Below are 72089 nucleotides of genomic sequence, written 5' to 3' on the forward strand. Positions count from 1 at the left end.
ATTTCTGTGTTCCAAATTCTGTCATTGCAAGCAAGGAACAGAGCATTTGCTTACTGACACCACTTCACACTCTTGAGTAGCCCAGAGTTAGAGTATGTGCATGTGAGCAGCATCTACACCATAAACTGCTGCTCTGGGTTTGGACGAAATGGATTCTCTCAAGGCCACTCTTCACCCCCGCTCCCCCATCGATGAGTATATAGGAATCATGGCAATGTCTCTGTGATGTGATATATTTTTATCTGAGAACTGGAACCAATAATGACCTCATAAGGTTATCACAAAATAAATACCTTTTCTTTCCACTTTTCCCCTTTTCCCACAAACTGAGCTTCATAAAAACATATAGAAACCTCAGAATTTTTCTTCTGTTTGTTGTCCCAGTCACAGGATTCTCTCCATTGCCACAGCAGTAGATTATCTTGTCAGCATTGATTTCCAGGTCTATAAATACCTGAGTGGGATTCAGTACTGGTTACATGATTTGGCCACCCTGAAAATAACTCTATGCTAAATGTGAGCAGCTGGAGTTCAAAATTGCAATCAGACCTTTTCCCCCAAATATATGTTATAGTGATGTCTGTAGGGGGGGTATATTGATGCTTTTATGTGTATGAGTGTTTATGGGTGTCTCTTTTGGGGGATACTTTGTAGTCCTATAACTCATGGTCTTAGGCCTTTGCTCTTTCTATTTCTTCTGTGAACCTCTCTGTTGGAGCCTGTGGACCTCTCCCTGCTCACAGTCAGAATTCTAGAATCTCTGCTTCTCTTCTTTTCCAAATGCTTATGCAACTCTACATCTCCCAGAGGACCTATTCTAATACTATGTTCTGTTCTCTTGATTGGATGAAATCATTAACTGAGTGTGATTTTTTACTTTTCCCTGCTACACCTCCTTCTCACTCTGCCTCTTGTTTCTATTTACTCTTAATTTAAATTATCTTCAGTTATGGATCTCAACTTCCATATAGTGACAAGAGAAAGGAATGGATCTGCTAATGGCCATTTAATTGACAGGTTTCGGTGGAGGAATTTTAGCCTTTATTCATCACCAGGTAACATTTGAAGTCAAAGAAACAAATGGCCTCCAGAGCTAGGAAGAGGCAATTTCCCATAGTCTCACTTTCAGTTAGCTTGTTACTGACAAGAAATCATGTTCATTAAGAAACTTTTTTCAACACATAAAATCTTCAGTTTCTAATTCCTAAAAGTAGCACAAAATTGTCCATTTGTCTTTTGGTTTGGATTCCTCATTTTCTACCCAGTTACCATCAGACATTAAAGGGAATTTAAATATTCTCAAGAAAACAGTCCAGCCCTGCTTTCTATCGTGAGAGGATGCCATGTTAACATTTTCAAAATAATATTGATGTACACCACCTCCAAAAACTTAGAATTCCTAACTTGATTACTTATTTGCAGGGAGAAGGGACAAAAACAAATAATCATATATCAAATGTTGGGCTGACCCACATTTCTTCTCTTCTGAAAATCTTAAATGCATTAAGAAATTTTTAGAGCAACACAATAATGAGAAATGGTTTTGCTATTCTTTCTAATATTTCACACTTCTCTCCCTCAAAACTGCAGCTGGCACACACTGGTCATTGTATTAACATTACAATGGCAGAAAGGAAGCATTTCATAAGGAAGGAGGGAGACACATTTATAATTGGTCAAGATAAAAAATACCGATAAGATTTTTTTGTTTTTTAGAAAATATCATATTTTTAAGGTGAGAATACAGTCATCTAGTCTACTGAAAAGATAAAAACCTCAAAGAAATAAGCTATTTTTTTTTTCTTCTCTACCAGTTGCCTTGCTCTCCAGAGGTCTTGTTGAATTACACCGTATGGCCTCATTAAGGATGCACAAAGCATCAAGAGACAAAGTCTCCTAAACTGCCACCAAGCAGAGGACCAAATACTTAATAGAGTCGTTACCCAGCCAGTAGGAACCATGTACAACCTTTAAGTATGGAATGACATTTTCTTGTCAACGAAAAAATATACCAGTTCAACTTCTATCAGTCATGATAAGGTTGATAATCAGTGCTCATTGCTTAGCAAAACATGGTAAATAAACAGACCTGACAATATATCCAATATTGTCTATATATAGTGGTTTCCTGCTACTTAAGCAGAGAACACCAAAGTAGCAATCAATGGATAAAGGAATGCTAAGATCTAGTCAAGCCACACATTTTAAATAGAGGACAAGGTGATCCTTGGGCCTTTTGTAACTACTGTATTTCACCAACCAAAGGACAAGTCCTCTACCAGTTCAATGGAGTACTTGCACACAGATTACCAGGACCCTGTATATGGGTGAGTGAGAGTGGAGCAAATAATGAAGTGACCAGGTTGGTTTGTATTTCTCAGTGAATTGAGGCCAGCTACCCAGCAGTCTGACCAACTAATGTGCATCTCATTTAATGTAATAATATACATTAAGACCTGTCAGGCTCTATTGTGGAAAATGAAGAACTACACATTGTACCACTTCATATGGAAGTCTGCATATGGAACCCTTTAAGGGTTCTTAAGAGACCCATTGGGGTTTCTAATTATTGTGAAACATCCCCTGGAATCCAGAGAGAGAAGGCTCTTGGCAGAATTGCTTCTGCCATTTCAAATGTTCACTGTGAAAATAATTAGATGATGAGATTTAGACAGAAACCGCTAACGAATATTTTTTTAAAGTCTCCTTTGCTTTTTAATGTACAGAAAATGAAAATCTGAAATCGGCAAGCACGAAAGGAAAACAATATGGTGCAGTTCATTCTGGGGGTGGGGTTTGGGGGGTTTCTTTTTCTGACTTTAATGCTTGGCTTCCTGTGGTTACAAGTGGGGGGGATTTTTTTCATTTTTTGAACATTATACAATCCTGTTGAAAATTGGACCAAGGGTTGTTTTTTTAAACTTCTGTTCTAACTTTCTAAATGCGAGCAAGCCCCCATTGTTCCTCCAAGATTATGTCTCTTTCTTCAGAGGGAACCCTGACATTAGAGAAACTTGCTTTAATCAAGCTTTAAAGTTATCTCCCCCTCTACATGCCCAAGCAGAACCAAAGAAACCCCATCCTCTGAAACTGCGAGCCAAGCTAACATGTAACCAATTAGGAACCATCACTTGTACTCAAGACACAGAACATATTTGTTCAATTAAAACAAACAAATATGATTAAGAGTTTAGAAAGCCATACTTAGGGAAAGATGGACATTTCAAAAGAAGTGCTGGTTAAGGAGGACATGGCTGTGATAAAAGTAAGTTGCATGAAATCAGAAAGGTGAATTTAACAAATGGGGACACAATCTTGTGCAAAACAGCCATGGTCTTTGGGCTGAACACATGAAAGCTTACACTCTGCAGCCTGGAGCCCACTGACTTCATTCACATGCTTAAGACACTCCAAGTCTGAGACTATGCTACTTTCCACCCACCCACGACACCCTGATTCACAGAACAGGAGTCAAAGAAAAATTTATTTAATGCCATTCTTTCCTATTTCAAGCTCCAACAAATTTGAGGACTTCTGTGTTTCATCTACTGTATGCCAGGCTAAAGCAGCTCTCCATTTATCCTCATGTCTGTCAGTACAGGACTGGTGAATGACTGCTACTGTGTCCTGCCCACCTTCTCACATTCTGTCCCCATGCCTCCATTTCAGGGTTGGTCATTAAGTATTGGATGGACTGTCCTCGCTATAACAGATTAGAAACAGAACTCATGGTGAAATTTACTTAATCCGACATTGATCAAAATGTCCCCTCCACTTCCCAGATTTTTGATTTCGAGTTAAGTATGGCCTAATGCATTTCAGATTTCCATTCTATCTTTTGGCTCTTCATGGATATCTAACAAGTCTGTACCCATCAACCAGTAAGGCCTTTACTAAATATCTAATAAGCATCATTTCCAGTGTGCTACGTAAGTCAGAACAAAGGATTTAATACAAATCCTGTTCACATAGAATTTTCAGGGAGGAGGAGATGATTAAGGCACATAAATATTAATACATATGTATTGAATGCCTATAATCTGCACTTTGATTACATAGCTCTTGAGAGCTAGTATTCTATCAGTAATATAGTTATTTAAACTTTGCACTACATTGAGGTACCATTTTGGATTTGGTTTTAGTTTTGATACTCTAAACATACAGAATCAGTGAAAAGTGTAAATTCCAGCAAGTCTCCCCCAGTGTCTTTCCTGTTTCTGTCCCACATGCCAATACAAGGGTGATATCCTCAGGATGCAATGCATCATGGTTTTTCTCACCCACATTTCCTGACCAGATGTCTTCAATGAATTGCTGTTTCTGAATAGACCTAGTTGGCAGGATTGTCAGGAGATCAACAAATATATATTGAGCATTTAAAATAAGCCAGATTCTTTTACAGGTGCTGGAAAAAAAAAAGAGTAGTAAATAAAACACACAACATCCTTGCCTTCGTGGCGGTTATATTCTACTAGGAGAATTAGACAAGAGGAAAAATAAACAAGTACACAATATATTATATAAGATAGTGGTATGTGCTATGGTAAAAAAATAATAAAGCAGAAAAGCGGTATAAGAATACATGAGAAGTTCAAAAGTTCAATTTTAAATGTTCATTGAGTACATATTTTATGCTACATGCTCTCCTCAGCACTGTTTATATTACATCAAATAAAGTAATAAGATACCGAAATCCATATTGCCAAAGAGCTTATATTTTACTAGAAGGAGATGATAAAGAGAAAGGTAAATAACTAAAATATATTGAATATAATATGATAATGAGTAGTAAGGAAAAAAGTAAGACAAGGCAGTTCCATAAGGAATATTAAGGTGGGGACATCTTGGGTAAGTGTCACTAAGACAGTAACATTTATCCAAAGATTGAAAGAGATGGGCTGTGTGATACATGGTGGAAGTGCACAAGGAATGTCCTCTAATAGCTTCAGACATAGCCTTGAAATGAATGGGAGAGTGAGGTCTATGTGTTTTCCTGGTTGATACAAACTTGAGTTGTCTGCATCAGGAGAAAAGGATGGCAGGATTAAATATTTTCCTTTTTCCATGTAGTCTTATTTTCACCAAACCTGGTGAAGTTTATTATTTTTTCTTTTCTTAATACATATAGATCTATTGTTAGTGGAAATTCCTTCTAGATGTTGACATGCTTGTTAGTGTCTTGAATTTTTATCGTTGTACATGTCTTTGCAATATTTTGTTAGGAAACTGAAAAAACAAAAAAACAAAACAAAACAAACAAACAAACAAAAACAGCTACAGGAGTTGCTCATCAAACACCACATTAAGCCATGAGGCATCCTATTTAATCTTGAAGACAGCTCTGCAAGATTTTCATCATACGTTCCAATTTTAGAGGTGAGAAAACTAGTAAGCAGAACTGTTAAATGAGCCATCCAAAAGTGTTCAAATGATTCCATAGATTAATTTAGTAAATGATGGCATTTATCTGACAACCAAATCTATGTTTTCCATCTTTATCCCACACTGCCTTGTGGTAGAGACTGCTAACTACATCCCTAATATCCATCTTCCTCTGTTTTTCTTAGTAGCAAAATTTCTCTGTTATTGGGTGTGGCAAGGTGACTAGCTATGGGACCCTTCTCAGGTCTTCTTGCATCTAGAAAGTAGTCAAGGAGATTAAAGGAGAAGTTGCTGGGTGGGGTTTGCAGAAAAGCTCTTTAAAGAGTCTGACTCAGATGGGAGGCGTAACATTTTGTTCACTCTCCATTTCTTCTTATTTCTTCCTGCAACATGGATGTAACAGTAAGACTTCCAGCTGCCATTTTGTGGTCTTGAGGATGGATGCCATGTGTTAAGGACAGCAGAGTAGGAAGATGAAAGGGACCCAGAACATTGATGATAGCACACATCTATCATGGTCTCTTGAGACTGTCTCTCTTGATGTCTTTTACTCGAGAGAAAAGTAATCTCCCAGTTGGTTTAAGACACAGTTATTTCACATCATTCTTATCAACAGTTAGATGTAGTTTTTAACTACTACAAATCTTCTCAATTATAGACTCTGCTCCGACAGGAAGTGACAGACTTACTTTGTTGGGCCACATTTATAAAATAATTATTAAAACTCTTTGCTTCAAAGGCAGAGAAACTTTTATATGCAATGCAGTGCTTGGCACATGGAACATATTTTTAGAAAACCATGCTGAATAAAGGAGTAGTAATATTTTACAGAAACAGATTTCCAAATGATAAGTTCTAGTATATAAGCAAGGCCCCACTTAAGAACTACGGAGTCTTGATTGACAAAGGCAGTGTCCACTTGCTTGGACAGGACCAAGATTCCTTGGCTGTAACTGACATACTCTTATGTTAATCTCAGCTTTTCTACAGCTCTGATATTCTTTAATTCCCTATGCACTCTATCCCTGTCCTAGCAAAAGGAATCTTCATTTTATTTAAGAATCACAAAACTGATAATTATGGACTTATGCTTACACAAAGCAAACCAGCCTAGACCGAGTTTCTTTGCTATTTCATTCCAATTTAATTGGTAATGATTAGTAATGTATCTGTCCATGTGGTTCACAGCTCCAACTGAATGTCTCAGTAAATTTAACTCAGCTGATATGACCTCAATGAGATAAAGCAGAGGCTAACATGCCATCGCATGCTGAGAGTGGAGAGTCTTCTCAAAGGCTTTAAAACCAGAGATCCATTCAACCTCTGGATAACAGGCATTCTCAGCAAAGGATTATGGTTAGTTCAGTTTGTCCAAAAGTAACTGCTCTTATATTTGCCAGCTCTGTCATCTGCATGCCTCAAATTAATATTAGATGTATAACAGATCTCTGAGTACGTACAGGTGGAAAACAGCCTTCTTCTTACCCTGAAGAATCACCAATATGTTCCACTAAGGCCCAAAGCCTGCAGTACCTGAGAGTCAAACATAAGATAACACTTGTGACCCTATGCTTCAAGGTGAGAGGGAAGGATAAGGGAGGGGGAAGTGAGGTGAAGTGGCTGTTTGCATTTCCTACCTATAAACTTCTACTTGCAAAGATTCTCTCCCTGGATTGCTTCTCTACTCAAATTCAATCCAGTTCAACAAATACATAGAGAGAGCTCATTATTGAAAAATACTGTTGTAGGTGCCATGGGTGTTATATAAAACTAAATCAGACATAAACCCTCTTCATTCTTCAAGATGTACTCTGAAATCTGTATCTTATGCAAAGTCTTTCTTATCCTCTCATTCTTCACCCCAAACCCAACATGGTCACTCACACCTCTAAACTCTGACAATCTAATACTGTAATCCTAGAATTCTATAATTCAACATGTTCTGCCCAAGGCACTTATTTTAATGCAATTCCACAGAACATTAAGCAACATTTTCTTTCTAGGCCATGTCGTAAATCCTACAATATAAGTGAAAACAAGGCACAGTTTTTGCCTTCCAGGAGCTATTAATTTATTGAGAGAGAAAAAACACTTAAGTAATTGATTATAATTCTATAAGTATCTACTCCACTACTTAAGGCAAATGACCTAGAAGGACACATAAGAGTGCGGCACATACATTGACTAAACAATAACTCCCACTGCTTTTATTTTTTGAAAACAGATGCCCACATTTATTCATAGAAGCAATGTGCTAAGCCCCAAAAGATGTTATGATTGATTTAGGTCAGTTGTAATATTCCTGTTTTCCTATTTCCAAGCCTTCTTTGGAAGCCTTCCTTTACAATCCAGATCTGGCCAGTGAGCCTGACGTAAAATTCCTTATTTTTCAGAGATTTGGTTGGCATGAGTCCTTTCCCCCTTCATCCTTCAACAGCCTTGAGTACAAATATGATGTCTAAAGGTGCAGGAGCTATGATTTAGACATAAGAGATGGGACAATCGAGCTGAAATCAAACATCCATCAGCATATGGAATATGTGATTATCTCATGAACAATTTATTTTACCACCCCTCAGTGAATTTTGTCCCCACCCTCATTCCTCCCCAGGGGAGGAATGTCTTCTCAAAAGTAGGCAGATGCTTCCTTAATCTCTTTTATAGATAGAGATCCTAACACTTTGCCTCTGTGGGACAGGAGAATCACAGAGAGGTTGGCCCTTACATTACCAAAACACCAATGGTTGCCCATCTCAGTCTTCTTGGTTTATTATAAAGAGAGACTATTGTTGGTTTAAGCCACTGCTGCTCCTATACAGTTGTTGGCAGCAGGACATCTTTCTAATACATTATGCCTGAATTGTTCTGTCTGAGGTAAAATGAGAAGAGGATATATATTCAGCACTGTATTCAACAATTATTTCAATCTGAATTTTTAATTGTATCAATACTTATGTGTATATGCTTCAACTGCCTTCTGAAATTAAAGGAGAAATAATGTTTCCCCCACAGTGCCTAGGATGATTCCGTCTTTATAATATATTTATAAGGTATACATATTTCAGATTAGAAAAAGGAAAGCCAAGTGGCTCATATCTCTGAAAATTTCCTATCTATCCTCCAAAAGGATCAGTTTAACCTTCTCTGACTTCTACTCAGAACCTGGTGATAAGTCATGCCTCTACATCCAGACTGTGAGCCACAACCACTCCCAATGTATCCCAGGTTCCTAGGGTTCCAGTATATAGAAAGGGCCATGGCCAATGGACAAGGAAAGCCATTAGCATTCGGCGTCTCATACCAAAGTAACTGAGAGTGAAAATGGTGACTTCATTAAAAATGCTAGGAATGCAAAAGGTTGTATCGAGGAGTCATGCATGTATATTTCTCCTGAGTTACACAGAATTAGTCCCAGGGGTTCCCATGGTTGTAGGACTAACCATGCTCTGAGAAACTGGCACTTTTGAGTTGAGCTTCACTGAAGCCTACACTAGCCCTTCTGGTAGTTGGCAGACAGGGGAAGAGTAGTTGCAGTAACTTCAAGGAGAAGTTCTCCATCTGTGGCAAGTCAATGTTGGTGAAGTCCTCATTAGGCAAGTGTCAGTATCTTGTTATAATATGAACTTCAGGCAATCTGAGAGTGAAAGACCAAAATCAACCCCTAAATCAAAGTCTACATGTTGTGCCCACTAGATGGAGACATTCTTGATTATTCAACCCAATGGCATTTTTTAAATTTAAATTTATTTTTTATTGGTGTTCAATTTGCCAACATATAGAATAACACCCAGTTCTCATCCTGTCAAGTGTCCACCTCAGTGCCTGTCACCCAGTCACTCCCACCCCCGGCCCACCTCCCCTTCCACCACCCCTAGTTTTTTTCCCGGAGTTAGGAGTCTTTCATGTTCTGTCTCCCTTTCTGATATTTCCCACTCATTTTTTCTCCTTTCCCCTTTATTCCCTTTCACTATTTTTTATATTCCCCAAATGAATGAGACCATATAATATTTGTCCTTCTCCGATGACTTACTTCACTCAGCATAATACCCTCCAGTTCCATCCACGTCGAAGAAAATGTTTTTATTTTCTACTCCTTATTATCATGTGCATTTTATTGTCAGCTCTGGTAGGAATCTGGGGACATGAGTTTTAGACCAACCTAAGCTACTGATTGCCCACACAGCCTTGGGTTTAGAGTCCTCTCAAGTTTTAAAATTCAATAACTATCATGTACATTATCTGTAATTTCTGATTTTGTTCAAAGACAACTTAAGCATGTTTAGTCTGCAGAAATGAAGACTGAAGAAAAAAACTATAGTTTTTTAAATTTCATGTCAGACCTTCATATCAAGCCATTAGTGAAGACAGAAGCAGCTTTAAATTCATTAAGTAAAGTAGTGGCTGAATATGAAAAAAAAAAAAAGACTTAAAATGTTGTTAAAAGCAATGATAATTATAGAAAACTCTTATATAGAAGTCATGATGCATAGAATACCAAGGACAGCATTATTATCATAGAGACAAATTGTGATAGCAGTTTATTATTATTATTACTATTATTTGTGTTAATACCAATCATAAGCATATTGACTATTACATTTATTTTGTCCCCACAGAAGGCTCCATGTTTCATATACATCAGGTCTCTACTATAACTGTAAAAGTTATATATTATCATCATTATTAGGTGAGAAAATTGAGAAAACCTGCTTCAGGGCACCTAGATAAATGAATTTCAAATCCAAGAATATCGATCCCAAAATCTACTACTATGTCACACTGGCTTTCCAATAAGAGCACAGAGAAATAACAGCCATTTGAAGTACTCATCAGAAGTGCTTTCAGACTGCTTAAAATTAAGGTATCTAGGCAAATTTAAATAAAGAAACTAGAATATCCTTCCCTAACAAAACACCTTTCACTCCTTTTCTATCTGCTTTACAAATGGCAGAGCTGAAGTTCCTGAGAGCAAAGGGAAGACAGAGGTAGAAGTAAAAGCTTTAAATTCACAGGAAAGGTAATGACTGAATATAAGAAAATGACTTAAGAGAAATGATTATTATGGAAATACTTATATGTCAATTCTATGATGCTTTTAATATTGATGATCTTTTCAAGATGCCTGGAAATAGCTACTCTTCTTTATGGGAGAAAGAAGAGGATGTATAGCCTAGAAATTAAAAGCATGTACCCTGATGCCCCCGAATTCCAGGACATTCTGATCTGGCTACATGATCTTTGCTTCCTTTGTTAATAAACATATTACTATCTTGACCTGTATCTTTCAGCTATATTTAATTTATCTTTAGAATGCATAGGCTGGATCTTCAAACAGAGCTCAACGTTAATGCTTCATTATTTACGGGATGTGGTTTTTTATATTTAAAATGGATTTAAAACACTGGGTGGGGGGAACTTCTTGACATCGGTCTTGGCAATGATTTCTTAGATTTGACACCAAAAGCACAGGACACAAAACCAAAAGTAGGCAAGTTAGACTATGTCAAACTGTTTTTGCACAGCAAAGGAAAACACTCAACAGAATGAAAGGTCATTTTATGGAATGAGAAAAAAATGCAAACCATCTATCTAAAAGGGGTTAATATCCAAAACATATAACACTATCCACAAACCAATAGCAAGGAAATCAAATGATTTGATTTAAAAACAGGCAAAGGAATTGAATAAAAATTTCTCCAAGGACAACACACAAAAGGCCAAAGGCATGCAAAAAAGGTGTTCAACATCATTAACCATCAGGGAAATTTAAATCAAAACCACAGCGAGATATCATCTCACATCTATTAGAATGGCTATAATTTAAAAAAAAAAAAGGTTAACAAGCATTGATAAGGAGACAGAGAAATCAGCATCCTTATACACTGCTGGGGATGTTGAACGATGCAGTAGGTATGGAAAACAGTATAAATGTTCCTCAAAGTTATAAAGAGAACTACTATATGATTCAGAAATCCCACTTCTGAGTATAGAACTAAAGAAATTAATATCAAAGAGATATCTTCACTGCCATGTTCATTGCAGGATTATTCACAATAACCAAGGTACTGAAGCAACCCAAATATTCATGGTCAGATAAGCGAGTGAAGGCAATGTGGTATATCATACCATAAAATATTATTAGCCTTAGTAAAAGATATCCTGTCATTTGTGGCAACATGGACCAAACTAGAGGACATTACACTAAGTAAAACACGCCAGTCACAGAAGGATAACTTACTTCATGATTCCATTTATATGAATTATCTAAAATAGTGAAACTCATAGAAACAGAGAGAATACAATCATCATTGACAGGGGCTGAATGGAAAGGGAGATGGTTTTTCATGGGCATGAAATCCATTATGTAAGATGAGTAAGTTCTAGAAATCTAATGTACAACATAGTACCTGTAGTTAATATAGGTGAGCTTTAAAATATGTTAAGAAGATAGATCTCATGTTAAATATTCTTACCAAAAACAAAAAAAGCAAAATAAAAACAAACAAATGAAAAACAAAACCACAAAGAACACAGGAAAATTTCTGACGGATGGGTTTAGTACCTCGGTTTTGGTGATGGTATCACAGGTTTATGCATATGTTTAAACTCACCAAGATGTATGCACTAAATGTGTGCATTTTTTAACATGTGAATTATACCTCAGTAAAGTTATAAACTAGAGATAATGATTAGAAGATTAAATGAAATATCATACATAACATGATTGGGGTATAGAGGGAGTTTAAAGTTATTAAACAGTAAACCTATTATCGAGGGCTCTGAGCTTTAAATGTATATGCATATTGGGATGCCTGGGTAGCTCAGCAGTTGAGTGTCTTTCTTCAGCTCAGGGCGTGATCCGGGATCCGGGGATAGAGTCCCACATCAGGCTCCCTGCAAGGAGCCTGCTTCTCTCTGTCTCTGTCTCTGCTGTTCCCTCGGTGTCTCTCACGAATAAATAAATAAAACCATTTAAAAAAATAAATAAATGTATATGCATACTGAAATATTTTTCCTGCTAAGAATATACAGGGTTGGATTAATTAGAAGAAATACATCTTCTTTGAGTGATTTGAAATATTCTGCAGTGCAAGATTTTTTCCTAATTCAATAAACACAAAAAACTGAGAACCTTGGATACTAAAGGATATATTATGGTCTCTTATTTGCTAGTGGAAATATGTGTTTGTGTGTGTGTGTGCGTGTGCGTGTGTATACTACAACTATATTTAAAATGTCCTTCTTAAAATAAAATAAAATAAAATAAAATGTCCTTCTTAACTGTTTTAAACATGATGTTTATTTTTACAAAATTTACACACAGACAAAATTGATTATGTCAAAAAGTGGTAGAAAATGTTTGTGTATATGTGATTTGTGTGTATATATTGATATCTGTCTATATTTAGATAAATATGTATAATATACGGGTACAGATAGATATGTATAAACATATATACAGTCCCCTGCATCCCATTCCTCAATCCACAGCCAATTCTTTCTAGAACTATTTCTTTTTTTCTTTTTTTTTTTTCTAGAACTATTTCTTTAGGAATTTAACAACATACATATAATTGGTCTCTTGACCCACCTATGTTAGATATTCTCTTTCATTTTCCTGTCATGGTAGATAAGAATTTAGTTCTACTCCTCTCTCCCATCCCCACCCCCTTGTTAAACTGTCACCTTAGGGTTGTATTTACTGACTTAATAATTGTCTCTTAAGTCTTTGGTTCACTGTGCATTTTAATGGGGTTATACTTAGATGGTCTTGCATTAATAATTAAGTGTATAGGGTTACTTTGAATGGATTTGATTTTATGTTATCATAGTCACAAAAGGTCTAAATGCCACTCTACTTTGTACAAATAAATTAAACAAAACAAAAACAGCATAAATGTGTTTATTATTGGAGTTTTTAGTATCTTGTCAGTGCTATATTCCAGGTGGACAATTAAAGTCCTTCTTGATCTAATGACTTTGCATATGATTATAGGAACATCCTTCCCTACCATAACATCAAAATCTAGTCTATTGTTGAATGATGTTTTTATCTTTCATTATACTGACTATCCAGGTAATAGAATTTCTAAACCATCCACATACATGTGAGTGTATATTATTTTCGACATATGCTTTTACACATATTTTTCATTTAATACTTATAACAGCCTTTTAATATTGTTGCTGTCTCTGCTTTAGAGAAGAACCAAATACAAAGAGATGGCAACTTGTTTCCTAAGAGCACAGCTAATGTGAGACCTAGAATTGGGATGGATTACTACTGTTCCTCAGACTAGAGCTTTATCTACTCTATCATAGCCAACCTCTGTGACCTCTGCTTAAAATCCCTACACCATTACAGTGATGTAATTCCAGTGTAAGACAACTCAGCTTACCTCCTAGGGTGGGTAGCGCAGCAAGAAAATCCAACCATGTGTATACCATATCTTTCCCTGGTCAATCCACAATTTACTTTCCTAGATGCACAGTGCCAAACTGTCAAAAGTATTCCCCTAGAGCCATCTCACCAGCCATGCAACATAATTTTAAGAAAATCTCTTACATTTGGTTAAAGTAACTGTACTTCCAGGGACAAAGGAAATTACAGGGACGGGGATCATATAATTGGTGTAAGAATAATCTAGAGGCTCTATATTCACTATCTCATAGTACTTCCAACATTTCCAGGATAGATGCATCTTTGTTTATGTCATTTGAGAGATTTTTTGTTGTTGTTGTTGATAGTGCTTCTTCTTCATGTTCCCTGACTGCCTATATGCCATAGTTTTATCTGTCTTGACATTGCACCCAGAGTTTAATAATTTTTACTGAGGATAAACCATGTTCCAAGCACTGCATCAAAAGCTGAGAGATAACAATAGAAGAAAAATGGATTTTTCCATTTAACAAGCTCATAGTCATATGGAAGAGGAAAGTATACAGGCAACTTTTGTGACAAGTGCTAATTGCATTGACATAGGTGTAGGATAATTGTGGAGGCACTTAAGGTCAATTTGGGGCCTAGAACAGACATGAACTGATGTCAAGTCATGTAGACCAGGTAGGAATCAGATCTGTGAAGAAGCAAGAGGTGTGAAGAATATTCCAAATGTAGAGACACTGGCACAATCCAGCGATGTCTGTGTTGCAAGAGCTTAACAGAAGTGAGAACTTAGGCAAAATATGTGGACAGGAAAAGGCCTCATTTTTTAGCGACTTACCCTGTTGGTCACAGGAAACCACTGAAACATCTCACTGGGAAAGTGGCAAGGTCAGAGTCACATCATAGGATGGTCACAAGGAGGCAGGTATAAAAGACTGATAAGAAGACTGGAACAAAGCAGGAAGATTAGCAAAAAGACTGTTGTAGGCTTCCAGAGAGATGACCCTGACTCTGTAATGTCTGTGTGGAATAGGGGAAGTGTCTGGATTTAGGAAAGACACAGGACAGTCTCAACGTCTCTAATTTCTTATCAGTCCTTCCAAGTGTTAACCATGGATGTAGACCTCTGTCCCTCCCTGCTGGTCACTGCTGACTTTGCCTAGTCTGGGCTTTGTGTGAGTGTTCATTCCATCATTTCCTCCAGCCTGCTGGACTCTGCTCCCAACCTTGCTACAGGCCAGGTTATTTGGAGTCTAAATTGATCCTGAAATTACTCTGAATCACGTATTCCATGGAATTTCTCTCCATTTTAAAGGTCCACAATCATCAATTTGCATTATAAAACATTAAAAATGTTCTTCACACTCATGTGTTTTCCTAAGTTTAAGAAAACTTCCCTGACCCAGAGTTGGACCCGAACTGATAATAACTTAGCATAAACACTAAAATGTTTCATCACACAAATATTAATGATTTTGATTATGAGGCATGGCCCAGACCCTTATGGGGATGTATGCTTTGTATTACCATTATGAAATCCCCCAAAAAAAAAAAACCTGAATGGGCCTAATGGGGTTGCTAATTGGAATTCTAGCCTTGTGTCTGCATTTCCCTCATACCTTTGATGCAGAATCAATGATTGTGATGAGCATTTTCAGGATAAATGCATCTGATCGAGTCTCTCTCTGCTATTTCCATAATTCAGTTGTTCTATGAATGCTACTTTCTATGTGATTTTAAAACTCCCTCAAGGAACTTCACTGAGATAGCAGCTGCTCCATTTAAAATACTCAGAAACATCTCTGCCAGTTAAAAAAGAATATATGATTTCAAAGACCTATTTAACCTTTGCACTGATATTTCAAAGCAGCAGTATATTCAATTAAAAAAGAACACTTTAAAACAGATAATATTTTTTGTAGTATCTTAGCAACAGGTGATTGAACCCATGCCTAGAACTAAGAATTGAGATTTTGCCAAAAGGGCCACATACTAGTGATATCTTCTTTTAACAAATGGAATAAATCTAATATTGTTTTGGACAAGTTATGCTGGATTACATCATAATATGAAATCCTGACAACAGAGCCGCAATAAAGGGAGGACACAGTTTTGAAAGGGAAAAGCAAATACTATGAGCTCCTTTATACCTAGGCCTCAATTCAGATGCCTAAAGCATGAATGGTCAGGTGAGTTTATTCCTGTAATACTTGGTCATTCAGAACTCAGTTGTCCAACAGGGATCTCTGAGGCACAGAGCTTTGTCCCCATTCTTCATAGCCGTCCTCAAGTTGGAGGTTCATATAGAATTAAACTCAGTGATCTTTAATCCCTTTAAGAATTGGATATAACCTTTACTCTAGAAAACTGCACCCCTGAAATGCTCATGTAACATATTGATATGATTTTAGCAGGTTTATAGAATAGGTTAAACTTTCAATCCCACAATTATTCACTGTGCCCTGATCATAATTCCCTCTGTTACATTTTCCTAACTTCTATAACCTCAGCAGAAGCAGGGTGACAGAGGTGACTAGTTCTATGATCCTGAGCTCAGGTTACAATATAATTTGTACATTCAAATGGGCAAAAAAGTAGAGTAAGAGTGTTGGCTACAGAGTCACATTTGTATTAATTGAGGATGAAATTCTTTTCTTTTTTTTTTAAGTACTTCTGTCCTCGGGCATTTATGTGTCAATTGGTAGATGCTGGTAGATACAGAATTAACCACTAAGGACCCCTCCTTTTTAAAGACTATAATGAAAACAACCTTTAACATACTCTCAAGAATGTCTTCAGTCAGGCCAATTGTCCAGCTACATTTCCAAAAAGTCCAAAGTATGTAACAACAACCTAATATGATTGCTGCAATAATGAGATTATGTATGTGAAATATCTAACAGCATGATAATATATAGGTGCCAAGCATATTGCAGTAATTATTATCATGATTATTGGATATAATTATAATCTAGCAGTGTGATGTAATTGCTAGCAGCATCCCTGACTCAATTTAGGTGAAGCCAAAAGAGACCACACATTGAGATGGCAAACCATATAAAATATTTCTTAGGTCTCTTGGACTCTCTCCCTGATCAGGGGAAATCTAACTCTCTTTTACAGTCAGTCATCCGGCAAATATTTACTATTTTCAGAGGTCTAATTTATGCCAGGCACTGTGTTAGGTGCCAGATATTCACAAATAAGTACAATATAGTCTCTGGTTTCAAGAGATATGAAATCCAGAAGAAGAAAGAGACATGGAAATGGATTATTGTGATATTGTGTGGAAAGTGAGATATATATGTGCACCCTGCATTATGGGTATAATGGTATAATGGTATACAAAGGAGGTCAAATTAATCTGCGTTGGCCAAGGAGTTGTCTTAGTGCAAGATCTGTCAAAAACATAGACTGAGGGAAAAGCTTACTTGCTAATACTTGGGAGTGCAACCCAGAGACCCAGGACAGAAGTAAGGGCGGTGTGGGGTGGGGGGCAGGGGAGCTGCGGGAGGAACAAAAGAAAAGATGAGACAGTGCACTGCCCATTGGGTACAGCTTCATGAAAAAAAATATAGACCGTTGTTTTTTTTCTCATATCATCTTGTGAAAGAGACACATACAATTTCAACTACCTATTCTCAGAATACTACGTAGAATTGAGGAAGGGAGAATGTTCTGTTTTGTTTTTTCCAATGGCTTTCTCCTGTCCCTGTCTCCCATTGGTAAAAGTCTATTAATTTCTGGATTATGTCATCAGGCTTCCCTGGGCCAGAGTTCCCAGGGGTCTAGTCAAACTCCCTTTGTCAGTAGGCATAATATACAAGACTCCTCAAGCTCTCCTGGAGACCAGCAGATGCAGCAACATAGCACCATAACTATGAAACTAGCTCAAGTTCTTGTTCATACCTTTTAGTCTAGAAGATACTAATAGTCAAAACCCCAAGACCCAGAGAGAGGGTTAGCTAGCATAGCTGCATGGATCTGGGTAAGAGTAAGAACTGTATTTTTTACAGAGAGAAAAGAAATGGTTTATCAGAAATTTCCAGAAGAAGCTGGACATTATGAGTTAGGAGGGAACAGAGTATTTTCTAGTAAGAAACTTCATGCTTTAACAAAGGTTAAGGCCAATACTGCTTGAACCACAAACACTGAATGGAGACTATATGAATCTGAGAGGGAGGGAAGCTAATGACTTGAGAGAGCAGATTTCCCCCTCCAGCAACTGTAGACATGATGGAAAAATGGGAGCAACCAGATCAGGAAACATTTCCTCCTGCAGAAACATGTCTGCATCCAAAGGAAATGCTTTCCCTCCAAGGATGCAGAGAACACTTCATCTCTTTCATCTGCCTGTTCTCTTATGCATGCATCCATTCATCTAACATCTATTCAACTCTGCCTGCCAGGTGCCGTAATAGGCATCTGGAGAACAGAGTGAATATGTCACCCTTGAGAGGCACTCACATCTTACAGTGACAGACACATAAACAATGCCTGGTAGTAAACACTCCAGCAGATATGTGCAACAATGGGAACCCAGAGGAAGGGACAGATTACTCTTAAGGGAGTAAAAAAATGCTCACCAATCCCAAAGGAGGCACATGTAGATTGAACCTTGGGAAGAAACACTCTGTTTGTCCTGCAAGGAATGTAAAGCAAAATATCCCATTAGTGCATCATGTGAAGAGCAGAATTGGATGGGGTCGTGCTCTGTGTAGGGACTGGTTGAGGGGTCAATGTGACTGGAGCTTGGGTCTCATCTCAAGTCAGAAAGCAAACCAGTGACAGATCTACGATGATAATCCAAAGTACTTCACTTCTACCAGGTTAATTTTCCTACACAGTGACATGCTTCCCCCCCACCCCATGTGAATCAAACACCAGTTCCAACATAGGCCATGCTGTTGCAGCGAGGCACAGTGGGGCTACCCAAAAGAAAAGGACAGAGAATTCGCTCTTAGAACCCTATCCTACATGAGCCCACACCCAGTCATCCGTTGGAGACTGTTTCCCACCACAACTCACCTTAGGGTCAGTTCACCAGAAATGTTCTCAGAGTCACAGCACAGCTGGCAGCAGATAGCACCTCCCCTTGCCTTTGATCTGTGGGCATGGTGATTGTCAGACTGTACATTTCAGCTAGTGATGAAAACACTAATGATACCCCAACCCCAACCCTTAACCCTGAGCCATAGGTTGATAATGTTTCCTGGAGCAAGCAAGGGGATGGTCTGGAGCTCGAGTCACAGTGTTTGAAGAAAACCCCATTAGAGCCTCTCTGGATTTTGGCCTGACACGATGCACTGGTGGTGCTGGGGATTTGCTCCTTTGCAGGCAGATGTCACATTCAAACAAAAGTTGTTTTATACACGGATCTGAAAAAAAAAAAAAAAAAAAAAAAACCTGAGAATGTTTGCTATTAAACTCAGGCTGGCTGGCCCACCCCAAGCATGGAGACAATCTGCCTCTCAGATGCGAGGAAACTTGGAAGGATGTCTCCAGGCCTTGGCACAACATCGGTTTTCTGGGCCTTGGTGACATATAGGTGCTTTATAATGTAGCCCATTTGCTATGCTGTTTAAATATGTATATGCTGGGTACAGAAAGCTAATATCTGGAACAATAGGGTAATCCTATATGCTTTCCAATGAAAACCACGAGCACAGGGCTACTTACTGCCAGACTTCTGCCATTCTCATTTAATTCTGTCTTTCAGTTACGTGATATCTCTGAAAGCATACTTTGTTAAACTGCCTGGAGAAAATGAGCTACAAACAATATCCACTCCGCCTTTGAGAACCAAGAGGTCAATGAGACAGAATTTTATTTGGGACTCAAAGAAACAACTAGAGAGAGATTGAGAGATTGTAGCACTCCTGTGGAAGGCTGCTTCTGGGCTGCCTGGTGCCCACTCCCACTGGCTGCTGCGATGTGCCTACGAGGTAGGAAATGTGGGGACGCCTGGGCAAAGAGGTGAGAGAAGAGGACAACTATGCTTCCCCACATATTTTGAAAAGAACTTCATAGCAGAAAAAGATTAAGGCCTTTTTGGCATGTCAGCGGCCAAAGCCTCCTCCTGGCCTCGGATATATGTTACGGTCGGGGTAGAACAAAGAAAATAAAAAATGAAATCGGTAGCGGGAGGGCTGCAGGGAGAGGAGCTAGTGAACCTGCAGATAAGCAGGTGCCCATTTGAGCTCCGCAGATGAGAGGCTCGCTTGCCATCAGCTGCCCAGACATGAGAGCGAGAGGAATCCAAGCTCAGCTCTGCTCCAGCAGGCAGCACTTGTTTGCTTGCAAGTTCTCCACTCCTGAATGCTTTCTGGGCCCTGGAAAGGAAATATGTGTATCCATTGGGGTGTATCCATTGGGGTGAAGTATTTATGTATCCTGACCCTCAGTTCCTTTTTGCTAATTGAATAATGGTCTTAAGTTCACATGGTTGCTGTAAGAAATAAAAATAACCTATATAAAATTGACAAGTACAGTGTTTGATATAGAGTGGGATGTCAACAAATAGGCAACTATCTCAAGACACATAATGGCCCCTAAAGAAATAATCCTCTAAAAACATGCAAGATGAAGTCCTACCAGATACCTAGAAAAACAGGACTTTGTTGACTTTTCTTCCTACCTTAACATCCCCAGTGGCCAAGAAAGATCTCATTAGCTCAGCCTTACCTCACATACCAATTCCTCTGAAAGCCTTCAACCATTCTCTAGGACAGAAAGCTTTGTGATCCAGTTCTGTGCTCTTAACATCAGAGGACACGTTGTACTTCGTTGTGATTTCCTGTATCCTCCTGTTTCTTCCACCAGCCTGTGAGCTCACTGTGACTTCCGTCTTATTTACCCCTCCCTGTATTCCATCCCCATCCCCCCCATTGCTAATATAAAGTGATACAGAACAAGCATTTCAAACATATCTTATAAATAAATAAATGTATGAATAGATGAATACATGAGTAAGATTAAATTAATACCGTGTCTTCCACGTCCCAGCTAAAAGTTCAAACAGATTACTCTGTCATGAATAGGCTTCCCCCATCTTGTAGCTATTCATGAAAACACAGGCAGGGAAGTCCTCAGCAAACAACATCTTACAAGAGATGAGTTTGTGAGCTCCGTTCCTCTGGGTATATTTCTACTTTGTGGAATCATGCAGTTGTGTAAACCACTGTCAGACTCGGAGGAGCCCATTGCTTTAAGAGTGGGTGAGTTGAAATTGTTTAGCAGCCAGAGCTAACTCACTGGAGCAAGTATCTTCTTCCTTTCTCTAAATGTTTACACCATCATTTAATTGGGACTTTCATGGTCCATTTCTATCTCAGAACAAAGCATGGTTCAGAGCTACTCCTGCACTTGTTGGTCCAGTCACATTCCCAAAAAGATAATTTTTTCAGAAGAAACATCAAAGCTCATCTATACTTGGAGGCAGCAAAAAGCACACACCCAAATGACAAGTGTGGCTGATATCTCCACATGGGCATCCATATCACCTTCTTTCTGGTCTCAGGAAAGCTCAGGAACAGATTATCTGTCTTGTAATCCTGTTCACATTCTATTAAACATTCACCCCACCTCTTGAGAGCAACCCTGATCTAAAGGACACGGAAGTCTGGGAAGGCATATATCTACCATGGAGGTATTGATGGAAATGGAGGATGGGTAGGAATACAGGATAGGTAATACCAGAGTCATTTCAATCACAGAATCTATTTTTGCCCTGTTGGACAAAGACTAGGAAATGGAGAATCACAAAAAGTCTTCAGACCTGTGTGCTATCTTTCATCTATCAACCTTTACTGAGTCATGACATAGTTTAAGTGCCCATACATGAGTCTGGGGCTCCTTGCATCAGACCCTAGAGAGTCAGGATTCCCATATGCTCTGCTGGGGGTTGACAGAGGGCTCAATAAGTAAGTAAATGCCCCTTTTGTCCTGAGTTAATTCACAAGATACTTAGAGAGGGTAACTTTATATTTTCAACTAAGTGGGTTTGCAAATATTTTACCCTATTTTTAGACAAGCCTATCATTGGTAATTTTTAGTGATTAATAATTCTTTGAGTCACTGAAGGGATAGAACCTTCTGCTCCAAGACTGTTCTCTGAATAATTGAGAGTGAACCAGATGGCACTTTGTCTTTAGGTAGGCTGGATTCTAAAGAGGCACATGATGCTTAGTTCAATTTCTTTTCCCACCTCATAAGCTGGGTAACTACCTCCTCTTCCAAAGGTGTGAAGGGTAGACAGGGCTGGAGTGTTCCACTGGCTAAAAGTCCCTCCATAGGGAAATAGACAGACTCCCTCTATCATGTCACTAATGCTCACACACACCACCCTGGGCTAAGAATGGCCTGCTGCTCCCCAAACAAGAGAACCACTAGTCCTAGTCTATTAGCTAGACTTAAGCAAAATTATGATGAAAGGGCAGCCAATGGAGATTACACCTGCTGTTGGAATACAGCCATAAAAAACCCCAAATAAACCAACATTTAGGCGAGTGTTTTTCTCTCTTAATGAGATCCCATCCCCCTAATTCCACCATAGGAGAAAAAGGTAATCCCAACAAAGTTGATTAATTCCTGTAATTTATTCAGAATTTTAACAGCTAGTTCTATTCTGGGCCAACAAACATTTGTCCTATTTCTCAAAACTTCTGCAGCTAAAATTATATGCCATGAAATTTGATGGTCAAAATAATTATACTCAAGGAATGAGCCTAGCATGGATTAAAGGTATTTCTCAGAGACCACTTACTAAGACTGGGTAATTAACAAACATCTCAGATATATGTTGAATGCTTAAGATGGAATTTATTATTTCTCACAAAGATTAATTAAAAAATATTACTCAAAAATGTCCATTTTCCAAGCATTATTGCTAGTCTGGCTTTACTGCATTGACATTTAAAACAAATAAAATTGAGTCATGATTTCTGTCAGTTAAATAAATATATTCTGCTGAAGCTTAAATTATCATCCATCTTAGCAAAGTGTTATATATTATATTAGCAGCCAGTGACTGATTAGTTATTTATTCTCTTAAAGAGTAACTGAAGGAGATTAATATTCTGATAAGCTTGTCACTGATTTCTGGGGAGTGCCTGGCTTTCTTTCATCACATGAACCATAACGTGTCAGACATAAATTCCATTATAATTACAATTAGTACTAATGCCTCCCAAATTATATTTAATGGAAAGGTCATTATTTTAACTGCAAATAATTTCTTTCTTAAAAGTTTTAGATGGATTTCCACAAGCAAAAAAAAAAAAAAAATCACAGTTAAATTAATGTTGAAGAAAGAACAGTAAGTAAATCAGGAGATAGGTCAAAAACAAAAGGTATTTTGCTTATTTTTCCAGCTGGGTTAACATTTTTCACCCATGTTCTCCCATGTCGGTTTTTTGATGATGATAGTGAGAGACAGTGGGGAGGAGGTAAAGAAAGTTAGGAAGAGAAGTGAGGAGGAGAAGGCCCTCACGCTGGCCAAGTACTTGGTATGTTCCCAATACAGTGCATGATGCTTACAAATTCCTTCTTTTAATTCTTACAATAACCCTGTGAAGTAGATCTGTTTCCTAGTTTATGTAGTAACAAAATGAGTCTCCTAGTTAAATCCCTGAAGCAATTTTACTCTGCCAGGGATATGAGGAAGTGAAAATTAAACCTAGGCCTATCCAGCTCCAGACCTCCCACTCCCATAGCCAACGGTTGTTGCTTCTCATTCTGATAATGACCGCTGCTGGCAGGAGCTCCACATTCCCATCTGAGTGGATGGGTAAAGACCTGACCTAGGTTATGTTGGGCTACGTGATGAAGACACCAAGTCCGCCACATGGTACTAAGAGTCCCTCTCTGATTCTTCTGTGAACTGTGTTCCCTTGGGCATTTCTTCCCAGCTATTTCTAAAAGCATCAATGAAGATACAGAATACAAGAGACAAATAAAGATAATAGCTCAGCCGGCGTCTTGGCAGCAGGACTCTAGTTGCTTCTTAACACGAAAACAGCAAGTTATGAAATGACTATGTTGTGAAATGACCATGAGATTTAGAATTAAAAGACCCAAGTTTGAAGCCTTAAGGAGATCAACATAAATTAAAAGCAAACAGCAAGATGTATTCAGTATATGTTTCAAAATACACACACGTGACAGAGTTGACTTTGATAACCTAGAAATAAGAACACACTGAGGCCTCTAATTATCTGGCCTTGCATAAGTCCCTTCTCCACTCAGAGCCTCAGTATCTTCATCTACAGGGCAGCCTGGGTGGCTCAGTGGTTTAGTGTCACCTTTGGCCCAGGGCCTGATCCTGGAGACCCGGGATCGAGTCCCACGTCGGGCTCCCTGCATGGAGCCTGCTTCTCCCTCTGCCTGTGTCTCTGGCTCTCTCTCTCTCTCTCTCTCTCTCTCTCTCTTCTCTCTCTCTCTGTGTGTGTGTGTGTGTGTGTGTGTGTCTCTCATGAATAAATTTTAAAAAATCTTAAAAAAAATATCTTCATCTACAAATAGAAAGATCAGGTTACATCAGTGGTTCTTAAAGTGGGAACTTGTTGAAACTGTAAAATCTTGGGGCACCTGGGTGGCTCAGTTGGTTAAGCATATACCTTCTGGTCAGGTCATGATCCTGATGTCTTGGGATAGAGCCCTGAATCGGGCCTCTTGCTCAGTTGCTTGCTCCTCTGCCCTTCTCTGCCTTTTGTGTTCTCTCTTTCTCTCTCTCAAATAAATAACTAAAACTTAAAAAAAAAAAAAAAACAACTGTAAATTCTTTGGCCCCACCCCAGAACCACTAAAATAGGTCATTGACATGAGTCCCTAATGAATCTCCAAAAGCATCTACATCCACTAAGTACAAATCCTTCCCACTCTGCTTTGCAAATCATGTTAATATAGAGTACTTCATTCAGTGAGAACAACAAGCGTTCCTTTAGCGTCAACTGTGTCAAGTGAAGGCATTCTTTGATATATAGAGCCTCAATCCCCTATGCCTTGAATATTTCACTGTCTGCTGGGGAGGAAAAAGCAAGGGGACAGAAAACCAGGCATGCCAAGTGCAGTGTTAGTAGTGCCCTAGAAGACAGAAGAGGGAGCAATGACAGTAGGGAGGTGCTGTAACTCTTCTAGGTGAAGGGGGAAGGAGAGGAATGGAACTCAGGTTATAATAGAAGTCTTCTGGGAGAGAGAGATTTGAGATCTGCACATTAAGGCCAATTAGAAAAGTATTAATTTACATATTTTACAGGAGAAACTGAAGATCACAGCAAAATGCTCAAGTTCATGCACTACTGTATGAAAGATGAAATTTAAAGGCAGATCTCTGGATCTAGAAACTCCTATTTTCTTTTATTCTGTTCTCATAGTAAAGCAACTCTTAGGAGACAATGGATCCTGCCCCCTACCGCCATCTCACACCCCCAGGAATAAAGAATAATCCCTATAGGTCGGGCGAGAGGGAAGTCCGTCAGTAGTCAGTGAGGCAGCAGTGGCAGAGAGCTGGGGCCAGGCAGTCACCAGTGAGCCTATTAAATGTATCAGATGTCATCGGTACCTCCTTTATCCTTCTCACTTTGGACCTCACAGGCTGATAAGAAGGGGAAAGCGTTATAACCCAGAAGTAAAACTGTTGCGTGATTATAACCCTGACAGCCTCCCTCTAATGAGCTTCCCTGCAGATAGGGAGAGGGGAGAGTGCTTTGATCTCCATGAGCAGAAGGCTGAAAGGACCACTGTTTGGAGCAAAGCCGTCTGATGGGGACCAGTCTTCCAGTAATCAAAGTCACAAGCTACCATCTGAGCCATTTGTGAACCGCAGATAAGATTAGCTGCTCATTTGATAGATCAACCACCGCCATCAATGGAGGCTAATTGTATCTGAAATATGACCAGGAAAGTGTCAGCTCCTGGAGACAAGCACTTCCTTTATCCCGGGTTTGAAGCAGGAACAACATTTTTTTGTTTGAAAACTTGAGCAAAATGTTAATGTGTGCAGCGTTTTCTCCCCCTTTCCCTCCCCTCACCCCCAGCCATAAGAGAGAGGAAATGTGAGGTTCTTGGAATGAGATATCAATCTGCACATATATTTTTACAAAGATTCTCCATTATGGTGTCAGAGAATATGTAATTTTGAGATGCAAGTCTGCAGGTCCCGGATGAGCTTCAGAATTAAAAAAAAAAAAAAAACACAGAAAGTGCTCAGGCTTTGGAAAGTCATATCTAGGAAGAGTAGCTTTGTAATTCTAGAGTGTTCATGCCATAGGAGAAGAAAGGATGATTGGTCACTCAGAATTTGAAGGTATTTATATGGGTAGCATTTTGCCTTGGAGGCTGATTGACTGACAGCTTCACTTTCTTCAAATTTATTCCCATGTCAGTAGAACCTCAGCTCAAAATGAATAATGATCAGGTGGCTTGGACAGCTCTTATGCTCTAGCAAATGAAGAAAGCCCATTTTTCTACTCTAGCTCCACTCAAGTTGGTTCTTTGCTGCTTTAAGAGATCACCTATTCTTTTCTAGCCTTAGGCATCTTGTATTCTGAGCACGAGGAAATTTGATTTCTCATCCTTGGGATTTTTCTCGGTGTGACTGCAAGCCATTTTAGCTTTCCTCTTTTATGAAGAGGAGGACACAATTCCCCACTCCCATCTCTTGCTGCTACAGAGCAGGCCTCTCTATTTCCAGCCTAGTCCACTATAGCTCTTAAATTGCTATGTTGTCCCCGTGTCCAGGCGGCTAGTAAAAGCTGCCTGAAAATGGCAAGGTATGATGAGAAGCACCTCATTATGGCTCCCAAAATACATAGACCCAGAATAGCCTTGCACAGTTGGGGTAAGAAAAGAAGAAGGACACCAAGAACAGAATGTCTCCCACCCTATGTAAGAGCTAGAGGAATGTTCTGTCACCTTCTAACAAATTCGCAAGCTATGATGGCCCTGCAGGGATCCCTTTCATGGACCTTTTCCTGCTTGGGCTGACACCCTGTCCTTTGAGCATCTGACAGCTCAGGTTTAAAAATTGCCTTAATCTTGCAGAAGATGGTGACTGCAGTGGTGTCATTCCAGTAGAGCCACCAGGTTGGGCCCTCAGGATCTCAGAACAATACAGGAGGAAGAGCCTTTATAATTCATAGCACCCCCATAACGTGCCAGGTGCTGCACAAAGCACATTTCACTCCATAACTCTAATCCGCACCAACTTCGGGGCGGGGGTGTTACAGTTATTTTTTCTTTATTAAAGATGAAGAAACTATGACTCAGGAAAGTCAACCCTATTGCTTCAGGAACGCAGCTAGTAAGTGGCCAGTATGTGAAAGATTTGACTGATGACAAAACCCTTTCTTTTTAATACTATGCAATAGATCACTTGGATCATTGTTCCAGACTTCAAAAACAAACATCAAAAAAAAATTTGATGTTTTGGGATGCCTGCATGGCTCAGCGGTTGAGCATCTGCCTTCAGCCCAGGGCATGATCCCGGGGTCCCAGGATCGAGTCCCACATCAGGCTCCCTGCATGGAGCCTGCTTCTCCCTCTGCCTGTGTCTCTGCCTCTCTCTCTGTGTCTCTCATGAACAAATAAATAAAATCTTAAAAAAAAATTAATGTTTTGCAACAAAAGATTTGATTGACTCTCCTAAGTCCCCACCCCACCAGAGCCACCTCTAAAGGCCTTTCTTACTATCTAGTTCAAAAAATACCAATCAAGTTGAATTCCCTAAGAGCACAGCTAGGAGCAACTCTGCAACACAGATGCACAGCTACTTTTACCAAGTTGCAAAATCACTTATGAGACAGCTGGAACTAGTACCAGTACTCTTCATTCCCAGGCCATTTCCTGGCTTGCTTTGTCTTTGCTCCAAAACATGAGGCAAATCCACTCACCTAGCACGCACTGGGATGCTGCCAACAGCGGATGCCAGAAGAAAGCTCTCCTATCCCCAAGAGGGCTACACAAAATATTGAGAACCAAGTATTAATTTCTGACCACTAATAATGAAGCATAAGCTTGCTTTCTAGAATACTCTATGATGATTCAGAATTGCACATTCCCGAAGGATCTAGATGACTAATGATTGCACTATTTGATCCAATTATTATTATTATTCTTTTTGACAGTCATACATCTGCCTTTATTATGAGCAGCAGGTGGGACACTTACAGCAATATTAAAAAAATAATTTACAAAAGTAGGAATTCAGTGAGGCTGCCTGGTTGGAACCCTTGAGAGCTTATACGTAGATGCCAAGTCAGAGGAGTGAGAAGAAGACTCCAAAGCCAATGAGGAGTGAGGCCTCCAAGGAGACGAAGAGCTCTTCATAGATATCCTGAGTGTACTTGATGGATGCAATCTCATAAGTGAAGAATCAAGGAGTAAAGAACATACCAATGGCCAATAGAACCATGGTCAGATGGGGGATGACAGTATGGTTCACTGCGTTGGTGTATCTGCTCATGGCCTCAAGCTCCATTTTGTTAGGCATAGGGTAATGCACTGCTCTGCCACTGGCATATTTGACCCAATTATTAACTTCACGTATTCAAACTCTGAGATATGAGGATCTTATCATTTTGCTAGGTCTTATCTGAACCTTAGCAAATGGTGTGTGAAATCAAGAGACTGAATTGAGATGCCATATGAGGTAATCCATGGCTGCCATATTCTGTGCCCTCACATCTCAGGAATTAAGATGGACAGAAAGTTCTTTGAGATCAAGGGCAGATAGGTCCTCTCTTTTGGCCTTGTGGGCAAAGAAAAGTATTTGCAGGAGAGGGGAGTATTACCTGCTCTTTGGGGGCTCCTTTAGGCAACAACTATGGCTCTGCTGTAAGTATCTCAGATTGCTACCAGGAATCTGGAATCTGGCCTTTTTTTTTTTTTTTTTTTTTTTCTTGAGCTTGCTCCACTATATCAGTTCTTAACCCTCCATGCAGTTTTAGCTCATATCTGGCAAAGGCTTTTTAGCCATTCTCAGCATTTGGATTCTCTGGAGCAAACCTGAATTCAAATTAACAGTGCCTGTTGAGCAGGCTCCATGCTGGGGCTCAGGGAAACATATAGAGCACAGTTCTTTAGGCATTATAGGACCACATCTCGAGGTCAGACTTCCTCAGGAATTAAGTTTCCCTGGAATTCCAAAGTAGACAGGAAGATAATTCTAACACTGTCTCAAAAGTCAGGAGGCCTGGGTTTCTACATTTCTACATTTTAGAAATGAGAGACCCCTTTGGCTGTTACACTATATCCATAGAATTCTAAATCCACACAATCTCCAGGGCACATTCTGAAGGAGACTGATTCTCAACAGGCACCAAAAGGATGAGTAGAGAGGGATATTTTACAAAACACCTGACCACTATCCTTCGGATGCATCAAGGCCACAAAAGACAAAAAGGGACCAAGAAACTGTCTTAGATTGAAGAAGACAAAGGGGACATGACATCTAAATACAAGCTGTGGATCCTGACTGGATCCTGAAACAGAAAAGGGACACTGGTAGAAAAATTGGGTAGTCTAGAAGTCTACAGTTTAGTTAATACTATGATGTCAATGCCAACATATTTGTTTTGATATCATTGATACTATGTAAGATGTTGGCATTAGAGGAAGTTGGGTGAGGCTTTTATGGGGACAGTCTACAAAATCCTTGCAAATCCTCTTTAAATCAAAGATCATCTCTAAATAAAAATTTTAAAAGTAATAAAAATACAAGTATGTCTTTTCCCAGAAAGTGAGACTATAAATTTCTCAAGGAGTCTTATCTTCTTTTCTCTTTCAGTATGTTTCTTAGGGCCTAGCACAGAGGTGTCTGTGTTACAGTAAGCTCTCAAACTATTAGAAATTAGCCAAAAATTATTTACAACCACAATTTAACCTGAGACAGAGCAACATGTAACTTTGTCACTGTTGTAAGAAGTTAATGTTGCAAGTGTGGTATTTCTACAACTAAAACACACACACAAAAAAAAAGTCTGGGAAAATGCCATTGTTTCCTGGTACCAAGGAAAAGAAATCTCTCCATGTTCAAAGCAGATAGCCAGTCTGATTTCGGAAAATGGAAAAGGAAAGAAAAAGTAACAACACAAAAGATCAAGTGGCTCCTTTTAAAAAACCATCATCGTTGCTATTTGGACGAAGCCAGAAGCTCCAGATAACAGTAACCACTAAAGAAGAAAAGGAACAAAAAACCCTCGGACCTTTCAATTTGTTTTTCATAATAAATGAATTGCCCCCACCAAAATGCAGCCTTGAGGAGTTAATTAAACAGCTGCCCCCACGGCTGATTCTGAGATGTTAGGAGGCCCGTGACAGGCCCCTAAACAAATGGGGCAATAAAGGTGTGGGCTGTTTGGCTTGATTGAAGAGCTTGAGTTTTTCACCCCTAGTCTCTAAGCCATCTGGAAGTAAGTTTGTGGAATGTGGGATGGCAGCCTCTCTGCCCTTATCTACTGATAAGATTCTCAGCCTCAAACACGTGTACTAGAAAGGCAGGGAGCAAATATTTCAGACCTTAAACAACTTGCAATCCTCCCTCTAAAGTTCATGCTGTGCTATAGCACAGAAGGAAGGACACTCATCTCACATTCTTCCCCTCCAAATCTAGGGCTTTTGACGTCAACATGAGCAAAGAATGAGAAGTCGACTTAAAGGAAAACTGTGCTTTGGTTCTGATTCATGAGTTCCACCCACCTTCTCTGAGCCCCACACACTTCAGGCTACAAAAGTCAGGCTTCTGAGAGCTGCCTGAGGATGAGGCTGCCACACAAAGTAGGTTTAACTGAGCAAAGAATTTGGGGATGCGGGTCAGTATCTGTTTACAACTGCTGGTCTAGCTGAATCCTAAAATACAAAATATCTGAGGATGGCCCACAGGCTACAACTTCACCCACAGAGGGCTCAGCGTCTGACATCAGAAAACCTTGGCTGTTGGGAATGAAAGGAATCCAGAAATTATTCTTTTAGCTTTTAAAACCTAAAACTGAGAAACCGTATGGAGTGTGTAGACCTGTTGTGATGAGTGTGTCTGCTGTGTATGAGGTATGAGGCTGAATGTGGGAGTTGGTATGAAATTAAGTTAGGCTAATCATAGAAAAAAATCAGAATTAGATGAGGCTAGTAACATCTTGGATGAGACAGATGCACACACAGAAGTGAAGGGATGCTGTAGCTTCAAAAAGACTTTCAGAATTCAATCATGAAATCGTCCACTTTGTCCTCTATTTTCAAGTTCCTAGTATGTTCCAGGGACTAAGTGCACCCCAGGAATATAAAATCAGGTGATACATTTAAACCTTGCTCTCAAGAGGTATGCAATCTACTGGAATAGGCAGAGTAATCCAACAATTACAGGACAGATTGGCAGGAGCCACCATAAAAGCAAGTTCAGATTGCCCTGGGAGGCCAGATGTGGGGTGACAGTGAACAGAGAGTATCTACTGTGTCATCTGTTTTCAGAACAGATGATTCTCCCATTCTTGGTTCATCCAACCTCAGACTTATCTTGAAACTCAGAGAAAAAGCAAGGCTTTCACAGTTGTTTGTGGGGTTGGAAAAATGCGATGGCAAGCTTGGTTAAAATGTTCTTCCTCTCTGGTATCAAAACTTTCATGTGTAGGGGATCCTTGGGTGGCTCAGTGGTTTAGTGCCTGCCTTCCGCCCATGGTGTGATCCTGGAGTTCCGGGATCGAGTCCTGCGTCAGGGTCCCCGCATGGAGCCTGCTTCTCCCTCTGCCTGTGTCTCTGTTTCTCTCTCTCTGTGTCTGTCATAAATAAATAAATAAACAAACAAATAAATAAATAAGATCTTAAAATAATCTCATGTGTAAGCTATTTGAATGACTACACAATTGCTCTTAAAACAACAGAAAATCACTATTTATCGCTCAAATGTTTTCTTGAAGTACCTACTTTGTGCCAGGTGCTGATGCCCATACTAGAGAGTATGGCTCCTTCAACCTTAACTCTTTCAAAAGGGGCCTCTCTGCTCTTTAATGTCTTATGAAACTTGATGGGTCTCCTCTGGCACAATAATGTGAGGGCAGTAATAAAGAAGGATGACATTTAGAAAAAGACTTAATTGGTTTCATAGTGGAAAAGTGATCCGATTTCCCTTTCTTGACAAAAAGCAAAGTGATCATATTATCTACAGGATCTTGCTAGAGTCATTGGGATTGTCTAACGACATTATAACTAATTGCAGAGTAAAAGGAAGATAAGGATAGTTTATTGGACAAAATAATTTCAAACAATCTTAACTCTGGTGAAACCAAACCAATGGAGTCTCTTTACCCATTGCTGTGATATTAATATATATATAATGTTCTTGCGAAATGAATGCCAGGCAAATAAACAGGCAAGCACAGCAGACATGAAAGATTATCTGCGATAAGCTTATGTTGAAACCAACGGTTCTCTTGAACATATTACAGCTCTTTAAGGGCCCCACGTCTGTACTCATACACAAAACTCAACTCTGTCCACTGAGTTTATAATTTTTTATATTATATTTTTACAATACCCTTGAAATGCCTAAAGTAGGTATTCTAAGTTCCTTCTACAGCTCTTCAAATATGAACTCTGTTGATTTTACTGATTGTGCTCCTGGGTTTAGTTTCTCTAGCTAAGTGAGGAAAAGGCTTCTGCTTCCAGAGGTCAAGCATTATCTTGATTTAGCAGGTTGGGCCCCTGAATCACCGCTATGCTCAGTAGCAAAGAATGCAGGCTGGGAAGGATTAATTACCAAAGCCAGTAATCCTGACTCCAACCTCCAAAAATATGGGGAAGTCCAAAAAAAATCTTGAAAGTGATTTGCAACATTCTGTTCAAATCAGCCTCATGAGTAATGTCACTTTGACACCTCTTACCCATGTAAACATAATTATCACGGACACATCAGCTATTCCTCTGAACCTTCTCCCTTTCACCCTAAGGCTCTATTTCTCCTCCTCTGAAAGAAGATCAACATAGTTTTACTAATAGCTTCTTCCTCAGTCTTTCTAGTGAAACAAATATACTCAAAGTGTAAGAATGCCAGTAGCCTGCTTTATGACAAATCGTGTGTACTCCCACAGGCCTGGGCAAAAAAATTAATTATGTACTTTGGTCTCAAGCCCAAGGGACACAGATTCTCTTGGCAAATTCTGGCAAGCCAATCCAAACCCTGCAATTCCTGTCATTTCATATCAGTAAAATCTCATTTTATTAGGAGGTAACTAGAGAAGAAATTCCCAGTTGACCATTAAAACTCCCAAACAGGTACCACTTTCTTTCATTTACTTTGATCTGGCCTCAGTCAGCTCAAGTGTTGCCACAAGACCACATGTCTGCTGTATCACAGGAGTAATTCTATGAATGAAAATATTTACAGCTGAGGTTATTCACCCATTAAGTTAAATAAAAGGCATCACTCATTTATATATACATATAAAACATGTATTACATATATATACAAAGCCCTGCTACCTGCTACAGTGTGATACTGCCTAAGAAGGATCCTAGGTTAAGAATGTTGAAAGTATCTTAAGAATGTTGAAAGTACATCCCTTCCATCAATAACAGTTAAATAAAATTTTTGGAAAAATTAATATGAAATGTGGAAAAACAGCATCTCACAATAAATGGTACAAACACGTTTTATTTAACATTTGGAACCTAATACCATATGCTAGTGTCTGAGCATAAATATAATTAAAACCTAAGTAACGAAGAAGAAAATGTGTTAAAACAGCTGATATAGCAAGAAATGTAATTGTCAAGGGATGCTAAAATCTCAGTTTATTCTGCACATGTACCCAATATGTGTCACATAGGGGAATTTCTTTTCCTTCACAACAAACCATCAGGGATTTTTAAAAATAATATTGTACCAAAGGAGGGGCCTAATGAACTGCAGATTTGGAAACTTACACCCACATCCACTGTGTCTAGCTCACGGTTTGGAAGCAGGCACATCTTCAGACCTGATGGAAGAAACAAAAGGCAATTCTGATGGCTGCATGTTCCCTCTGTTGGTCCCTTAAACATATCTGGAAATTAACACCGAATAATTATTATTGCAAGTACATGATGTTTCTCCTTTGAGCCAGCATCATACATATAATATGGTACTTTCATCCATCATTCCTTTGGACAAGGTATAGTGGGAAGGCAGATTTGTTCTATAGTTCCAAGGGAACCTGGGCATCAGAGTGGAGGGGATGGTGGCAGGTGCAGGTCACCTCACTCCTACGTGTTATGCTCAATGTTCCCTAAGCACAGGTGGGGGCCTATGTTACAGGATCGCCTGGAGCTGGAACTCTCTTATATTCTCCATCCTTGTTTTCTCTCCAAGAGAGTCCCATTGCTGTTAGGATTGTGTTCAAATTCTTAACCACTCAAGGCCTTTAGCTGTAGCTAAACACTGCATCCTCCTCCCTGACAACTCAGTCCTAGTACCCTCTATTCTCCAACTTTCCACAAAACATGCATCCATGTGTGTGCTTAGTCGGTACTCACAGCAGGCTTATTACATGCCAGCATTCATCCAGGCTTTGGGGCGGCAACAATGAACAAGACAAGTCCTTGTACTCAAGGAGTTTACATGGGGGGAGGGGCACAGCAAAAGACCATAAACACAAAAACCAGTAAATAAGTGAATAGTATTTAGGTGGCTCTAAGTGTGAGGGTGATAAAGAGAATCTCTATGAGGATGCAGAGAGGACCACTCTAACTAGAATGATTAGAATGATCATTGTGGGTGTGACTTCTAAGCAAAATCTCTATGCATACCTAAGGAATAGTAAATGCAAAGGCCCTGAAGTAGGAGTGAAGTCAGCTTGTTTAGGGCACAGAAAGCAGCTCAGTTTGCCTGAAGTAGAGTACTTGAAGAGATAACAAAGATGTTTGAAACCCGATGGCGGTCGGTCATCCTAAGATGGCCCCCAAGAATTCTCACAGAAAATGACCCTTTCACTGTATTCCATCATATTCCCCTCTTATCCATGATGTATGAGTGCCAGGAGAAAGGTTATCTGGAATTTTTCTGCACATCCAAATATATTTAGTTTCTTTTCAATTGTTTTATTTGTAGTTGTTTTTTTTTCTTTTTTATTTGCTTATTTAAAAAAATTATACAGGTTTATGTTTCTCTTAATGAGATTTAGTTCTTACCTCCTTTTGTGTACTTGCTAAGTGGGCCATAATTCACTGGCTGAGTCTGAGAATGGGTTAATCCCTTTGCAGTCTGGGTATAGCTGAGTTTCCGCCCCTGGTTCAAATGCTAAGTGAACCTGCATAACCAGCTTCAGGTGCAGCTTAATCTCTGGGCCACTGTTTATTTGTCAAAGGCCTTGCTGTGCACTCCTGTAGGTCAAAAGGCACAGAAATGAGAGGTGGCAGAGAGGTCAGACCCTGGGGAACTGTGGAAACAGCCAGGACTCCAGTAGGCTTGGCCATTAGCTCCCTGTGTGGCCTGGGCCAGGCCCCACAGTTCCCTGTGCTTCAGCTTCTACTTTTGTACATGAGAGCAAAGAATCCCAGAGAATCCCTAAAGGTCTGCACCTCTCCCACCACCCCAATGCCTTACCTAAATGACAGTGAGCTCTGGCAGACAGGAAGAGGCCAATCTAATTTGTAGAAACAATTACTCCTGGCTTGATCACTCTCTGTTTTCTGAAGAATAGTCCGTAATATTTGTTGAATATCTATCAGCTGTGGCTCTTTGTTGATTACCTTGATTCATTACCACATTTAAGCTTCAAACAACTCTCTGGAATATTTACTGTGATTCTGCTAAATTTTAGATAATAAAATTTAGACTGAGAGACTAAGGAATTTCCTTAAATCGCACAATTAGAAAGCAGCAAAGCTAGATTACCTCAATTTTCATACATACCATGTTTTATTTTTTTAAAATTTTTATTTATTTATGATAGTCACACACACAGAGAGAGAGAGAGAGAGAGAGAGAGAGAGAGGCAGAGACATAGGCAGAGGGAGAAGCAGGCTCCATGCACCGGGAGCCCGACGTGGGATTCGATCCTGGGTCTCCAGGATCACGCCCTGGGCCAAAGGCAGGCGCTAAACCACTGCACCACCCAGGGACCCCCATACCATGTTTTAGTGTTTCAGCTCTATTCTAGCTTCTAAGCAAAGTAAAGCTGCTATGTGGTAAAATATGAATAAAAGTAATGTCCAACTACACAAGGATCTTAAAATAATATAATGGCATGTGTAAAATGCCAATCATGTACCAAACATTACCTTAGGTGCTCTACATAATTTACACTGCGAAGAATATATTTCTATTCCTCATTTTTTTTAAAGAAACTAAGATTCATAGAGTTTAAATAATTTCCCCAAAGTCCCATATCCAAACTGTGATGAAGCAGACTGATGGCCTGACTACAAGTCTCTTTCTTTTCTATGCCATCTTGTTTTTCCTATGTGACAGAGATCATTGGGGAATGGGACTATATGGTGAGACAAAGGCACATGGTGGGCAGGGCATGAAAGACACAGAGCCTAAGACACAGCAAACTGAGGACTTCTCGTGAAGAATAAACCGAAGGCACTAGAGAAGAATTATCTCATCAAGAATAAACCAAAGGCACTAGAGAAGAATTATCCATTGATGAGAGGCATCAGCAGGAGAAGGTGGAAGTCCACAGGGTGTAGGTAAGCAGAGTGGGCTGTCCAGACACAGAAGATTCAGTCTGTACGAAAGTCAGGCTCAGGGTATGATTGCCCTTCCACTGCCATACACAAAGCAATGGACTCCTCCCCTCTTTCCATACATCCATTGCCACAGACCAGGTTCTGAAAAAGGAAAACAAAGGTGAACTCTTTTGTTGCCTTTTCTGATAACTAATCTTTTATGCACTTGACCCAGCACAGTCAGAAACACACATCCTGCCAGGAAACCAAAGATGGTCCAGAACCACTCCCAGAAAAGCCTTGGTCTTTGTCCAGTGAAAACTTGGCAATTCCACATAGAATAAAAGACCCACATTCACAAGTTTTCTGTCCTTGGGACCCCCAGGTCTCTGCTACATAACTACTATGCTGGCTGGAAGAATTTGCCAGAATTCTATACAAAGAGGAGTTATTATCCTATGACTTAGAATTCAGTTCTTTTTTGGAGGGAGAGTGGGGAAGGGAATACATTGAAACTACTGAAATCAAGCCAAATTATTTAAATAGGTAGACAGACATATTAGCAAGATTTATGCCAAACTGTTTTTACAACTGATATAAGTCAGTAATATGTGTTTTATTATTTAATTAGGATGCTATCACATATTCTATTCAATCACTCTTCTCAGTGGGGGAAATATGTATGTCTATTTAGAAGAATTATTAGTAAATAATTTGATGTGTAAAAACAGCAAGTATGACAACTTTCTCCCATCTTGAAGCATTTTGCTTAAACTTGGTCTTAATGGTGAAATTCTTGATATTTAATTAGAAGAAAAGGTATATAGACAGTTAGTTTTGACCATTAGTGTCCACTCAATTTTTACTAATTCATTATGTCTTGTTAAATACCCAAGGATAAAAGGAACAGTATACCAACCCCCATATTGTCTCCAAAGCTCTCATTCATGATATCTGTTGCCTGGCATTTGGCACCATGAAGGCTGGGAACATAAATAGTAATTCCTAAAGGATTTACAGTAGCCCTCAGGTTTCTGTCTTTCTGCAGAAGGCTGCCGGTTCAGGGATGCTGATGTGAAATTGTGCTCTTTCTTTCTATCTATTTAGAAAGCAGGGTCCTGAAATCCCCTAAAATTATTGTATTGTTGTCTTTTTCTTTCTCCAGATCTGTTTGTATTTGCTTAATGTATTTAATTCTCCAATGTTGGATCCAATGTTGTAAATGTATATTTACAATTGTTGCAAACTTCTTTGTCTCTTGTTACAATTTTTGACTTAAAATCTATTTTGCCTGATGTAAATGTTGCTGTCCTTGCTCTCTTTTGGTTTCTGATTGCGTGAAATATTTTTTCCATCACTCCATTTTAAGCCTATATGTATCCTTGAAGCAAAGTGAATCTCTTTTAGACAACTACTTAGTTGGTTTTTGTTTGCTTGTTTTGCTTTGTTTTTAATCCATTCAGTCTTCCTATGCCTTTTGTTTGGATAATTTAGTTCATTTACTTTTAAAGTAATTATCAGGAAGCCTGGGTGGCTCAGCAGTTTAGTGCCTGCCTTCAGCCCAGGGCATGATCCTGGAGTCCTGGGATCGAGTCCCACGTTGGGCTCCCTTTATGGAGCCTGCTTCTCCCTCTGCCTGTGTCTCTGCCTGTCTGTGTGTGTGTGTGTGTGTCTCATGAATAAATAAAATAAAAAGTGTAATTATCGATAGGTAAGGACTTATTAATGTCATCTTATGGATTTCTGACTGATTTGTAGTTCCTTTGTTCCTTTAGTCTTCTCTTGCTATTTTCCTTTGAGACATTGGTCTTGGCAACCGTTATTTGGATATTATACCAAAAACCCAAGCAACAAGAGCAAAAATAAACAAGTGGTACTTCATCAAACTGAAAAGCTTCTGCTTAGCAAAAAGCAAGCAATAAAATGAAAAGGCAATCTATAGATTGAGAAAAACATTTGTAAACCATATACCTAACAAGGGGTTAATAACCAAAATATATAAGGAACTAACATTACATTCTCTCTCTTCATACACACACACACACACACACACACACACACACACTCCAATTAAAAATGTACAAAAGGCCTGAGTAGAAGACATACAAATTTCTTTCCAAAGAAGACACAGATGGTCAACAGGTACTTGAAAAGATGCTCAACAGCACCAGTAACCAAGAGAATCAAAATCAAAATCATAATGAGATATCACCTCACACATGTTAGAATGCCTATTTTAAAGGAATAAGAAGTGTTGGTATGGGTATGGAGAAAAGGGAACTCTTCTGCACTGTCAATGGGAAAGTACATTAGTATAGCCACTATCGAAAACAGTACAGAGTCTTCTCAGAAGAATTTAAAATAGAACTGTCATATGCTCTAGCTATTCCACTTCTGGATACTTAGCCAAAGAAAACAAAATCACTATCTCAAAAAGATATCTGCAGCCCCATTGCAGCATTATTCACAATATTCAAGACATGGACACATGTTAAGTGTCCATGAATGGATGAATAAAGTAAATTATATAGATTTAGATAGATATAGATATTAGAATATTGTCCAGCCATAGTACAGAAGGAAATCCTGCCATTTGTGACAACATGGTTGGACCTTGAAGGTATTATGTGAAGTGAAAAAAGTCAAGACAGAATAATGCAAATACTATATGATCTCACTTATATGTGGAGTCTAAAACAGTCAAACTTATAGAAACAAAAAGTAGAATGGTGGCTTTCAGGGTTGGAGGTGGGTGGTTGTGTCTCCAGAGGGAGTGAGGTGCAGGGAATGTGGAGATGTTAGTCAAAGGGTACAAACTTCCAGTTATAAGATGAATAAGTTATGGATATATAATGTACAGCATGGTGATTATAATAAAAAATATGCATTATATACTTGACAAGAAAGTATATCTTAAGTGTTCTCATCACATACACAAGCAATATATACATTATCAAATCATCATATTGCATACATTTTTAATATATATTTTTTATTGAAGTTCAATTTGCCAACATATTGTATAATTTAAACTTACACAGTGTTATACATAAATTATGTCTCAGAAAAAATAGCGGAAAAGTTAATGGAAGATGGACATATTACCATGTTTGAAGTAAGTATACCCTCAAGTTTTTCACCAAAAATGAGATTGACAGATGTACCTTTGGTATGTTGTGACAGACTCCATCATTTCTATAAAGAATTTACGGATTTTTTGAAAGAAGTTGAGCCAAAAGTGTTTTGGTTATCACATAATCTGGTGGTGATTAAAGAAAAACAAAAGATAAGGGATTTTTAAAAATAATTTGCATTACGTCTGGGAAGGTTTAAATATCGGCAAATGCTTGTTCTTTCAAGGTTAGTCCTCCTTGCTCATTGTGGTCTTCAGAACAGCAGCAGCATTGCCCTTGCCTGGAAGCTTGTTAGAGCTGGAAACTCTCTTCCCAGTCCCAGAATACTAAATAGAAAGGGTGTTGCTTTTTTTTTTTTTAAGATTTTATTTATTTATGCATGAGAGACACACAGAGAGAGGCAGAGATATAGGCAGAGGGAGAAACAGGCTCCCTATAGGGAGGCTGATGTGGGACTCGATCCCAGGACCCCGGGATCACTACCTAAAGGCAGACACTCAACCACTGAGCCACCCAGGTGCCCCTAAATAAAGATATTTAAGTTCATGAGAAGCCCAGGTGGTAACTCTGCACATTAAAGTCTCAGAAGCACTGCTCTGTTCTAAACCTTTGTTTTTCCAGCTCTTAAATGCATGAATGCTCTATGCCAGTAGTAGACCTAATTGAGAAGCATTATTTCCACAGTGCTCAAACTTAGAACTCATTTTATTTTTACACTGGAGAGAGAGGAAAAGAAAATTGAAACAAAAAAACTCAATATATACAGAAATCTCAGCTTCATGTTATAATCTGACAAATTTTTCAAGATTGCAAGAAATTAGCTATGTTATTACAACAGTGGAAAGAAAGCAGCATTGTATATACCTCTGTGTCCACCCATGAAGTTAACCCACTTCAGCAAATCCACTTTCTGGTTGCTGCAGTCCCATGAGGTTATTTGGAACTCTCCCAGGCCGGGTCAATTTTGGCAATATGTTACAAAGCTAAAGATGGACATGCTCCATGGTCCCAGCCAGCCAGCAATTGTGTTTCTAGATAACAACTTTTATATTAGTACATAAAAGCCTGCTCACTGAAGCATTAGTTCTAATAATAATAATATTTAGATACAAAATATGAATGGATATTATATATTGATGGATAATTTTCAATAGCATAAACATTTTGAAGCAAAACATAAAATGTGAAATTATTCACATCAAGTTTCAAAACCTGCAAAACAATATAAGGTGCATGAATATTTATAGACATAAATATAAAATCACTCATGGGAATGATGAATATAAAAACATATATGTTACATATATGTTTATATTATTCCTTATTTTTACCATTATGTTTAAAATCCTTTATGATTAAATAAAGGACAATTGGGAGAGGAAATAGATGATTTCTAACTGGAAAAAGAAAACACATAGCAACAACAAGAAAAACACCATAAAATCAAAATAACTATCCATAGAATTACTTTATTTAAGAAGTTATGGTTTTTAAAGAAATGAAACTCTCCAGTTATTTTTTAACATAATAATAATTACTTTTTCAGCTGGAGGATGATCAAATTACCTCCTAGTCCTTGCCCCATGGTCTCATTTACTCTGCAACTTGTATGAAAGAATCATAACTAAATATACGGACATGTCTATGAGTCCAAAAAAGGTACTGGTGGTCCAGACTACTGAATTTCGCACAAATTTAACCAAAGTCAGAATTTTCTTTTTGATCTATGTTGTATGAAGGAAATACATTTTAGAATGCATTTTCCTGAAGAAATAGATTTTCTGCAGCCTGATAGAATGAATCTTTGAGTTGCAGAAAAGCCAATTGTGAGTTGTAAGATACTTAATGAAGTACTTAACCTCATCAAGTCTAGGTGGAAATAATAGTTCATAGTGTTGTTATTAGTATGACATGATATATAAAATACTTAGTACTGTATTTAGCTCATAGTAAGTGTTCTATATATAATGGCTAACAGTAATAATGATGGTAACAAAACTGTGGCCAGCCTATGTTTTTTAAGTGTTTTTACATTCAGAACTGTGGTATCTCAGGAGATACATGATTCATTTTGCAAGGTAAATGAGCAAGTCACCAAATAAGACACGGAATTGATCTGGCTTTTGTTCAGATGTAAAGATGTGCCCAAGAAGACTACTAGATCTTTCTAACTCACTCTTCCTTTTAACTCACTCTTCCTTTTACTTCATCTTTTCTTCTTGCTCTACTCCAAGCACAGTTCACCTGGAATCTAATAACATTTGCCTGATTGATCTGTTATTAGTATTGGATCAACAGATGAAAATGCAAATTCTAAAGCAAGAGTTTTCATTTTTTTGATGTTTTATTGAAATAAATCTTTAAAAATTTGAACTCATATTGCTTTTTTAACATCATGTCTCCACACATAAATTAGGAAGAGACAACCTAAGATTTTGCCCTGGGATACATTGTCTTGGGAGCAAATTTTTAAATAAGAAATGTAGGAGGTCATGACCAATTCCTATCCCACAGCACCCCTGTTCTCCACATAAGTTCTTTTTGGTGACCATGGGATAAACTTATCCTTGGCCTGAGCCAGCCCCTTGGCAAACAATGGAGCTATGTGTATGAACAGAGTTGGAAAACCAAGGGCAGGATCATGGCACCAGCCAACCTAGAACTTCTGTCTATAGGGCTTGGGATGGGACCTTCCCTCTATCTCTCCTGCATGTGTCCTTCTTTGATCAATGGCTACATATTATGCTATCCCTCCTCCCCACTATCCTACCTCACCCCCTAATGGTAGTTTTGTCTCTGAAATGAATGAGTTAGGCCTTTCCTATCCTTTCCCCTGGATAGAAAGAAGACCTAGAGATGATAATATAAAATAATATCTCAGGGCTTCACTTTGAATAAATAAATGAGTATCCCCTTTCTAGAAACTGGATGGAGTTTTGAAAACTGCAGAGACAACAATGTTAGAAGATCAAAAGCTAATCTCTATGCCCAAGTCCTGATGATTACATGGTCCCATCCAACATGCAGCTTAAAGCATTTGTAACCTGAGGATGTCCAGCAACTCAGATATACAAGAACAATATGTGCCTGAGAGTACAGGGGGGGCTCCGGCCAAGAGAAAGCACTTGTGACATTGACTCCTCTTTACTGTATTTTGAAAGAAGAGATCTGAAAATGAAGGACTCCTATTTGCAAAGTTGTCCTAAATTGTGGCTAACTGATGGTTTCTTAAGAAAATAATCAGAGAGAAAGATGAAATCCCCCCACTACAATGTTGGACATGGCTCAGGGATGAATTCTGGTTAGCTCTAGCCCTGAGACTAGTTATAAGGAAGTTCTTATTTTAGGTCTGCTGAAAAAAGATGGGAAAGGAGAATTGTGCATGGGGGGCAGAGGAATATGAAACACAGACATAGATATATTTATTAAGAAATTAATGAATTTCTATACTGGGAAACATTCTATCCATTTTTGTTCTCTAAAAAAGTAAGCAATTGCCAAGGATAAGGTGTCAAGCAGATTTCCTTTAAAGAGCTTTCCTAATAAATTATGTACTTGGTAAGAGGAATTGCATTTTACATGCTATGGTCTTACTTCACAGTTTTACAGATTTCTTTAATCCTGACTATATTTTCCCTGGTTTTATATGAGCTGCTGACACTGGGTACGAGTGGTGGCTGGTGAAATTGTAATTTTTCCAGGGTTTTAAATCTAGGAATGGTAGCTGGAGAGGGAGGAATGGAGCTGCAAAATGGCTGTGGCCACAGCTTTTATGATTCCAAGGAAAAATGAACATATCTTATAATATTCAAAGTTTCCTTTTATTCATAATTTTGCAGAATGATCTCATCAAGAAATGTGTTATCACTTCGATTTTCAGAAGAAATGGAAGCAAATTATGATTATCTGAAAATTCAGGAGAGACTAGTAAAGTGAGTTTGAAGAAGCCCCTTCAACATATATTAAGCATTCTTTGATTAAGCCATCAGTACTGCCTAGAGAGTGCCAGACCTTTTCTAAGATTTCTTGGAAAAGTTTTGGATGCCATTCCTGAATTCTAAAAAGTTCAATGATGAGATATAAAATAAAATGTTTTCTGGTTAGAAATAGTGACTATGATGCTTCAGTTAGAAGAAGGCACATATGAAAAAGCATAGAAGTTAAATCCACTGCACCTTCATGGTGGCTTAGGAATATTTTTCCAGCAAGAGCTAAATGGTCAGCAGGAAACAAGAGCAAAAATGAACATCTCAGGCTCAGGACCAAGCTTGAGTACTTTACTGGGCTGTAGACCAATATAAGCTGAGGAATCAATAGCCAATCTCCATGGCTTCTATGATAGCTGAGAATTTGAGTCAAATCCCAGCATTTAGCACGTGTGAATGTGCCAGGTATTTGTGGAAAATTTTAAATACTTGCTTCCAAAAGTACCTACCCCTCCAGCCTGTCTTCCCTGAGACCATGGAAAGTCAGCAGAATAGAGTCACAGGCCCCAAATCCAAGGTCGTCTGAACTCATTTGATGTGTGATCTTGAATAGGTCATTTCCTTTCAATCCTCCTTTTCTGTGTCTGTGAAATAAAAGAATTGTCATGCATACTTCCTAAATTCCTTCTAATTCTAATGTTACATGGCTGAAAAATCAAGGGTTTATATTGAATTTTTGGATCAATATAGTTCCATCTTCCTTAAGAATTAGGGTTAAAGAGTCTTTGTAAATTAAAACTATAAAGAACCTGAGAAATAGTCATACTCAAATCCCCTCATCCTGCTCATAAAGAAAATGACCACTTGTGTTTGTTGGCTTTACTCCCAGATGCCAGTGAAAATATTTGGTTGTTTCAAGTAAGTGCAGCAATGAAACTCCTTTTGAATCTGAAAAATCTAGTTTCATGTTCTCTCACATAGGAGTAATGTCATTTCACTGTCAGAGAAAAGATATGGTCAAATTATAGTAGAAATAAAATATCCATCTAAAATGAAGATGGGGTTTTCAGTATCATAAAACTAAATATCCCTACATCTATCCCAAAGGTGAAACTTGGAAAAAAGCTACATAATACCTTAGCTATGAGGCTTATCTATGGCACAGTCCTGGGGCCTGGACCCAGTTGGTGGAGCCATGTCTGATAAGGAATTCCTAGAGTAAAAAACAAGAGTTCAAACTTTCCCATATGGTTAAGGACCCCCAGACCAAGAGATGTGGTGATAGAATAAAGAATAAGAAGCAAACAGGAACGAAGCAGAAAGTAGATCATTCCTAGAAGGAGCAAAGGGCCCAAATTCCTTTTTATTAGGAGCCAGCCCAATGGGTCATGTGCAGATCAGCTTCAAAATTCAAGGTCAAGACAGGCAAGAGTGATTATGGTAGATGGCTTTCCCCCAAAATCATTCATTTGTTTTTATTATCATGGTTTTAGAAATTAATTGCCATAACTAGCACTGTGTTATGAGATTGTCTTTTAAATCTTTTGGCGTCAGATAAGTTTGCAGATGCCTGGGTCTTGTCTCACTAGCTGAAATATTAGCTGAGGATCTTATTAATTACTATATTCCCACAGATAGGGGCCTGTTATAAAGTAGGTGTTCTGTAAATGTTTGGTTCATTCCACAGCTATTAAACACTCTGTTTAGTTGAAAATTATATCATCAGGTATTTTATTATATTATTAATGAAAGCTACTTCACAAAGTATGAATTTTGTATATTTTTCTAAGGGTTCATAAGTCTCTATAGGAGTATTATGGTGGCTTGACAGTTCCAGAGATATCTGGGTATGGAGCATGGGGTAATCTAAACTTATCTGCATTTATGTATTTAATAGTTGGCTTAAAAATAAGGATGCTCAGATGAACAGGAAAACTTTCCATCTCTCTTCATTACCGTAATTTTGTGGAATTTATAATTCATTTATTTGGGTGGCCTTCTAAATTTTACTTACATGGCTAACATATATAGCCAACTCCACACACACAAGACTGCTATTTTATTTATATCCTTAAACTTCTTCTTTGAATAATTATGCAGAGAAGAGACTCATACTCTGAACTGACAAATTATTTTACTATTCAGACTGTGGAGGACCTCAGAGCAATTGCTTATCCTACTCAAAGCCCACTGAATAGTTAGTTATCTGTCTGTTTAAAAGAGAACAATGTTTTTTTTTTCTTTCAGTAGGATAATTCTTCCATTTACCCATTCACTCATCCTTCAAAAATTCTTTACTCAAGGGCACCTGAGGTCCTAGGATCCAATCCTTCATCAGGATTCCTGCAGGGGAGCCTGCTTCTCCCTCTGCCTATGTCTCTGCCTCTCTCTGTGTGTCTCTCATGAATAAAAAAAAAATTCTTTACTCAGTATCTGTTACATGGCAGATATAAAGGAATGAACTAGGCATACAGAAAGAAGCTATGAAAAGAATCCTCTGATTTCAAGGCATTTACATTCAAGAGATTAGACAGACAAACAATTATCATATTTTCCTTGGTATCCTCTATTTGATATGCCCCACTGATACAAGCCTGGGTACTAGTTGGCACTTATAGGTCATTCACCTGAGTGAATCAGTAAACTCAATTATGAGAGTTGAAAGTAGTGGGCACATATTTGGTCAATAAGCCACCATGGGATACATTTTGAGATTTGAAAGAGGAATCTTTTAGGTAAAATAAAATCATGCTCTGATTCATGTGTTTATAAAATATGGAGTTTGTGGGCACCTGGGTGGCTAAGTGGTTGAACGTCTGCCTTTGGCTCAGGTCGTGATCCTGGGGTCCTGGAATTGAGTCCCGCATCGGGATCCCTGCATAGAGCCTGTTTCATCCTCTGCCTTTCTCTTTATCTCTTATGAATAAATAAATAAAATCTTTTAAAAAATATAGAGTTCGTTTCCTCAAGAATGGTTTCCGACTCATGAAGAATCAAACCATGATGGATGTAGTAGGAAGTCCCTAGCATTTGAAATTAATATAGGAGAGGTTGACTAAGCAGACCTACTTCCAAGAGGAGTCCTCATATACATGTGCCAGAGTAGAATCCTGGGTAGATGGGGAGATCATGGTGTTTACCCACCTGGCCCATCATCTAATCATTTAACTGTGTGCAAACATGTCCTGTGTTCTCTTTATAGCACAGAAGGTCATTGACATCTCCTATATTCCCTTTCCCTAGCATACAGGATCACAGTGATACAGGAGAGGGGCCCAAGATACAAGTAGTTGCCTTTCTACCACCCAAACTCTCCATCTACCCTGTGTGGACCTTTCCTGGAGTGGCTTCTCCAGTATGCCCTAATGTGAGAGTGTAAAAGAAAACCAGGGTTGGCTGAGGGTAACAACAATCCCCGAAATGGTGGTGCGGTCTGCTAATTCTGTAACAGTACCCGCTTTGCAGTAAAGGTGGTGAGACATTGACAACCTGCTAATATAATGCAGTGTAGGATTCAGGAAGTCCTGCCTTCCCCCAAAGTTTCTCCCAACAGAAGAACAGAAGGACCAGGTGACAGCAGAGGTAGAAATCAAGCTGCTGAGCCAGCACCAAGTCCAAGCAAAAGGGATTCTCCAGCTTATTTAGGCTTTAAAAACATTCCTGAGCTGAATGTAACCCAGTTAATCTTTCCATCAGGCTCAGTTCTGCACTTCAAGATAAAAATGTCACTCATAAGTCAGCAAGCTCTGGTGTCTGGCAAGAAGCCAGATAACACTTCTGTGAAATGCTGGTTCCAAGCCTTGCCATCTACCTCATCCCCTCCAACTTTCTTTTCTTTAAAAAAAAATTATTTATTTGAGAGAGAGAGAGAGAGAGGCAGAGACACAGGCAGTGGGAGAAGCAGGCTCCATGCAGGGAGCCCGATGTGGGACTCGATTCCAGGACTCCAGGATCATGCCCTGGGCCGAAGGCAGGTGGTCAACCGCTGAGCCACTGAGGGATCCCCAAACCCCTCCAACTTTCTAATGCAAGACTTGGAAGTCTTGCTTATTTGACTGCATAGTATGTGCCAGGCATTGATTATCTATCTATCTATCTATCTATCTATCTATCTATCTATCTATCTATCACCTATCATCTATCATGTCTATCATTTATCTCAAAAGGACCTCTGAATATTTTTTACAAGTGAGGAAATTGAATATCAGAAAGGTAAACTTGTCTAGGATTATAAAAGTAGTTGGTATCAGAGCTAAACTATGAATCTATGATTGTCTATCAGTACAGCTGGTCTTTTTTTTTTTTCTAACTATGCTGCCTTATTTTTCCCATGAGGAAAGACAAAGGAAAGATGACATCCTAATTGCTGTGGCCTGCAGAAAGAGTGCAGAAAGAAACAGGGTAAAAACATGGTAGAAATGTTCAGAACAAGAAAACCCCAAGATAAATTCTGCCTAATGCACAACTTTGAGTGGATATGGCCCACTGAATGTAGCACATATGCTTCTGAATCATTATGGGGGAAATATGTGTGTTTCCACAAGGTTAGTAGGAAACTAGACTCCACGTTCTTAAAGGTGTATATTTTAGAAACAGCCTCTACTTATTTACCCAATCTCGTAGATTTTTTTTAAATGTGCCTAGGATCTATCTCTGCTTTTATCAAATCCCTTTTACTTGGATGAATCTCTTAACTAGTTTTCCTGAACCAATTTTATTCCTTGCAAACTATTTGCAAGACTAATACCAATGGGGATTTTCTAAAACATAAGTCATACTGTGCAATGATTCTGTTTTGAAACCTTTGGAAGCTCTGGGTTACCTGAAGGAAAATTTCCAAACTCTTTAGCATAACATACTCTAGTTGGCAGCCATGTTGACTTTCTTGTGATGCCATAAACTTTCATGATATACTTTATTTTTTAAATTTCATTTATTTATTCATGAGAGACACAGAGACAGGCAGAGACATAGTCAGAGGAAGGAACAGGCTCCATGCAGGGAGACTGATGTGGGACTTAATCCCAGGGATCACACTCTGAGCCAAAGGCAGATGTTCAATCGCTGAACCACCTAGGTGTCCCTCATGATGTACTTTCACACTAGTACTCCCTCTACCTGCATATCTTCCCCTCAGCATCTGCCTCAGCTTGCACGATGGTTCCTTAGAAATTCCCTGAATGTTTAAAAAAATTGCAAATGGTATTCATCTGGAACATCACCTTCCACCTTGGGGGTTCTACTTTCCAAGGGGACATTGTTTGAGAAGTTAGAGAAACATTTCACATGGTGAATAGTTGATGTAACTGAGGAGATTAATCAGGAAAAAATGAAAATTGAAGACACAAAAATGACAAAGAAATATCATGGGAAGACGCAGGCTACTGAGGAGGTTTGTTGAGTATGGCCCAGGAATCAGAAGGAGAATCTGTGGGTAGAAGTAGTATAAAGTCAGATTTAACATATTTTTAGAAAAGCCTTTCTTGAGATCAAAGATTTACAACATAATGCCAAATACTACTGTAGAAAGTCCTGGGCTCCAGGTTTCAAGAGAAGGCTAGATTATGTCATAGAAGAGATTGCTACAAGGGTTAGGGGAACAAATGATTAGCTTTTCTCACAGATACTGGCCATCAGGGATGACAAAGAGAAATGGGACATCAATGGAGTGGAGAGGAAATCAGCTAACCCACTGGAGCCTATTAACTCCTCCATGTACAGTCACTAATGGACTTAACCACAGTACACAGCCTTCACATAAGCCCTGAGGATATTACTTTCTTATATAATCTTCTAACTGTTTAAGAAATATATATTATTAACAAGAATTCCATGACCTCTACTCTCCAATATTTGTGGGTATGGAATTTACAAGCAACGTTATTGGGGACATGCATGAATATTTGGGTCTATAGACACATTCAAGAGAGAAATGTTTTTTATATAAAGGCATATTTTAACATTAGCATATAAGTGTGTACATAATTTACTCTCTGGTACTCAGCATGTGTATTATTACATTCATTCAGGCTAGAACAGTGAGGGCATGAAACTGTTTAATGTTTCCTTCTAAAGAAATAGCTTGTATACTTTCATGTCATACTGCATTCCTGTGCCCAGTTTACTGGTGAGATGTACTATAAATAATTTATTATTAATGGTAGGTAAAGTCTGAAATTTGTGAATGATGTAATGTTAGAATACTGGAAATTAGATGTAAGATTATCCTCCCAAATAATGTAATTCTCACATACTTACTTACAATATGCTTTCTTAAAAAGCCAGAACTGGGTGGAGTTTTAGTACTCACAAAACTGTTCATAATCTCTGGTAGGTCCCATGGAAATTTATGATACACATCTTCTCTTATGTGTGCTATGACCGAGAAGTTGCGAATTCTCTTCTGAAAAACTGTTCCCCTGTTATCCTGAAACTTTACATTTTCATGACCTTTGAACTACACATGATAGAGGAGCACATGATGGAATATACTTTTAAGGAAAATCTTTCCATTCTCAATGTCACAAGATGGTAGCTAAATAGAAACACATAATGTATATCAAAAACACAAAAACAGTGCACTGACTTTTGGAAGACACTATAAAACTATAAAACTCCTATCATTTTATGTGAACATCAGTAGCTTTACTATATCAACTGTCCAAAAAGTTAGAACTTCAGATATAATGACAACTTATTGTCAAATTTCACTAGGAAATAGGAAGATGATTGTTTGCCTTTAGTATTGTTAGGTTATGTAATGCATTTGTTCATTCAGTTGACAACTACATTATGAGTTCTAGTATTTCTCTGCAAAAAAAAACAAAAGTAAGCACTTCTCCCTAAGAAAGCAAGAGACAGTGTGGTGCAAAGTGATGCCAGGGAGACAAGTAGGGACTGGAACAGATAAAATCTTGAAAGTCATATTATAATTTATCTTTCTCCTAAAATCATTCTAAAGACACTGAAATATTTTAAGCGAGGTTTAACATGATAAAATTTTTGTTTCAAAAATATACTGTGTAAATAGCTAAGAGTTGATGTGGGTTATTAGTTTAGGAAACTTTTACGTAAGCCCAAGAAACAGATACTAGAATAGGGTGGTGGAAATGGAGAAAGATGGGTGAAATCAAAATAGAGTTAGGAGATAAGGCTGAAAGTCCCTAGTAAGGGATCAGTGATGTGAAGGATCAAAGAGAGAGAGGCTTAAGGATTACTCTTAAGTTTCTGGTTTGCACAACTGTGGGGGGAATGCAAAGGAAGGAGCTGGAGAACAGAGTGAAAAGATCAGGTTTAGGGAAAAAGATAATGGTTGGGTTTCAGATATATGGAGCTTAGGATGTCTTTAAGGCATTCAAGAAGAGATGTAAAATAGTTATTAAAATATGTTGCGGAGCTCAAAGGGGAGGTCTGAGTGGGAGATAAGTATCATCGTTCCATTGTTGCTTGTCTATCCTTCCCCCCTGTCTCACTCTGTTGTGATTACTATACCTTTACAGTAAGTTCTGACATCAGATGTTTTAAGTACCTCAATGTTGGTCTCCTATTTAAAAAAAATCATTTTGAATATTCTAGATCCTTTTCATATTTATATGAATTTTAGAATCACCTTGTCAATGTCTTCAAATAAAGAAAATCTTGCTGGGATTTTGGTTGGGAGTACACTGAATATATAGTTGATCTAGAGGAAAATTTATATCTTAACAAAAGTGGGTCTTCTAATTTAGCATAATGTTATATCTTGTCATTTACATAGGTCTTCTTTCTTTTGGCAATGATTTGTAGTTTTCAGTGTAGAAATCTTACACATGGGATCCCTGGGTGGCGCAGTGGTTTGGCGCTTGCCTTTGGCCCAGGGCACGATCCTGGAGACCTGGGATCGAATCCCACATCGGGCTCCCGGTGCATGGAGCCTGCTTCTCCCTCTGCCTGTGTCTCTGCCTCTCTCTCTCTCTGTGTGACTATCATAAATAATAAAGAAAAAAAAAGAAATCTTACACATATTTTGTTAGATGCATACCTAAGTGTTTCATGCTTCTGATACTATTGTTAGTGGTATTTTTAAATTTTTGTGTCCCAATTATTTTTCTACTATGCAGAAATAAATCTATTTTATATGTTGACTCTGTATCTTGAGATCTTATTTTTTTGTTTGAGTAGGAATTTTTTTGGTAGATTCTTAAACACTTTAAAATACATGATCAGGGCAACCCAGGTGGCTCAGTGGTTTAGCGCCGCCTTCAGCCCGGGGCATGGTCCTGGAGACCCAGGATGGAGTCTCACATAGGGCTCCCTGCATGGAGCCTGCTTCTCCTTCTGCCTGTGTCTCTGCGCCTCTCTCTCTCTCTCTCATGAATAAATAAATAAAATCTTTAATAAAAATAAAAATAAAGTAAAATACATGATCATATTTTCTGTGAAATAGAGTTTTATTTTTTCTTTCCCTTATATTTGCCTTTTATTTTTCTCTCTTGACCTAATTACACTAGCTAGGGTCTCCAGTAAAGTGCTGAGTAGACAGAGTAGATCAAAGAAGATACCTTACACCTTATACCTGGTTTTAGGAAGAAAGTGTTCAGTGTTTCACGATTAATCGTGATGTTAACTATAGGTGTTCCACAGATTTCCTAAACAAGATCACCATGTTGGGAGCATGGGCTTCAACATCTGAATTTTGGGGTGACACGGTTCAGTCCATAGCAGTTTATTCATTTAGCTTTTCTCATTTCTGGTACTCTAATCCATAAACTCCAACTACCTCAGTCTCTCCAAGTTCTTTGACTTTCCCTTTCATCTCAGTGAGACTATCATGCTGTGTTTGAGTTTACCCTCTATGTACCAGGTTCTCATATCAAGTGGATAATCATGGATTAATCACAGTATGGTGCTTCCTGTTGTGTACTGTCTGAAACAGTCATTTCATATATTTTGAACAGTTTTTATAGTGTTTATAGCAAGAGTTCACATCCAGTTATTTTAATTAGGCTGATGTAGAAACTTAAACTATGGATTTTTGACAGTAGGGGATCAAATAAACTGGTGGAACCAATGAATTTGATGGTATAGTGCAAAATTTAGGTAGAGTAGAAGACAGAAAGGATATGAGAATTTATGATTTTGGAGATGGTGCAGCTATTAAGGGTGATACAGTGTCAAGATATGGTAGGATAATTTCCTCTCCATCCTCACTTGACAGCCAAATAGTAAGAAAGAAAAAAAATATTAGTCACCTAATTGGTACTACTGTGAATACGTATTTACATATTCACTTACTAAGCATCATGTACATTCAATTATTTATTCATTTTTTAGTAAACATTCACTGGCTATCACACAGGATTGAGACAAAAATGTACAAAAACTCAGATAAAGTTCAGCCTGTGACTAGGATGAGAGCCTAGGGAGGAAATTAATCTTAGAAGAAGACATCAAAACTAAGCAGAATAGAACTTTGGGAGTGAAAGTAAGATGTCCTAGTTAATGCAGTTGATGATTTTTAAGAGAAATATTCTAGATACAAATACTTTACTATTTTATAAATTTTTATATCCTTAGGTAGTCATCAAATTACATCCTATTGAGGAAAATAAACCAGTCCATCCATCTATTTCTCTGTCAATGCCTCATAAAATAGCTGGTTTATATCTCAAACATAAGACAAAACAAAAGTCCATGGAGTATTTTCCTTCCCAAAGTGTTCCAGAAATTTACAAGTTATATTCTTTGGACTTGCCTCTCATATTATCAAAGGATTGCAGTTAACCAAGCATAAGCCAGAAAGGTGATATTACTTAGTGAGTCAGATGGAATGGATTCCAATCCTGGCTCTGTATCTGAATAGCTCAGTAACCTTGCGCAAGATGCTAAGAGGGGGAAGAAATAGGATACAGATTCAAGAGATATGGAGGGAAAATGGAAAGGAATAGTGGTTGGCTATATATAGAGAAGAGTCAAAAGTGGTGTCATGTTTCTATTTGAAGGAAACAAGATTATTGGTACCATAAATAGACATAGAAGAAGGAGGTCTTACAGAAAGCGAGTAGTATCAATTTGAGATAAGCAGAATTTGTACTCCAGGTGGGTCTCAATGTTGAGCTTCTAGATGGAGCTCTCTCAAAGAAATTAAATGGCTTGACATTACATATTGGAGCTCAAAAATAAGTCATTCATACATTTTATTCAATCAATAATACTTAAACACTTTTTCCCCACAGTTATTGTCTTAGCTGCTAGAGATTTAGAAATAAAAGACTGACTGCCCCCAAAGTGCTTACCTCAGTAGAACCAGAGTTTTTAAGACAGTTAGATTATACAGTCCTAAGTGCCCAGTTATTGGGGCTAAGGTATAGGTAGGGGCACAGTGCTGTAGACATGTCTATCTAGGAAGCAAGAGGAGAGTAATCAGAAAAGATTTCCAGAAGGATTGGGCTAATTCCTAAAGGAAGAGTAGGAGTTTGTCAGACAGAGAAGTTGAGGAAGGCCTTGCAGGCAGTGGAGGCAGGGTGTGTAAAAAAGTTTCACCAGTAGGATAGGCTCTGAAAACCTCAAGGAGTACATATATAATTTCCAGTAATACCACATTTCTCATTTTATTCCTACATCATTGTCTATTCCTTTTTATTATCCTTTGTTACCTTTTTCTCTGCTCAGCTCCTAAATGATAGCACTCTTTCCTGGGTTGCTTCTCTCTTCAGTCTATATTCTCTCCTTAAGTGATCACATCCATGACTTCATATAACATTTTCATGCCAAGGACTCTTCTCTGAGCTCCAGACTCTTACAATCCTTTGACATCTCCACCCTACAACACTCACCCAGAAAACAAAACACAAAAGACAAAAAATGACCCACTCAAATTTCATTTTTTTTTCTCAAACCTGCTCCAAGTATACTCTTAAATAGCAATAATAGTCACCAATTATCAAACCAAAAATGTAGGAGGCATCTATTATTCTTCCCTCTCCCTCATCTCCTACATCAGATCAATCAGTGAATACTTAACTCTAAAATATCTCTAAAATATCCCTAAAACAATCTGACATTCTCCATCTTTGTTACTACCACTCCAGTCCTAGCTACCAATCTCTCTCACTTGGACTATTCCAACAGCTTCCAAAATGATTCCCTCCTTTCTTGTTTATGTACAGTCATTTTCCTATTTAACTGTGACTTTTGATAGGGAAGTTTTAGAGGCAGTGGGACAACTAGACCATAAGGGGTTTAGAAGTGAGTAATGAAGATTTTTTATTTATTCATTAACTCGTTTACTCATACACTTAATTTGAGAGAAACCCAGACATTCTTTGTGAAAAATGTCAAAGTAATAGTAGAAAGGGAAAATAATGAACATTAAAAAGGGTCAGGTACAGAACTATAAATCTAAGGCACTGAAGAGAAGTAGTATAGCACAGAGGTTAGGAAGATAAAATCTGGAGCTAGATTATTTTATTCATATTCTAGCAATATGACATTGGTCAGATTTTTAAACTTGCTGAGCCTCAATTTTTCTTATAAATTAAATGGAGATGATAAGTGGCAGTTGCGGAGAGTGAATAAGCTTTATGCACAAAGGACTTAGAACAGAGCCTGGTACAAAGGAAGCACCTACCAAATTGTTGGCATTCTTAACAATTAGTCAGTGGATATACAAAAATGTTTTCAGGTGGAAGAAAAATAGACCTTCAGTCTCCTTTGTTAAGTAAGAGTCATGGTCATTTGTAAGGAGTTAAATGGAGGTCTTGGAGACTGGATAATAATGATATCAGTCACCCTTTACTGACATGTGATACATAATGCTAAATATCTTACATATAGTTATTTTTATCCTTCCAATAACCCTGTAAGGTCAATACCAACATTATTCCCACTTGTAGATTTTGAAGTTAAGGTTTAAGAAGGTAAAATAATTCACTCCAGTTCACACAGATAGTAATTCAGGATTTGAATGAAGTCCACCAAATTTTGTACTCTAACCTGCTACACTATGTTGCCTGTCAATTCCTTATTTTGAAAAGAAATGCCCCCTTAATAATATTAAAATCACTGCCATTTCAATAAAGGCAGAATAGAATAATATTTTAGATCGCACAAGTTGATACTCCCTCTTTATTGAAACATATGCCTTAAAACTAATAAAATAAAAACAATCTGACTGTCTTCCAGAATTCCTTTGTAAACTGATTTAGTCCTCTGCAGAGAAGAAATAGAAATTTCACAGAGCATAAGACAAAAGCATCCATTATCTTGAACTGGTATAACTCTGGTGGCTCAGAGGGAAATGTGTCCAGGGACAATGATCTCAAGAAGATATCAGTACAGTTAACATTTTTACAGGGAATTCTTAAATAAAAAATATGCTTTCAAAAAATTTTTAAATCCCTAAAGCATGTTTTAAATATTTGCTCTTAGGCTTCTGTATTAGGACTACCATGTCTTTGCACACAATACATAAAAATAACCCTGGACTGACCTGAAGGGTCTGCGCCTGGTGAGCGATAAATCTGTTAGCCCCAATTTGGAGAGCAAAGTATTTTCTAGAGGTCATAGCTCCAGCCATTCACGTAGGCCTACAAATGCTTTCAGAGGTGCCCCCTAGTAAAATCGTGACCAGCGCTTTGATCTCAGGGTTTCTCTCTTTTTGTAACATGTCCGAATACCTAGGATTAGGAGGCAGGCAGAAGTCAGAGCGAAATTAAACAAACAGTGGAGAGTGACCAGCCAGGATGGCTTCTAGTGCTGAGGTCATGTGTTTGCCTCCTTACTAGCAGATCAAGGTGAAAAGTGCACCCTGAGCTCCAGCCAAATATGGTATATAAACAAACATGAAAGAAGGATTTAACTCTCTTCCCTGAGACTAATGGGGACCCCAAAAATCAATAGCTGATTTGTGACAACGAGACTAAGTCAATATTAGAACAAACGATACTAGCTATACCCAGCTTACCCTTAATCTCAGGTAAACTTGTAGTAAACTCAACATTATTCATTTTCCTGCCTGCAATTCTCTCTGCCTCGGAAGAAGTACTGATGTAGGAGGTATACACAAAAGCCACTACTTGTTTCTTCTAATCAGATCCCTTTCTTCTCCAATTCATGACAGATTGCTGTTTGCAGACCTTTTTTGTCCTAATTCTAGGTCAGCCTGAAAAAGGTCTGCGTGGAGAGAGAAGGAGCTGACCAGCTGCCCACTGTTCTGCATTCCTAACACAGGCACAGAAACCTCAAGAGTAGGGTCCTTCCTAATGGAAAAGGCTGCTGATGCTGAACATGTCACGTAGAAGCTCCCCTTCATCCAGAAGCTAGCAACCCTAGGAGACACGTGAGACAAAATTTGTAGGTATTAGGAGTAATGCCTTCCCAGAATCTCCTAAAAACTTTAATCTGCATCACAGATTCATGAGCTTGAGGTGGGAAGTGGCTAAGTCCCATGACTCAATGTTTCTACTCCTAAGTTCACATGATCTTAGAGTCTCAGACCAGCACACTCTAGACCAGAGTCTCAGTCTAGTACACATCTATTCAGATTTTTTTTATTATTATTTACTGGCCAAACTATGCACAGAAAAATTTCCAAAAATTACCTAAGGAAAAAGTAGTTAAACTCTCAGGCAGGTACACTATCTTCATGCACATTTTGCAGATGAGAAAACTGTCTGAGAGCACAGGATAAAGAAAAGATTAATCCAGCATGACTCCAGGGTCAGCAAACTTAGCAATCAGTCTCTACTGCTACATGACCTTAGCATGCATTTTTATCTCTCTGAACCATGTCTCTCTCATCAATAAAGGCATGTTTTAATACACATCTGGCAGTGCCGTAATGAGTAACCAATAGGAAATGTATGTCAGATACTTAATAACGGCTTGGAATGGAAATCAATAAATGGCCAATTCTTCCTTATTGTTTTCTTTGATAAAGGAACAGGAAATGTAGGCAGCACTGATTGTCTGGGCCACTTCTTGGCACTGCTCATTGTCTCATATATTTCTATTTAGGCTTTTCTTCAAAACAAGTTTGTTTTTTTTTAATTTATATTTTCACTGACATGCTATTGTCTTAGATATGTGCTCTTCCTTAGGAACATATATCTACATGAATGCTTCATCATTAGGAAGGGGCTCATCTTTATTTTCTCTGTCTAATGGCTTCAGGTTTTTCACATATGTGAAAAACTAGCATTTAGCATTTTGATGAAGAATAAAGAGCTAGTAATCCAGAAAGTCACCTGAGATGGCAATTCCTGGACCTGCACTGCACCCATAGTGCTCAGTGGAGGGAACACTAACAATGCTTGAGAATAAAGAGAGTTGAGTTAGAGATTCTGGAGTCTAAACCTTATCCTTGTCCTATATATCAGCAAATCATGCCAGGAGGAGGAATAAACTTGCCCAAGGCTCACAGGATGTCAGTGGACAGCCTCCTGGATGTTGCAATGTCTCTGGTACCAAAGGAAACTCCCTTTATCCTTACAACCAATAGTCATAAAATATTCATCCAGGGAGTGCGTGTGATTTTTAGGCAATTGACTACACATTAATTCAAAAGGTACTACACATCAAGGCACACAAATTTTGTCCCAGTGCTGAAAGGCTGATTGATAAAGTATGTGGCTAGAAGCTGAGGCAGAGACTGAATATCACTATCATAGACAGCACTTTTGAGATATAAGAATAAATCTGAAGCTTTATCAAAAGTAAATATTATTGCAACTTTATCTTCAATATTTTATGTTCAATTTTAAAAGACCGACACAGCAGAGGGAAAATCATCTCTTAGCACTATTAGTCGGTGATTACTCTGGCATTCACTATACTGTACAATTGCAACTATAAAGAGATGCTCATTTTCAGCCAAAGTCAATGGAGGAGAAAGGTAGTTCTGGGTAGGCAGTCCTGAAGTTTATGTTGTTACTAAGTTATTGAGTTTTCTCTCCTCTCAAACTATAACCAACCGAAGTAAATGGTGATCTTCTCTACATCTTTCTTGAAGATACAGTCACTGATGTCATGCCACAAACCAAAAACTTGGAACTTAGGGAAGAAACTTTCAAGATGAAGAGTGCTTGAAGAATATTTTCAGAAATGAGGCTGAGGTTGATAGTCTTACCCATCATCACACACAGTTAAAAAAAACTTAATTCTTCCAACAATCCTTTGAGCATGTATCATATCTCTATTTTAAAAGGGAGAAATTAAGACTTAGAAAGATTAAGACTTATCTAGTTAGTAGTTAAACAGGATTTCAACCCAAGCAGTCTCAGGTCTATGAACAGAGCTAAATAATGCCCTAAATAAACAGACCGCAACTCTCTATTGAATGTCTGCCATGTATCTAGATTGATGTACACATAAATTCATTAATTCTTACTCAGTTTGAAGTAGCCATTCTTATACCTACTTTACAAATGGCCTGTGACCTAACCTAGTGACTAATTAGTGGCACAACCAGGATTTGAGCTCAACTATCTAATTTGTAAATACACACTACAACCCACTGCATGACGATCCAGCTTCTCGCCATTTTTTCCATCACTGGAGATTCTTCAGTGACTATTAGTGAGTTCTGACCATATGCCATGAGATCTAAGATTCCCAACAGTAGTCATGAAAGCTTAGTCCATATGGAGAATTAGATGTGCATCGTCATTCAGGAGAAAAAAATACACGGTGATGCAGCATACTTTGAAAGAATTACTGAAAGCAGTAGATTCAGATACAGCAGAATGAAATGAAAAAACATCTGGGGAATGAAACCAGATGCTTTGGTCCTTGCCATCTTGTCCAGGGTTTCTCTTGTATGAGTGATATTATGTTAGAAGACAGAAAGACCAGTTTCACGATGGTAGCTTCCAGCAAGTCAACCTCTTTTCCACGTGCCCTTGCCCTATGCTTTTCCCTTGGGAGAGGCAAAGGGGTACCAATGCAACACAAGTTTGTTGCTGGGAATAGGCTGGAGCTAATCCCTTCCTGGGGATGTTTGTTTTTACTGAAATACTTTCCCCCACTTCAGTTAGCCCGTTTTCCATTATGTGAGTCAATCTGACAGTTTAAACCAACAGAAATATTACTTTTCCCCCCTCAAAGTGTAGGTTAAATGCAACGTTTAACATAATGAGCCCAAGGGGGAAAAAAGTTCACAGTAAAGATGAATACTCCTTTTAAAAAAAATTATACCCAATTAATATTGAAATGGTATAAGCTTGCAAACAATGAAAGGGGAAGCAGTGTCTCTTTTCCTCCTCCTCTTCCTTCTGTTTCCCCTTCTCCTCCTCCTCTTTCTCCTTCTTCTTCTTCTGTTAATTAAATTGCAAGGTCTATTGTTTCATTTTAAAGCCTGAATACTGATATATTTCATACATTATGGCTATTTTCTGAAAGGAAAAATATAAAACTATTTTATTAACCACTCTTCCCCCATATTTACTGTAAGGTAAACAGCAGCCCTAGGTAACAGCTCTTTTTCTCCTAAATTACTACTTCCCCTTGCTCCCTGGAGACCTAACTAACTCCAGTTTGACAAAGATTGATCCTCAGTCGCGACTAGGGAAGGCGTGCTTCTCACAATGCACTCCTCACTTTGCAGTTCTCAGTGGTTGAGGTCCAAATCCTACCCAAACCGCTTGGGGTTCATACTCTTTCACTTTTCCCAGCAAAATCAAAACTTGTTTCTTAAGAGGGTTTCTTGCTAACATTGCTTGTTAAGATGAGTTCTTGAATATTGCCTTTTTCTTAGCTAACGGCAAGCTGAGGATTTAAGTCTAAATGAATCAGAAACATATGGCATGCATTTCTCTTAATAATACACTGAGTTTTTATAATTAAAGGAGAACAGTGCTACAGGCAAAGTGTACTCTGAGAAGCTATTGAAAGGGAAACGTTGAATGGGATCAAGGATGGTCCATCAATGCAAAAGAAAAGCCCACTTGGCCTTGAATTTTGCAATCTTGGGCTACCAGGGAAGACACCATACCCTTAATGGAAATTGCTAAGAGAATATTCCATTTGCACTCTTTCTTCTTATTTATCATATCCTCTGTTTCATTGCTTACTCCCTCTTACCTCCCTCACCCCACCTCCCACTTCTGGTTCCTCTACTAAGAACTTCCTTCTTATTAAAGTCAATAGACTACATTTGCTTAGAAGCTGCTATATATGCTAAGACAAAATGAAGGTAGATGCTCAATTACTGAGTGTGTAACTAAAGTCTGGTCTTGGGATTATATTTAATTTTAACCACATTATTAAGCAATCCTAATATCAAAGTCATTGAAAATCTATGGGGGCTTGATGTCGACTTCTTAGGGTCATCATCATCTCTCTGTCATCTTTATCAAATCTGTGTTCGGTATGTCTATGTGAGAGAAGAAGACATGGTCTGCCACAGCGGGATTCCAGAATGACAACTAAGATCTGCCTTGGAGAAGTCAGTTCATTTGCTGAGTCTCAGGTTTTAACCTCCACAAAGTGAGAATGAAATAATGCTATACTTGAGGTCTGTGGGGAGAATGCAAAAATAGATTAAAAATTGCTTTGTAAGTCCTACTCAAAGTAATTGTTTTTACCTCTGGCTTTTAACTATTTAAAAGGCTCTCTTAGACATGCTCCATATTTTTTTGGACATGCTCCATATTTTAATGTCTTTATACTTTCCCCTAAATTCTGTATACCATTTTGGAATATTATTTTTCCTCAAATAGAGAGAAATTGGATAAAATACTTGTCCGCTTGGTGTATTATAGCCAAAATTGTCAGAAAGAATTCTTTTAAGAATGCTACCTTTTTCAAGTTTTGGCCCTTCTGAGAGTCTGTAAACTATCCAGCCAGTTCTTAGAAATGGTCATGTAAAGTGACCCTGCACTAAAATCATTACCTACACTTCAACCTTCAATTTTCTAGTCTGCTACCTTGTATTTTGGAATTGGTCTCAAATCTTATTCTAGAAAGGACTCAATCTTTCATTCACCAAGGGTGTCTCATGTGTCCTACACTGAACCAGGACACCTTGTATGTGCTATCTCATTTAATTTTATCTCCACGCAGTATATGTTAGGTAAGTAGGAGTTATGTCACCTCCCCCCACTACCCAAAGCAGGGATTCTGAAGGGTCCATGCAGAACTGCTTGGGAAGAAAGAGCCATATGGTGGGGCCCTATCTGCTGCCTGAGGACCTGAGTGCTGCTTCTCTGCACATTTGTTAGAGCTGTTCAGCGAAGCTCTGTTCCTCCTCACATGGCCACTTGAATGTCTTCTGCTCAGCACTCTGGGAAGGTCTGGTGCTGGATAGGTAAAACCTCTGATACGTTAGCCCACTTCAAGTATTTTAGGCGAGGGGAAGCAAACAGGATAGCAGAGGTCAGGGACAGGGGTGTTCCTTTGAGAAGAGGTATAGCACAGTGCAATGCAGTGAGCTGTGGAGCAGGCACTGGGAGCCTAGACTCTTACCTTAGCACCCCTATGTACTTGCTAAGTGACCTTGTGCAAGTCACTATCCTGGGCATTGGTTTCCTCATTCGTGAAATGGAGATAATTATTCAGCTCTCCCCACCTCCTATGGACATTTTGGAGGTTAAATAACATTAAAAAAAAAAAAAACAAAGTGAAAAATGCTGATGTACAGTGTTGAGAGTCACATGTATTTATAAATGACCATTTGTGATATACGAGGGATGTAGTCATCACTCTTCTTCCTGGGGTGATGGATGAGTGGGGAGATGGTGCACATCTCTAGAGAAAACTCTGCACAGGTTTTCCTCTTCCTGATCCTTTCTAGGACATCACTGTGAGAGCCCTGGGCCCTCACTGCCTTCCTTGACTCATCCAGGGTCTCCCTCCCTGGTCTCTGCTAAGAGCCTTGTTAGGATGGAGTTGAAGGAGAACCTGATTATCTCTTAGAAAATTCTCTCCAAAAAGCAACATTGTCTTTTCTCCTGGCTGGGCTAGGTCCTCACAGGAACAGGACTCAGTAGAGGGACAAAGCAATCAGCTAGAAACAGTGGGAATTTGGAGGAATGGAAGTGAAATGCAGCCAAGTGTGGTCAAGGCAACGATCGAAGGTGTCTCATGGGAAGAAACATGGCTCACTGAAGAGAGGGACTGCAGGAAAGCTTTTCCCTGCAAGTTGTATTAACCAATGCTATTTGATGCAACTTACAATTACAAAAGATTTACTATATCCATGCTCAGGCCCTCCAGAATGTTATTCCAGATGGGACACAATGGACAAGTGGAGGAGAGGGGCAGGATGAGAAAAAAAGACAAGGAAGAAAGGAGAAAGAACTAATTTTTTTATTTTTATTTTTTGAGAAAGAACTAATTTGAGAGCAGAGAAAAAACAAAACAGGAGAGATTGGAGAGGACTAGTGATCCCTGGGAGGATGACGTCATTCTTTTCATACAGAACAAAAGCTAAGCTGTGTCTATCATTTTTAGAAAACAAAGTATGGTAGCACAAACCATTTATTCCCCCGTTTGCCTTCCCTCCAACTTCAGCAATATTTGAAGGACTCCTGAGTTCCATCAAGGCTGTATGATCTCAGTCTACGCTCCTCTGCAAAATAATAGAGGGAAAAATAAGCATATGTACATGTGTGTACGTGTGTGTTACGTGTGTGTACGTGTGCTATTTGTGCACACATTAGTTACTTGTGTGCATGTGTATGTGTGCACACTGCATGCGTGTGCACGCATGCTTACATTGTTTATGTGACTGTGTATGTCTGTGCGCATATAAGCTCGGGCTGAGGCAGATCTGCTCCCTTCCCAGGGTCTGGGCACATTTTGCTGCACAATCCTTTTCAGTAGGAAGGCTGAGACAGCAAGCCCAGCTCGGGTTTCATGAGGCTTCATCCTGTCTGAAGGCTGGTCATAGAGCAAAGTCGGGTGTATTTCAGAGGCTGATTAAAGCTCTCACAAATGCCAACTTACATCATTTCAATGACTATTAATTTAAAGAAAATATTTGCTCGGAAATAAAGAAAAACATTGCAAACCATTCCTGTTTTATCACCGAGGGTCCTTACTCTTAGTAGATCCTTTTCTCTGTCATGAAGTGGGCAAGTCTGACCTGGGCAAAGTTATCAAGGTAGAGCAATTATAGAAACATGGGCCAGATTCTTCCAATTAGGTGAGTATGCACAGACCTTTGCCATGATGATGGCAAAAAAAAAAAACCCTACTGTTCCGTCCCCCATTCCCACTGTTCAAGTGATAAATGACCCCCAGCCTGCTCTCCCTAGAGCTAAGTGAGGCCTGTCTCTGGACAAAGGCCAGGGAAAACATAACAAGATTTATAAGAGCCAAAGGCAGGGTGAAGAAGAGCCGCAGGGCATAGGGGAAAAGACCACATGAGAAAATGTGGCACGTTTTAGTAGCTGCATGTTACTTTATGATGATGGGGTGGGAGCGGAAGGGGAGGTAGGGGCTGGCAAAGGATAAGCAGCCACAATCAAATAGCCTAGAGTATCTGGAAGGCCGGGGGGCTTCTCCTCAGTTGGCTCAGCTCTCTGGAAAGAGGGAGCGCTGGCCCTGAAATCCTGGTCTGGCTCCTTCGTGCACCCTAGCTCCTTTTAAAACAGACACCGTTAAAGGAATGTATTTAAAACTAGGGAGACAAATGGAGACAGAGAAAAAGTGGTCATGTGCTGCTGAGATTAGAAGGCATGATGGTACAATTAAAGATATTTACCAGAGAAATTCGAACCCCATTACACGCTGGCGTACAGTATGCAAGGAAGAGCTGTTTTATATCATTAAAGACAAAAACCAGGTCTATAGGTAAGCTTTAAGAACAATAAACATCCTGAATTCAAGAATAAGTCTGTCAAATGAAGGGATATTGATTTTGGAACAAGGAATATTATGTCAAACAACATTAGTTTAATTGATCTGAATTTAGTTTAAGTACTAAAAGCATTTATATACAAACAGCAAATGAAAATTAACTGCAGCTGAGCCCCACTGCTGGTTCTCAGGGGCTTCTCAGGACGGAGACGAGAACCTGGCACCCAACAGGCCTGGTTGGAGTCATGAGCACACGGCAGAGCTGGGGTTTCTTCCCCTGCACGACGATGGGTAAGGCAATGTGCTTTCTCTCAGAGCATAGGAACATTTAACACTGGCCTTTGACTTTTCAAAATACACAAATGCTGTTTCTCGCTCTGAAGGGACTCATGAGAAACATGGGGTGGGCTAGCAGCGAGGAGTGGAGTTGGTACCCAAGTCAGTGAGATGGTTCTGGTCCCAAAGTGAATGAGACGGGCCCCTGAACCGCCTCTGACCACTTGGCTCCAGCTAAACCGATGCCTGACTAAGGCTGCCTGTGCTCTGAACAGAGGTGCCCCTTTCAGCTGCTGCCAGGCCCTGGGAGCCCAGGCACCTGGGCGTGGAGCCTGGGGCAGGACAGGTTGTCAATAAACAGTACCAGCCTCAGGCCCTCCACAGGACAAAATAGAGAGAGACTTCAAAAGTATCCAAAACCCATTTTCCTGCCTTGTGCCCTTGTCTCTTCCTGAAAGAAAACACAAATTGACCACTTTTTCTTTCTTAACCCCTACCCACAGCTGTCCCATAGCATCTACCCCAGATACACGGGAAATGCACAATGGAAAAGGCAGGGCAGAGATGCAGATTCTTAGTTACCAAAGTCTTGTGTGCAAGATTAATTGTGATTCTACTGAAAGAGTATTCAAGAGAATTCTAGCACAACCCTTTGGAAGTCCACTGGCCCATGGGACTGCCCCAAGTCTACTTGCTGAGGGCTCATTGTCCAGCCGCCATGGACCCCCATGAATGGGTGAAGGTGTGAACTGCTCAGTTATGTGTCAGACTCATTATTTAAGGTCTGGTCAGCTCAGGAGCCAACCATGTTTCCACTTTGTTTTCAGAAGGCCTGACAAAGGCCCCAGGATGTTGTTTTGTTTACATCTTGCCACCTGTGCACTCTCTCCCTGAAAGCTGAGTCTCTCTGAGATCAAAGGGCAGTTAAGTGGAGCTGGAAGAGAGATCTCTCCACCCCTGGCCCTGAGCTTTCACTCTAACTACAGAGTGTTGCATGTTGTCAGATTTATAGCTTCATGTGTGAACACGGTCACAAAAACCAACAAAAATAACCCCACACTGTGGTTTTCTATCCTTCAGACCCTTTTCCACACACAGGAGGGTTAGTCTCAGTCTAGCCGGAAAGGGACATTTATATGAGCTCTCAAGATACCAGTCACTCTATCTGTCTTGACTTTTCCTTTTTGAAACATTTTTCTATTCCATACATTTGAAACATTTTCTATCAAAATATTTTTCCTTCTGATATTCCTAGCCAGTGTAGTCAGCAGAGGATAGAGTGACTGACGACTAGGAGAGCAGTGTCCTGGAAAGACGGATGTAACTTGCTGAGGACAATGCAATAAGAAGCGGACTTGCATGATGGAACATTCTGGGAACATTCACTCTGTGCAGTAGGGTCTCAGAGAGTCCAAGGAGCTAATATTCCTGGAATAATATTCCCATTACATTTGTTCATCAAATACATGTTGAAAGCCTTTGGTATGCCAGGTCTTATGCAGAGCATGTGTGAACACTTGAACACTATTTCTACCTTAGTCAAGGAGAACAGATGATCCTAGCACAATCTGACTCATATCTGCTGAAACAGAGGTACAAATAACCCAATGAAAAAACCTTGAAGACAGAAGCAACTGTTCTTTCAAGAAAGAAGCCTGCTTCGGTTGGATGTTTGTGCTCCACAATGTGTAGGTGTTAAAATCCTAAACCTTAAGGTGATATTAGTAGGAAGGGGAATCTGGTGATTAGGTCATGTGAGCAGAGCTGTCTTAGATGGAATAAGTATCCTTATAAAAGAGGCTCCAGAGAGATCTGCACCCCTTTCATCATGGTGAGGACACAGCAAGAAGTTGGCTGTCTTCAGTGTAGAAGAGGACCTTCATCTAGCTGTGCCAGTACCATGATCTTGGAATCCACCTCCAGAATGTAGCCTGAACTGATGAAGGCAAGCAGCATGGCAAGGAAAGTGTTTGGGAAGCCCTAACTCGGGAGACTGCCAGCTGGAACAGGTGAATGGGAAGAAAGGCGATTCCAAGAAGAGGGAACTACAAAAAACAAAAACACAGAGGATGCAGGTGCCTTAGTCCAGTATGGCTGGAACATAAGGGATTGTGGTAAGGACCTGAAAAGAATCCTAAACAAGAGAACTCATAGTTTCCTAACCTCCTTGTTATTTTCCTTTCCCCTAGGGAAGTTATAATGAACTGAGAGGCAGATGATCCTTGGTTTGAGTCAGTTTCTTCCATGTCTTAGACATGTGACCTGGACAAGTCACTTAACCTCTCCAGGCCTTAGCCTCCTCTTCTGAAATATGCAGAAAATAAGTTGCTACCAGATAAAAAAGAGAGACACTCAAAGAGAGACACTATGTGAGAAAGCCCTTCCACACAGTACAGGACTACGTCTACCAGGGCCCTCAGTCATGCAACGGGGGGGCCTTCACACTGCAGTGAAAGGGGGGTGAAGCTTTCTCTGCCTTGAATTTAGAAAAACTCCTAGTAGTTCTATCCATATGATTCTGAGCACACTGCAACATTTCCCCAGGCCTTATTTTCCTCATCTATAAAACAGGAGTGGAAGGGCCAGGATTGATTTCTAAGGTCTCTTCCGGTTTAGATTTCCAAGGACAGAGTTTAAAACTCACTGGGCAAAAGCTTCAGATTCCTGAAGACCTTGTTTAAATCCACCTCCTGGAGAGTAACTGTTATATGTCTGAACATTACAAATTATGAAATATGAAATAAATATATGCATATATACATAAACACATGTGAGTATATATAGACATGCATGTATATATGTAACTCAATTGTTCCAACCAGGGACATTGGTCCAATGCCTGGAGTTTCTCTTTTTCTTTCAGGATTCAACACTTGGCTCAATTCCAATGTATTCCCGAGTTTCTGAATCTTGTTCCCACAAAGATCTGTCTTCTCTCTCTGGTTAAAAGAAATGTATGCTGGGCATTTTGCCAAGCACTTGGGGGCCTTGTAGCATTCTGCTGTGACCCCTGGGGTGTGCCCCTTCCCTGTCACTGATTGTGGGAGTGAGGGCAGGCCTACCATGGCCGTGCTGGAGCTAGGCATTGAAATCTGAGGCATAAAGGGCTTACCCAGGCCCAGAAGTAGACTACCCAGATCTCTGTCTCAAGAATCCCAGACAACTATGCTCCGATGCAGCAGTGCCTTATGGAGTGATCCTCAAGAAGAAAAAGAGAGGCCCACATGCTTTGCTAGGGCCAGCATGGTTAAAACTATCTCTCACACTAAAACAGCTCTTCAGGGTTTACAAAACACAGTTACATCCTTGACCTGATATAAGTCAAATCAGATCATTAGTGTGCAAACCAGTACTCAATTTATAATGCATGTGCATGTGGAATCCTCAGGGTCATTTTTTGAGGAAGTGTCCTCTTACTGGCCTCTGGTTATCCTAGAAGGTTCTGGATATACCCTGCCTGGGGGTGGGGTATTCTCAAAGTATGGAAGGGACAAAGGTTGGTTTTTGGTAAAATGGAGAAAAACTAAAAAATGAGGAGACTCTGTTCTCCCTTTTCATGCCTTGCCCTCATCAAAATATCTTTTCTACTTCTCCCACAGCCTTCCTCTTCCTCCTGGAAACAACTGTTTTCATGACAAAATTTACTAGTAGTCTCTAAAGGCCCTTAAAACTCTGACATTTTATGGTTCTATTTGAATTTCATCCAATTTCTTTTCATGAGATGAAGCTTTGGTATTAAGGAGTTTCAGAAATTCTGGGGTCATTTGGGAGGAGAGTCAGGGGTTTCCCTACCTAAGCAGATTTTATGGTAGATGTCTTCATGGAAACAGGAGGCATCATGGAGCCTGACATAGAACCTGGCAAGGTCTGCTCATATATAATAAAAGGTTGTCCAGGCCAAGAGAAAGCCCCAAGAAACTGAGTTTCTGGAGAGACACAGCTCTTCTACTGATGAACTTCAGCGCAGCAAAACAGATACAACTCTGAATCTATGGGCAGGAATATGAAGATAAATACTCCACACCTCTTGGATTTAAGGAGTTCATTCTCTACTGGTAGAAATATGCACATGAATAGATAATGTTAATAAAATATTCTAAGTGATAAAACAGATGTAAGTAAGAGTATTGTGAGAGCACAGAGAAGAGCCATGTGGCCAATCTAGGAATTCAGAAAATATTTCTTGGCAGGAATGAAATTTGTTCATGTTCCATTTTGAGTGCTTTTTGATTTTTACAGCCTGCTCTTGTCCTTTCTCTCACAATATCCCTGCTCCATTCCTGTAACAGAGTCAGGGAAAGGAGCATTACAACTGACGGATGAGGACATCAGGGGACTGGTAAAAGAAGAAAGGTTGCACTATGGCAAAGAAAAAGAAACTATGTTTTTATGCTCTTCAGTGAGGGTCAATTATCTAGAGACCGGGTGGAATAATGGTGAGATCTCTAGAATATTGAGAGCTTAGAGCAAGAAAAAATGAAGAATGAGATATGATAATCTGATATAGAAGTATTTGGTTTGTTTCAACCAAAGCTATTCTGTATAGAAATGCATACTCTATAATTCAAAAACGCTATACATGTGGGGTGGGAGAAATGGGTGAATGAGTTCTAAAGATAAAAACAAAAAACAAAGTAAAACAAAACAAAAAAACCATAATGCCATTTATAAATGTTCTAAGGAAAATAAAATACTTATTCAGTAATCTTATACTGGTCTCTATATACTGGTCTCTATGCTGAAATACTAAATACTCAGGAAAGAAATCAAAGAAGACCTACATAAATGGAGAGACATATTACGCCCATGGATTGAAAGTCTCAACATAGTAAAGATGACAGTTCTTTCCATATTAGTTTATAGATTTAATGCAAGTCCTATCAAAATCCTATAAGACTTTCATAGATATAGATAACCTTATTCTAAAATTTATATGGGGAAAATCTGTGTAAATTGTGTGTCTATGCATCATAGATTTAATGCTACCTACATAACTTTGAATAAAGCATTAATTTTTCTTCTGACTTATGTTATGATAAAATGCAGTAATCTAAATAAAGACATAATTCTTCACATGTTAAAAAAAAGAAACACTATCCCACTCTTATAGTTCCAAAAGTTAGTACTTGTTTCACATTTTATGCTTTGCATATTCTGTTCCTTTTGCATGTAATCTGTTTCCCCACCTTCTGCCTATGTGGCATATTCTTGTACATTTTTCAGAACATGACTCAAACATCACTGGGCCTTGGGCCCTGGATTACACACCCCTTGGATCTCCTTCTAAGATAACTACTTGCTCTTTTATCTGATTATTTCTTTTCCCTACCAGACAGAGAGGTTCATGAGAACAAGGATATTATTCTACTTATGTCCCTAGAATCCAAGTGATAATTACCTAGTAAATGAACAAATAAGTGGAGGAATACAGAAATGAATAACAGTGAGGAGTTAATCTTAAAAAACAGTGTCAGTGGGAGCTGACGGGACACAGAACACCTCTGGGTGAGGCAGTCACAGAAATTGGAGGAGTTCACAATATCTTTCATTCTTATTCTCCATGAACCCCCAGAGTGTCCACATAAAAGATCAAAAGGCTCTATACTGGTGTAGGACTAAATGAGAGAAACAGTAGCCATGCAAGAGGGGCCACGAACCTCTGTTGGATTCTTCCCCTGTATCTCTACTCTGGAACACTGAGGGAGGAGAGGAACATCACCAGCCCTTAGAGCATACATAGGTGAACATGCGCTGAAGCTGGGAAAGGGAAAGGGAACAGTGGGAAGGAAATCCTAGTCCTGGGAGAAGAAAAGAGTCATGTGGTGAGCGCACAACACAGCCAGGAGAGGGACAGGGAACAGAAGGGCAACCATGCTAAGACCCAAGGACATGGTACGTACCTAACTAAGACCCAGCCTTAACTGGAACAACAGAGGCCACACTCCACCAGCAGTAGCAGCAGGCTAGGAAGCTTAGAATAACAAGTAACCGGAGAACAATGCTAGAGAGGAACACAAGAAGCACAAAACCTCGCAAAGAGACCCTTTCTGAGGTATAGCACAGATGGAAGACCTAAAGCTTGAATTATAGAGAGATTGCTCTGGTTAACCACATGCCACCCTAGCACAAAGCATCTCTAGAGGAATGTGAAGAATGTGGTGCACCGAGTGAAAGCAAAGCAAAAAGAGTAGCGCTCACAAACAGTTGAATATTTTTTCTTTTCTAGAATCGATAGAACATTCCCCATGGTGAGTACAGAGTATGACTGGCAAATTCTACTGAAATTTAAGGAAGGAGAAATAACCATTCTGTACAGCTTTTTCAATATAAAAGCAGAAAGAATGCTTCCCAACTCATTTTACAAGGCCAGGGTTATCCTACTGTGAAAGCCAGACAAAAGCATTACAAGAGAAAAAAGCTACAGAAAAATATCCCTCATTAATATAGAAGCAAAATCCTCAAAAGGAAAAAAATAGCACTGCTGACATAAATCTATTATTTTCCCAAAACAAAAAGTTCTAAAAATGGTAAGAGTATGTTTAGAACCCACTATAAAACTCCCCACCATGAAAAAGAGCTTTCTTAAATCTTGCAGTGGAAATCTTAAGTTCTTATCTGGATTTGATCCTGTTAGCCAACGTTACACAGGTGACATACAGTAAGAAAGAAGAAATTTGGCAGGTAAACTTTTATCAAGTGATCAAAACTAATATCATCAGATGGTACACATTTTAATTGTTGCCACGTAATAGTATGCAAATAGAAGATTGAAGCAATTGAAGTGTCACTTCTGTAACATTTCTGCCAAAAGCACGTGGTCTGAATCTATTCAAACCCAACTTCGGAGGCATTCTTCAAAATAACTGACTTGTAGTCTTTAAACGTATCAAAGTCATTATGGTCAAGGAAAGGTTGAAGAGCATATTAAAGAAAACTAAAACCAATGTGTAGTTCTGGACAGAATCCTTTTTCTGAAAGGAATGGATTTGGCTAATTAGTGAAACTTGAATATATTTAGAGGAACATGTTTAAGGAAGTATAGTGTATCACTTTAGCAATGTGCTCTCTGATGGTTAAAAATGTTCTTTTGGGGGAACCTGGGTGGCTCATTGGTTGTGTCTGCCTCTTGACCTCAGCTCAGTTCTTAATCACTGCGTTGTGAGTTCAAGCTCTGCAGTGGGCTCCATGCTGGGCATGGAGCCTACTTAAAAAAAGTTCTTTTTTATTGTCCTTGAAACTTATGGATTGATTTAATTGTAATTTAGACATATAGGCACAAGTTTAGTCCTAGCATCATTATGAATAACTGCAAAATACTGAAATCAACCTATATACGCATACATGGGAAACTGGTTGAATAGACTACGGTGCACCACAGAATGGAGTCTTATGCCACTTTAAGAAAAATTAGGAAAGGGCAGCCCCAGTGGCCCAGCGGTTTGGAGCCACCTTTGGCCTGGGGTGTGATCCTGGAGACCTGGGATTGAGTCCTGCGTCAGGCTCCCTGCATAGAGCCTGCTTCTCTCCCTCTGCCTGTGTCTCTGCCTGCCTCTCTGTCATGAATAAAAT

The 72089-nt window shown here is 39.0% G+C and overlaps 1 pseudogene; it reads right to left on the reverse strand.

The window, feature by feature from the left end:
- Positions 1–28004: 28004 nt before the first annotated feature.
- LOC121490710 lies at positions 28005–28244 on the reverse strand (annotated as a pseudogene).
- Between the last annotated feature and the right edge of the window lie 43845 nt (positions 28245–72089).

The sequence above is a fragment of the Vulpes lagopus genome, chromosome 5 (assembly GCF_018345385.1).
Source record: "Vulpes lagopus strain Blue_001 chromosome 5, ASM1834538v1, whole genome shotgun sequence".
NCBI lineage: Eukaryota > Metazoa > Chordata > Mammalia > Carnivora > Canidae > Vulpes > Vulpes lagopus.